Source organism: Bufo bufo, chromosome 2 (assembly GCF_905171765.1).
Source record: "Bufo bufo chromosome 2, aBufBuf1.1, whole genome shotgun sequence".
Lineage (NCBI taxonomy): Eukaryota > Metazoa > Chordata > Amphibia > Anura > Bufonidae > Bufo > Bufo bufo.
In genome coordinates this window covers 288,712,407-288,770,383 of record NC_053390.1, presented here as the reverse complement: position 1 = coordinate 288,770,383, position 57,977 = coordinate 288,712,407, and the positions used below count along the sequence as shown (strand labels likewise).

Below are 57,977 nucleotides of genomic sequence, written 5' to 3'. Positions count from 1 at the left end.
ATTTAACACAATAAAAGCATTTTAGAAACAAAAAAAATCATGTTTTAGTGTCTCCATAGTGTGGGAGCCATATTTTTTTTTATTTTTTAGGCGATTGTCTTAGGCCTTCTGCACAAGAACGTGTGCTGCCCATTGCCGTATTAATACACGGGCACCGTTCCGTGTGCATTCTGCATCACGTTGCGGACCCATTCACTTCAATGGGTCCGCAAATCCGGAGATGTGGAATGGTGCGGAACGGAAGCACGTACTGGAACACTACGGAGTGCTTCCGTGGGGTTTCGGCCCGTACTTCCGTTCCGCAAAAAGATAGAACATGTCCTATCTTTTTGCGGAACGGCCGAATCGCGGACCCATTCACGGTTGGTGTTCGCATTTTGCGGGCCGCACATATTCGTGTGCAGGAGGCCTTAGGTAGGGGCTAATTTTTTGCGGGATGAGCTGACTGTTAGATTGGTACTATTTTGGGGGGCATACGCCTTTTTGATCGCTTGGTGTTGCACTTCTAGTGATGTAAGATGACAAAAAAAAGTTTTTTTTGCATTTTTTTTTTAAAGTGTTCATCTGAGGGATTAAGTTATGTGATATTTTTATAGAACCGGTCGATACGGACACGGCGATACCTAATGTCTACTTTTCTTTCTTTTCCATATTTTGTACAATTTTTTTTAACTTTATTTAATGGACGCTTTTTTTTACTTGAAACTTTTAATTTATTTTTTTAATTTATTTTGTTAACTTTTTTTTTCACTTTATTTTTTGTCCCACACTGGGACTTTTGGGGGTCTGATCCCCTTTACAATGCATCAAGATACTTCTGTATTGTGATGCATTGGCTGTAAGTGTATTACCACTGTAATACGCTTACAGCCTGCTTGCATGTGAGATCCAGGGGGCTGGATCTCACAGGCTGTCACAAAAGGCAGCCATGATGCCTAAGGAAGGCATTGGGCTGCCTTCCCTGCCATCGGGTCCCCGTCACAGCAGCGCAGGACCCCACATGTGCAGCGGTCAGCGCTGACCACGGCAGTGCGAGGGTTAATGCACCTGCATCTGTGTTTTCACCGATGTCAGCGCATACAGCAGGGGTCCGGCTATCAGTGACTGCTGGACCCCTGCCGCTGATCGGGCGGGCGCAGCTCCTGCACCCGCCCGATCAGCCCGCCGTACATGTACGGCGCTGGTCCTTAAGGGGTTAATACAAGGCAATTACTAATGTATTGTGATTGTCCGTATTGCTTCCTTTGCTGGCTGGATTCATTTTTCTATCACATTATACACTGCTCATATGCATATAGGAAAAAACACTAGCCTATGTGAGCACAATCTCTGGTGGCCACATTCCCAGCCACCAGAGAGGCCAACGCCTTTTCCTACAGTGTGCAAGCACGACCACCACTGATGGACTGCATGGTGGTCTGTAACCATGGAAACGAGCAGTGTATAATGTGATAGAAAAATAAATCCAGCCAGCAAAGGAGGCAATATGGATAATAATATATTAGTAAGTGGCTTGTATTAACTTTCTCTACATGATAAATGCCACTTACTGAAGTGAGACAACCCCTTTAATTAAGAGAAAATAAAAAAAGGAAAAAAGGTCACACAATCATTAGCAACCCTACGAACACAGATCTACACCGAAATCTGGGGCAACTCCATTTCTATTCTGCAGAAAATATAGCTCCCCTCCAACACACAGCCCCATGTAAATGACATCTCTGCCCTTCAACATACAGCCCCATGTAAACAACATTGCTCCCCTCCAACACGCAGCCCAAGCAAATGACATCGGTCCCCCCCAACCTGCAGCCCCATGCAAACGACATCACTCCCCTCCGACACGCAGCCCCATGTAAATGAAATTACTCCCCTCCGACACGCAGCCCCATGTAAACGACATCGCTCCCTTCCAACGCGCAGCCTCATGTAAATGACATTGCTGCCCTCCAACAAACAGCCCCATGTAAATGACATTGTTCCCCTCCAACACACAGCCCCAAGTAAATGACATCCCTGCCCTCCAAAACACAGCCCCATGTAAATGACATCCCTGCCCTCCAAGAAACAGCCCTATGTAAATGACATCCCTCTCCTCCAGCACAGTCCCTTGTAAGGCACATCACTCCCATCCTCCCCTGGCCTGCACATGCACATGGCACACTGACATTTCCTCAGAGATCTGGGAAGCCCCGTCTATTAGACTGAGAGACTCCGCCTCTTCCTGTGACATCACACCTCCTAGGAGAAACTCCATTCTAGACAGCACCGTGCTATGAGGTTGTCGGCAAGTTTCAGGAAGCAGGTACCGGTTATCCCCCCTTGTAGGGCTAGTGATCCTGGCTGCCCGGGCGCCGCCATGTTGGCGCATAGCATAGCCTCCACATACATGACGGCTGCCAGCGGAGTGATCGCCATTCCACGTCCTGTTACCTTGTCACCTCTCGCTCCACAGTGACATCACCTACCTAGCACTTTAGAATTGATGCTTAGAAATGATTCTTTTAATTAAAGGGTGACTCGCCCCCCCCCCCCCCCCCAGCTTCCCATATCCTAGCTGCTGTGAAACTACAACTCCCAGCATGCAAACGTGTTCAGTTGTTCGTCTGACTCCCATAGAAGTGACAGGAGCACTCTGGGAGTTGTAGTTTCAGAACAGCTGGCGTGCCGGAGGTTGCCGATCCCTGTTCTAACATTTCTGAAGACCCTTCAGTTGAGATCCGTAGGGTCCCCATGCACAGAGGCCGCCTGAGTGATGTGACATCTATGAGGCAGTTAGGTGGACTCCCAGCAAAGAACCATAAGGGGAGAGGAGGAGTAGTAGTATCTCCCCTTTTTATTATCTACGACTGATTTTGGCTCCAAAACCTGCATAAAAAAGTGTATCGGTCCCCTGGCACTATCCTCAGGATAGTTCATCAATATGAGATCGGCGGGGGTCCAACTCCCGGCATCCCCTCTCATCCGCTGCAGCCTCTTCCAAGGCCATGTGATGTCGCGTCCATTGGTCACATGGCCCAGGCGCAGTTCAATCCCCTTCAAGTGAATGGGGTTGAGCTGTGAAACCAAGCACAGCTGCCATCAAATGGATGGTGCTGCGCCTGGTATGCAGCGAGGAGGGCACAACATGCTCACCGGAACGCCACAGTCTCCTCAAACAGCTGATCACCCATTTCATATTCATAAACTAACCTGAGGATAGTCACCCGTATGATAATTCTGCTTCAAAATGTACGTGCGCGGCATCTCCCTTGTTGGCGAGTTTTATAGTTTCCTATTGGCCAACATGTAACATCTGGCCACAGCTTTATTTGTTTAAAAAAATAAAATAATGGTTTTGTAAATGTATAAAAAGAATCAAAATTACCCTCTTTCCCCATATTAGAAATAATAATAGAAAAAAATGTATGATAATAGGCAGCGCTACGTCCCAAAATGCTGGAGGTATTAAAATATAAACGTATTTTGTGAGAGCGCCGTAATAGAAAACTAAAAAAAATTGGCTATTCACTTTTTTTTTTTTTGCTACACCTACAAAAATAAATAAAAAGTATCAAAAAGTTATAAACACCCCAAAAGGGTCTCGATAAAAACTATAGATCGCCCAGCAGAAAAAGGGGCCCCCACACAGCTCCATAGATGTACCGTAAGTATAAAAAAAAGTTATGGGAGTCAGAATGCTATTTCATTTTTCCCCAAAAATATATATAAATGTGGTATCTTTGTAAATCGTACTGACCCAGAGAATGAAGAGAACGGGTCAGTTTTACTACCGCATAGGGAACGCCCTCCAAAAACAAAACCAGAACAGAAAAATCATAAAAAGGTATGGCTCCAGGAAGGCAGGGAGTAAATAATGAAAATGCAAAACCAAACCCCTCTTGTCAGGAAGGGGTTAAAAAAAAAAAGAAGAGAGATCCACCGTAAGAGTGGGCACTGAAGCTTGTTGTGCTTCTGGGCAGTTACCAGTGTTCTTTCTCTCCAGCATGCCAAGCCTACCGCTAGATGAGCGACAAGTGACCCAGAGAGATCCGGCGACTGGAAAGTTGCGCACACTGCCTGCTCTGGTAAGATCTCTGCACCTTGTACGTTTTCTCTGTAGGACCTTAGAGATGCAGATTTATACCCTAATGAAACATATATTTGGTATTCTTGTATTACTGTATATGAGGACCCCCTCTTTTTGAATTAAAGCAGGCATGGTGACAAGCTGATCAACCAGGGTCCAGCTCCCTGACTGTCATTGCCACACATACATATTCCATGCAAATGGATGGCCAACCATGTCATACATGGACATCTGGGAACGCGAGGGCGAGCAGAGCTCTACCCTGTCCATTAGAGAGGGGGTCTCCATCTCATCTATATTTCCATTTGGCCTTGTACGGCCACAATATAAAAGGATTTTAATATTGATGGGTTATCCTCAGGATAGGCCACCAATATCTGATCGGCGGAGGTCCGATTCCTGACACCCCCAGCAATTATGAGTAGCTCTGTCAGGGTGGGTTCACATCACGTTTTATGCCTCCGTTTGACATATACGTTACAAAACCAAAAAAGGACACAAAAATGCAGCACATCACGTTCTTGTATCCTGTAGAGTTGATTAAATAAAAATGGTAATTTTTTTTACAATGGAACACTTTGGTGAATGGATGCCACTGTATGGCATCAGTCTGAGGCATCCGTTTATTGTATACAAAAAAATGTGATATGAACCCAGCCTAAATTGTGCAGTGGCTGGAGCTTGTAACTGCAATGCTGCGTCCATTCACTTTTCCTATATGAGAGATCCAGCCAGGGTTATAACATTGTAAGCAACTCCCATTCAAATCATTGCCCCTTTGCCAGAAATTTCTGTAGCGTATTTCCGACGCCAAGGCCAAAGCAATGTACCTGGTCTCATATTGGTATATTTGCACACAGGTACCCTCTATACCTGCATAGGTAATGTAACAATCAGAAAATAATGTTTCTGTGCAGATCTTAAAGGCTATGTACACCTTCGGAGGCAATTTGTTTTATGATTGCATTTGGCTAAAAAACTTTTTTTTTTAAATTGGTCTTTATTAAAAAATATTGAGCCGTTCTGTCACAAAGGGTTAACTGTTTTTCCAACTGTGTGACTGGTACTTTCACTTTGCTCTTGTCATCTAATATCCCTTATCTCTAAACTACTAAGAGGTCATAAACACTTATTTAAGCCACAATCGTATCAGTAAGATGAGAAGCGAGCTATAATGAGTGTTTAGGAGGTCAGAGAGCAGAGATAAGGAGCCTGTCAGCTCCTGGTCTGATGGAAAATCCAGAGGATGCTACTAGAGCATCTCAGCTCTGTGCATAAAAAAAAAATACGCCATCTTTTCAATAAAGACCAATTAAAAAATATATTTTAAGCTCAAAATGAGTACAATGCAATAATACAAAATTGCCCCCTAGGTGTACATAGCCTTTAAAGGGATTCTGTCACCTTGTTTTAGCCTATAGAGCTGCAGACATGCACGGCTAGATCGCCGCTAGCATGTCCGCAATATACCTGTCCTATAGGGCTGTGTGCTTTTAGTCTGTTTAAAAAATGATTTTATAGATATGTAAATGAGCCTTGTAAGGGGCCCAAGGGGCTGTACTAACCTTCTTGGTGCCCAGCCACGCCCCCCTGTGAAGGAGCCCAGCACCGCCTGCGTCCTTCGAATCTCCTCCTTGCTCACAATTAGATCGCCGTAATCTCGCAATGCGCAGTTCCTTCCCTGAAGCTGATGCCAGCACAGAGAAAGGAACACTATGCCGGCACTGCGCATGCGCGAGCTCGCGTGCATGTCCGCAGCTCTATAGGCTAAAACAAGGTGACAGAATCCCTTTAAAAGGCCCAGTTATCAGAAATGATACATAAGAACACTTGATGCCAATAATTGGCCTGTGTAAGTGCCACTGATCACCCAAAACGCTCCTTGAATAGGTGATTAGTGGTTTATGTGGTATTTCTTAAGCCAGTATCAGACCCTGGCCGATCAGATAGGTCATCAGTTCAAAAATCCAGGAAAAACCCTTTCAAGGGAACCTGTCATGATCTTGGAGTATAATCTGCAGTATTACATGAGTAGTACTGCAGATAAGGTGTTAAGACTGACATTTTTATTTTTCTACTGTCCCCTGTTCACCCGCTGTCAGTACCGAAAGCTGAGTTGAAATACACAATCCGGACTGCTGTACCAAAATAATGGAGAGGACTGCTGTGCCAGGGCACGGGAGTCCTGACTGTATTTCAGTGCAGCTTTAAAGGGTAACTCATGTTTTCATTAAAAAAAAACTATTTTAGCATATGTTACTGCTGCAGCAGCATTATGCATAAATCAATCTTCACTTACCACTGTTTTCCTTGAGTTTTCCCTTAGTTACGGCTGTTTAAACATTTACAATATGAGGACCTTCTCAAGATGGCTCCTCTGCCAGTTCTGTGAGGCCAAAACTGCTTTCCCTCACTTCCCATACACACTTGCTGTAGCCAGAAGCTCCCTGCGAGCCAATCAGATTGGATTACGGATAGACACGCCTCCTCACTCTGAAGCCTAATGCAGGCATGCAGTGTGAAGGACCGCCCCTCCGTCTTCTGTTCACATTAAGTTGGGAGACAGATGAGCCATAGCAATGGTCTTTTAAAGAGCACCTTTCACCTGGATATCCTTAATCCAATTATTATCCTACCTTCTGGTGCGGCCCCCAGTGATGTCTTGGCACTTATTTTTTTTTTTTTTTCTAAAGAATCCCCCGTTCGTCCGCTGTGGTCCCAGTTTCTTTTGGCGCCTCGCGGGAGAAGGAGCTGCGATTCTCGCGATAACTTGAGCTCCTTCTCCCTTGCTAAGAGCGGGGCCCTCTGATTGGATGCGCTCGCAGCCAGGGAGAAGATAACCGCGCCCAGGAGAAATACAAGTCCAAGCCTAGTATAACCGAGTCCCCTCATTAGCATATGAGGCGCCAAAAGATACGGGGACCACAGCGGACGAACAGGGGGTTCTTTAGGAAAAAAAAAGTGCCAAGACATCAGTGGGGGCCGCACTATAAGTTAGGATAATAATTAGATTAAGGATATCCAGGTGAAAGGTGCTCTTTAATGGGGTTGTCCAGGGTCAGAGCTGAACCTGGACATACCTCCATTTTCACCCAGGCAGCCCCCTGACATGAACATCGGAGCAGTTCATGCTCCGATGCTCTCCTTTGCCCTGCACTAAATCGCACAGGGCAAAGGCATTTTTAGGAGTTCCGGTGACGTACCGGGGCTCTCCATGGGGCTGCCAGGAAGCCTGGTGACGTCACCGGCACTGATGGGCGGGCTTTAGTGTTGCCCTAGCCAGCAAAACGGCTAGGGCAGCGCTAAAGCCCGCCCATCAGAGCCGGTGACGTCACCGAACACACTGCCGGGCGTAAGCTTCCGCCCGGCAGTGTGTTATGATAAACAAAAGAGCCCGTGCCCTGCGCGATCTAGCTCAGGGCAAAGGAGCGCATTAGAGCATGAGATGCTCCGATGCTAGTCTCAGGGGGGCTGCCTGGGTGAAAATAAGGGTATGTCCGGGTTCAGCTCTGAACCCGGACAACCCCTTTAAGGGAGCAGTGGAAAGGGACAGGAGACATTAAAGGGGTTGGCCACTTTCTGGTTATTGTTGCCCAAAGTGTATATAAGATGAATATATGGCACTTACTAATATAGCCTTTGTTGAAATTCTGCTCCATTTTCTATATTTCTTAAGGTACACAAAGTATTTTGTCCTTTCCACACAGAGGTCTTGTCCATAAAATGGCTGCTGATGGAGGGTCATGTGCCCAGGCACATCACCTCCATGTGGGGTCTCCTCCATTCAGATACACTGCCCCACCATCTGCACTTGTTCTGTTTGGAGTTCAGTGCAGGTGCAGTATGTTTGGAAGGAGGATACATCGCATGGAGGTGATTTGCCTGGTCACATGACCCTCCATCAGCAGCCATTTTATGGACAAGACCTCTGTGTGGACAGAACAAAAGACTTTGTGTACCTTATGAAATATAGAAAATGGTGCAGAATTTCAACAAAGGCCATGTTAGTAAGTGTCATATATTCATCTTTTCTCGCCCATTTTCCTTGGGGGACACAGGAGACCTTGGTATAGCTCAGCTCCCTAGGAGGCGTGACACGAAGTGAAAACTGTTAAGCCCCTCCTCCAGCAGCTATACCCTCAGCCTGGAGAGAGAGACTGCCAGTTTTTGCTTAGTGTCCAAGGAGGCAAGACACTCCCTGCTTCGCAGGGCTGTTTTCTCCTTGTTGTTTAAATTTAGATTTTTACTTTTTTCTTTTTCTTCCAGACCATCAAGGACTTCAGACACGCAATAGACCTCTGTTTCTCCCGGGGTTGAGCTGCGCCGGTGCCGGTCACCCGCACTGCTGCCTCCCCCACAGAAGGCAAGGTGGACCAAGGCAGCCTAGCTCCCCTGCATCCCGCCAGCGCAAGGGTCACCCGCACGCCAAGTCCCTCTTCCAGCGTCCTGCCACTACGGTGCCAGTAGCTGAAGGGGCGACCCTGCTGGAACGGACCGAGGGTGAAGACGGCTGATGGTGACAGTGGCTTCTCCAGCCCTACGTCCCCGTCCCCCCCTTCCCGATCTCCTGCGTGCCTGACCCCCATACTGGTGCCTCTGGACCCTTCTGTCCCTGCTGGACCTAGGCTGGCCCCTGGGGCGGCAATCTGCTCCCTCTCCTCCCCTCCTGGCCTCCATAGGACATTGCAGCTGGCTGTCTCCCCACTGCTAGCTGCAGAATGCTGCAACGTAGGTTCCGCCGCATTGCCGCCCTTCTCCTGCCGGCGTTCCTCCTCTATCCTCACGGGCACCCAGTCTCAGGGTCCCCCCATCCCCTTACCGGTGTGCTGCTCAGGGCCAGGGGCCCGCTCCTGACGGCCGAGGCGTAAGGCCTCGCCTCCGGCCCGCGGGGTGGGCACCCATGGCCCCGGCTTGAGTGCGATGCTCCAACAGGCCCCGGCTGACCGTCGGTGCATTCCGGTCGGCCGCCGCAAATTTTGGCCCAGGCTTCGCGGCCTGCTGGGCCGCAATTCCGGCGCTCCTTCCCGGGCCCCTGACTCTTCCGGCCCGCGGGGTGGGCACCCGCGGCCGGTATGTACATGCGCCCCTCTGGCTCCCTCCAGGTTCCGGACGGTACCTCCCCGGTTGGCCGGGCAGCGCAAAAATTTAGGCCCCGGCTTCGCGGCCTACTAGGCTGCAAAATTCCGGCCTTGGTTGGAGGGGGCGGGAACTTCTGCAGGCGCGAATTCTTCCCCCCTGGAGGTTTCCCCGCCCCCAGGGGATCGCAGCGCTGCCCCCCAGGCCGGATCCCTGTTAACCTTTTGGGTACCGGCCGGCTCCCATCTAGAGGAGACCCTCTAAGATCTGGGCTTCCTCATGGGTCTGTATGGCTGGCCCCTTTCCTGCCTCAGAGGGGCTGTGTTTAAAAAAAAAATACCGGAATTCTTGTTGGCTGCGCAGGACGCTGCAGCCTGATCTCAGTAGTGCTGGCCGTATGCATGCCCCCCTTCCATAGGCGGCATGTCGCGCTCCCCGGCTGCGGCGCTGACCAGGTGCATGTTCCCCTTCTAGGTGGATTCTTGCCCTCTCCCGGGATACGGCGCTGGCCAAGTGCATGCCGCCCTTTCTATAGGCAGAATTCGTCACCCTCTCCAGATACGGTGCTGGCCATGTGCATGACCCCCCCTTTCTAGGCGGAATACTGCACTCTCCCTGGTTGCGGGCTGGCCTTGTGCATGACCCCCTTCTATAGGCGGAATACTGCACTCTCACCGGATACGGTGCTGGCCATGTGCACGACCCCCTTCCATAGGCGGAACGCTGCACTCTCACTGGATTCGCTGCCGGCCATATGCATGACCTCCTTCCATAGGCGGAATGCTGCACTCTCACTGGATTCGCTGCCGGCCATGTGCACGACCCCCTTCCATAGGCGGTATGCTGCACTCTCACTGGATTCGCTGCCGGCCTTGGGCATGCCTCCTTTCCTCAGGCGGCATACATACACTCTTACTGACTGTGGTTGTTCTCTCGCCAGTACGTTGCTGTACATGTGCATGACCCCCATCCATGGCTGGGTGCTTGCACTCTCACCGGATACATTGCTGGCCATGAGCATGGCCCTCTTCCATGGGTGGAATGCTTGCACTCCCATTGGATACGGTGCTGGCCTTGTGCATGACCACCCCTCATTCCATGGGCTGAATTTTGCACGCTCACGAGACTCACGGCTGTCCTTGTATATGCTGTGCTGGACTCGTACATGTCCCCCTTCATTGGCGGAGTAGTTGCACTCTCACGGAATTCGGTGTTGGGTGGATCATTGCACAATCACTTAATGCTAGGATAACCCTGTGCATGTCCCCCTTTCACTAGGTGGACCTCCTGCGTTCCTGCTGGATACAGTGCAGCCATGTGCATGGCCCCCTTCTGGGCGGAATATGGTATGTCCTACTTCTCTGAAGTTGGTACTGGCCTTAAGCATCACCCCCTTTTGGGGCGGGCCTTTGCACTCTTGCCGACTGCAGTGTTTGCCAGGTACATTTCCCCCCTTTCTGGGCGGACTGCCTGCCTTCCATCGCATGCCATACTAGTCTTGTGCAGAACTCCCTTTCAGGCTGCACTTCGCACTTCCGTAGATACTGTGGGACTCTGTGGCTGGCCCCCTTCGCTGAGTGACTATTTTGCAGTGAGCTGACGTTCTTGTGCGCTCTGTGCGTTGTTTGGGCCGTGTATGCCTTCTCCTACCGTAGGTGGGTTGGCTTTCTCACTGCTTACCGGGCTGCTCGTACGTATGCCTCCCTTCTTCCTGCGACATACTTGTTTCTCTTGGGATACGATGCTTGCCGCAAGTCTTGCACTCTTCTCTGAAGAGATCATTCTGCTTCCACCTGACTCGGACGGGCTCTACTTGCTCTCTACTGCACCGAGCTAGGCGGTACTAATTCTCGGGTTTGGATTGTATATTGCGGTTCCGTTGTGACGGTATCCACCATGTTCGTTGGCCCTTCCACCTGGGGAGTGTTCGTGGTTCCTAGATGCGTACCCATTCGTCCTCCCGCGGCATTGCTTCCCTGCGCAAGCGGTCACATGGACGAGAGTGCTGTCTGCAGCGCCCCTCGAATTCTATGTTGGCTCTGGCGGGACTACGGTTCCCTCGCCTACTACCATTTCCTCCTCTTCGGTTGCAGTGTGGTATGAGTCTTTCCTATTGGCGCCCCCTGCGCTTCAGTTCTGCTCTGCTCCCAGGTTCGGGCCGCTCTTCTTGGGAAGGTCACCCATCTTCTCTTGGGTGCTCGATTATCCAGGTCCGGGGGACCTCCACTTTGGGTTCTTCAGGGTATTCGCCTTCTGCGAGGCAGTGAGCCGGGCGTCTCGCAGAGTAGCGGGTGTTCTGCTTTTGAGCTGTCCTACTATGACTTCCCTGTTGCCCACTCCTCCTTTCTTTTGGAGGATGTTATGCCGGCCTCTGTCTCGACTGCTTTTTCTCGCCGACTCTGTTTTGGCTCCCGCTCGGGGCATATCACTCCGATGTGGCTTCTGCCCCGGCCAGGCTTCAGAGGCTGTTCCTTCACTGCCCTCCCCTCTGGGGAGAGCATGGTTGTTCACTTGGATGGTTCCGGTGTTCCTTGTGGCCTCGTACCGTCTCCCTCGTTCACATTGGCTGTACTAGCTGTGTGCATATTTACCGGGTCTACCGCGTTCTGTCCTCCCGCTGGGTGCAGATTGCGTTTTCCATTCTAGGCGATGGTCCTGCTGTGGACTTACCTTCTCGATAACTTGGGAGGACTACCCTTTGGTCAAGATTGTCCTTAGATCTCCCACACTTGGACTGTAGAACCCCTTCCTCTGGTGGCAACATCGACATGGACTTTAGCCTGTCTTGTCCTGGCATCTGTTGGATGCTGGGCGGACCCTTTCGGTTCCTTCCGTCTGTCCTTCTGCTCCCCACTCCGGGTGGATACGGGACGACGTTGCTCGGGGGCCTACGGGACCAGTTTTACCGGACTCTTCTGCCTGTGTTACTGGTCTGCGCCTGATCACATTGAGTTTTTTTGCCGCTTGCCCAGGCGATTCCAGCGGGCACGCTAGTGTTCGCTCCCGGCCATGCTTCGTCCAGGATCTATTGTCGGACTTAGAGTTCTTACCTGGGGTTCTGTGGGAAGCTGGGCATTCCCCCACTCCGCCTTTCTCTCCCCATGGTTCTGTCCTTCTCCAGTCCGGGCTGGGACTCTGTTCCTTGAAGTGTCAAGTGTCGGCGCTGTCCATCCTCTTCCAGCGTTCCCTGGCCCCTCTTGGGCCTGTCAAGACCTTCTTCCACGGAGTGGCTCTTTGGTTCCTCTGTACCGTCCCCTCGTACCGCCCTGGAAACTACATACTGAGCTCTCGGTGCTCTAAGCTTTCCCTTGGAGCCGTTACAGAAGTTCTCTGTACTCCTTCTGTTCTGTACGGTTGTGTTTCTGTAGCCATTGTGTCTCTCAGACGGGTGTCTGAATGGTGGCCCTTCTTATTCCGAGCCTTCTGTCCTTCCCCAGGACATGGCTGTTCTCCATCCCGTCCCTTCCTTCCTTCTTAAGGTGGTATCTGCCTTTCATCTCAACGAGGCTATCGTCCTCCCCTTCCCACCCCCGGGAACTGACACTTCACCGATTGGACGTTGTTTGGGCCTTGCAGTTTTACTTGGAGATCAAGGGCTCTTGTCGACGCTCGGACTCTTGTGGTCCCAGGAGGTCCGCGCAAAGGTTTGACGGCCTCCAGGGTGGCTTTCCTCCGCTTCATCAGAATGGCTATTGCTGAGGTTACCGCACCAAGGGCAGGGTTCCGCCTTTAGTGTCACCGTTCATTTCGCCAGAGCGGTCGGTGCCTCCTGGGCCGGAGGCATTGGGCTTCGGCCGTGCAATTGTGCAAGGCGGCCACCGGTCTTCCTTGCACGCCTTACCAAGTTCTACAGGGTGCATACTCGGGCTTCGGCGGATGCTGCCTTGGGCCGCCTGGGTTTTGTAGGCGGGGGTTCCTTGATGCCTACGGGTGCTTCGCCTTCGAGCTGTGGTCCCTCCCCTCTTGGACTGCTCTCGGACGTTCCAAGGTCTCCTGTGTCCCACAAGGAAAATGGGCGAGAAAACGAGATTTTTGTATAACTTACCAGTAAAATCTTTCTCGCTCTTCCTTGGGGGACACAGCACCCACCCATTCATTGTTTTTTTCTACACGGTTTCCGGACTTAGTTTACCCCGTTGGGTAGTTGGCTTGTTGGTTCCACTTGTTGGACATTGCCTTTTCTCACTACTTGGACACGCAACTGGCTGTCTCTCTCTCCAGGCTGAGGGTATAGCTTCTGGAGGAGGGGCTTAACAGTTTTCACTTAGTGTCACGCCTCCTAGGGAGCTGAGCTATACCCATGGTCTCCTGTGTCCCCCAAGGAAGAGCGAGAAAGAGATTTTACTGGTAAGTTATACAAAATCTCGTTTTATACACATTGGTCAACAATAACCAGAAAGTGACCAACCCCTTTAATGAAAGCTGTTGTTATAAGGTAATTACAGATCTTTTGGCAATCATTGACAGACTAACTCAGGTATACATGCCTAGCTGTAATAAACTAGCAAATAAAAAAAATATGACAGTTACCCTTTAAACCTTGGTAGCGGAGGAGCGAAGAGCAGCAGGGAAATAGCTTCTCATCTGCAGGACTACTCATTTATTACTACAGATAATAGTCCAAGAGCGTGGTGACGGATTCCCTGTAAAGTGGCCCTGTCAGCTCTGCTGTTAGATATGTTTTAGAAAATTCTGGTATTTACCTTAAATTCTGAAGCCTCTTTTCTTAGAATTTTGCATGATACCATCCTTCTGTTATACCTTTTGGAAATGTATGCCTAAATGGACAAATGGGCGTTATCATTCCTTTTGTCAGTGGGGTTGTGTTCATTCTTGGGCAAACACTGTCCAGTTAGTGCTGGCACCGTCAGACCGTGTAGGGCAGCACCCTATTGGTAAGAATGCACATTTGTCAGTTCATGTATTTCGAGGAGGAATAATAGATGAAAAATGGCACAACGAGTTCGAAGAAAAGGTGCTTCAGCATTATTTTAGTAATCACTAAAACAGACTTGTTAGGAGACCCTTGAGGTCTTCTGTGAGGCTCCTTTCACAGTAGGTTTGCAGTGTCTGTACGCTTTATGTCCAGCGTTGGATCAAATCTATCCATAGGCCCCATTCACCTGATGGAAACCGAGAGGGCATTCTTTTGGCTTCCGCCAGGGCAATATATGGTGGTATGCTTTTTTTATGTTGGTCTGTTCCTTACAGTCATGGGGTATCCATCGGAGGTATATGCAATGTATACCCCTCTGACAGACATGGCAAAAAGTGTGAAATCAGCCTAAATAGCATCACTCTTCATAAAGTGACTGTTTTAATTTTGTCAGCCTAATAAATCATTTTATTAAACCCTTTAGCATCCGAGCCGTGTTGCAGCCAGACACTTTATCGTCTATACTCCTCCACCAGAGTCCTGTTCTCCTGCTTCCCTAGAGGAGTTTTTGGAAAGGGTAGACTTCATTCTGAAGGACCTAAAGTGGCTGTTAGCGCTGCCTCATGATCTTTTCTGGTGCCAGGTGAGGAGATATTCTGTACTTTTGACTTCATTGCCATGAATATGTTTATTGTACATCAGTTCTCTGACTTGTCTCTCCAGGCAATATATGACGAGTCACTACAGAAATGTTTGGATTCCTTCCTGAGCTGTGCCCCCCGTAGATATGACCGCCACATCCCTTTCCCACCTGCTGTGCAGCGTGTACATGAGGAACTCTATCGCCATGTTTTTCTCACATTCCTGAGGATGGCTACACACAAAGAGTCCAAGGTACCAGTCTTGCAGACTGTGCAGGTGTGAGATTCACAGGACCCAGTGAGCTGTATGGCAAGGGGGAGCCGCTTGAGCAGCGGGGTAGGCCCTCATTGCTCAAGAAGTCTGTTTGATGAACTAATCAATTTTGCTCATCTCTGGTTGAGACCTTTCCTGGGGTACACACTAAACATAAGCAACAAACGTGATGTGAACAGAGCCTGAATTATCTTTCGGTAAGGGCCAGTTCACACAATTTTTTTTGGCGCTGATTTTGGAGCGTTTCCGCCTCATAATCAACTCCAAAAACACTTCAACACAGTCTTCCACTCATTTCAGTGGTATGCTGAAAATGCAGCTTTGTATTGAAGTGAACACCCATTGGTTAAAAAAAACGGTGTCAAAAACTGCATTAAAAAACATGCTTTTTTGAGCTGAAAAAAGACGTGTATTCTGCGTTGATTTATTAAGCGTGTATTTCAAATATATGTCATGGGAACTGGCTCCAGGTCGACATGCACATGAATGTTAAAAATGGCCATTTAAGTAACGAACAACCACCACACAGCCATTTTTAGCATTAATTAAAGGGGTATTCCCATCACATACAATGGGGGCATATTGCTAGGAAATGCCCCCATTGTCTGATAGGTGCGGGTCTCACAACGAGAACGGAGCGGCCCCTGCTCCCATTCATTTCTATGGGGCAGACGGAAATAGCCGAGCCAGCGCTCTATTTTCGGTGGACCCACAGAAATGAATAGAGGGTGGCCATGCATGCACAGTGCGCCCTCCGTTCATTTTCCTGCTCCGTTCTTATTGTAGGTGTGGGTCCTAGAGGTGGGACCCGCACCTATACGACAATGGGGGCATATACTAGCGATATGCCCCCATTGTCTGAGATTGCGAAACCCCTTTAACGTCTATGGGGTTGATGTTTTTTTTAACAGGCCAGTGAATAGCGGCTGTCAAAAAATAATACATGTCCTATTTTCGTTTTCACAGCCAGATGGGGCCGTTTTTTAATGGCTTCTTAGACAGGAGTGCACCCATCTAACGACAGTTAAAAATGTCCAATATTCAATATAGCCTTTTAGGGGTTAAAAAAAATAAATAATCACTCACCACATCCACTTGCACACGCAGAGGCAGTTTCTCCTCTCTAGATTGTGAAGGAACTGCCGAAGGACATGCACTCAGAGTGATTATGTCATCACGTGATCCTGCTGGGAGTGCACGGTGACATCATCATGCTTAGCATAGTTCTTTCTTCAGGTCCTTCACAATCAATAGATGAGCGATCTTTAAAAAAAAATAACAAATTATTACAGCTGAGGACCATCATGGGGACATTAGAGGCCACTGTGGGGAACCTCTGGGCCACTATGGGGAATATTATTAGTGCTGCAGGCCACTATGAGGGAAATCATTACTGCTGGGGGCCACTAAGGGAGACATTATTACTGCTGGGGCCACTATGGAGGACAGTATGTATACTGTAGGGGTTGGAATTTTATTGAAAAAACAACAATGAAATTCTACCATTTTTAATATCCAGAAAATGAATGCACAAATGGTTGAAAAATGGCCGTGCATAACTGACAGTGTGTCCGTGTTTTTTTGAGCCTTAGGCCTCATGCACACGACTGTATTTTTGATGCACATCCAATCTGCATTTTTTGTGGCTCAGATGCGGGCCCATTCAGTTCAATAGGGCCACAAAAAATGCAGACAGCACACCATGTGCTGTCCACATCTTTATGTCCGCTCTGCTCTCCTGCTTAAATATAGAACATGTCCTATTCGTGTCTGTTTTGCGGACAAGAAAATAAATTTTTAACGCAGGGAGGAACGAAAAAAAGCAGGATGCACACGGCCGGGATCCGTGTTTTGTGGATCTGCGGTTTGTGGACCGCAGAACGCATATGGTTGTGTGTGCATGAGGCCTTACAGTCATTACATTTTGACTGCAGAAATACTTACTGCTCTCTCTGCAACTGCTGCACCCTCTGCACTTTGATTGACTTTAGGAGTAGTCAGAGCAAGGCGTGATCACGTTTTCACTGCCTGTCCCTGTCAATCAGTGCAGATGGCGCGGCAGTTGCAGAGAGAGTCGAGCCTCTAGGTGTAATGACAACGCCCCCGTTGCTCCCAGAGTCTAATTTGCATATATTAAAATGCGGACACATAAGGACATGGGACCAACACAGATGCCTTCAGCTGCCAAGTGCACATATAACAGGTCAGCCAGTGTCATAGATGCAAATCTGCTGACAGATGCCCTTTAAATGAACACTAAACCATTATAGACCATAAACACAGTAAAACCTCAGTGATATCCACATTCATTTTTTTTCTCTTCAGGATCATCATATCACACCATCGCTGTTTGGGGAAATTTTGTACAACAATTTCCTTTTCGACATTCCAAAACTCCTGGATATGTGTGTCCTGTTTGGGAAAGGAAACTCTGCTATCTTGCAGAAGATGATTGGTGAGCAGAAATGTCTTCTCTTCTGATCAATGCTGGGTTTGCAAGACAAAAAAAAAAAAGCGATATACATGAGTATCACACCACAACCGCATTGTGGGAACATGGCCGTTCAGTAAATAGTTTGCCATTCTGACTTCATTTTCATGTAGTTATATTTTACCCTTCTATATGAATTCTCAGTTTTCTTTCTCTTTCTTTGTGATTTATGTAACTACAAAAAATTTTCTGTATTGACAGGTAATATTTTCCAACAACAGCCCAGCTATTACCAGGATCTGGATGACAGTGTGCCTACATTGCTGCAAGTAATAAGCACCAACCTATTTCTCCTTTGCATTAGTGTTTCAATGTTGGCTCGACACACGTCGTAGAGTTGAGCAAACCAACACCTATGCCACAAGATTAGCCGCATATAGACACAAATGACCGGTTTGTCAACTACATTCCTTAGCGGTTGTCCAGGATTATTTTTTTTTTTATTAGCACCCCCACCTGACCCACTTGGGGACATATCACTGCTGAGGCCATTTATTGGCTGCAGCAGTGAATGTGTTTCTGTCCATGCAGGGAAACGGAATCCGATGACGATAGTCTGCGATCCACAGTGTCTGAACAGAGTGGCGAGGAGCTGGTAAGTATAGCTATGTTCACAGGTCCTGCTGGGGGTGTTTTAAAAAAAAAAAAAAAAACCTGGATATCCCCTTTAAAGGGTTTGTTCCACAAACAAGTGAATGTCAGTTACACAAAACCTAACACATCTGCAATTTGATCCAGTAGAAAAATTCTTTTTTCTATGTATTGCTGTTTAGACTTGTTTTGGCACCCCCTGGTGGTGTTTTAATATCATCAGAACATCCACCTGATGTGTCCATTGCTGGTGAAAATACATGCCTGGTACCTCGGTCCCTCTGCCCTGAATCTTCTTGTGCATGGACAGTGGAGCTATTCTTGCCATAGTACAGGCCATTCTGCACACTAGAAGCAGCTTCCTCTCATCAGCACTGGAGTGCCTTCAGAAGTTTGTAACAGCAATATCTAGATGCAAGAGGGTCCTTTTTTCCCAATAATTTAATTTGCAATATTGTTATGTTTTGTGTGATCTGATGTAATATTTTATTGTGGGCCACACTGTTAAGGAATGCAGTTGACAAATTGGTCATTTGGTTATACTTGGATATACTGGCATGCTTGCTAGCAGAGACAGAGCTTGAAGATCCTTCTACCATGTGCCATTTATAGTCCTGGTGTTATCTTCTGTGACATAGGGACCTTCGTTATCAGGGTTCAGGTGCTGTCGCTTCAATCTCTATAGCTATACCCCTTTTTTTTGTCAGTCTTGGTGTTTTCAATAAAACTCGACAAGAGGCTGACTGTTTTTTGGCCTCCATCTATCACAGTGTTTATTTTTGGTCTAACCATGCATTTTGAACCAAAGCTTAATATGTGCTTTCATCCTAAGGTTTTCAGCTCAGTTATGCAGGTTTGTGGGCTTCAGCAGAAGGATTGTAAAGAACCACTGAAACTGGAAGAACAGAGGCTGACAACACCCTTGGATATGCCAGAGCAGGTAAAGGGGAAAATAATTATATATATATATATATATATATATATATATATATATATATATATATATTACACACACAGTGCATTTGGAAAGTCTTCAGATGCTTTCACATTTGCAGCCTTGTGATAAAAATCTAAAAACCCCATAATGAGAAAGTGGAAGCAGAATTTTAGAAATTTTCCCTTGATCATCTTTGAGATGTTTCTACACCTTTAATTAAAGTCCACCTGTGGTAAATTCAGTTGATTGGACAAGATTTGGAAAGACACAGCCCTGTGTATATAAGGTCCCACTGCTACACAATGCATATCAGAGCAAAAACCAAGCCATGAGGAGGAAAGAACTGACTGTAGGGCTCAGAGACAGGATTGCCTGGAGGCACAAATCTGGAGAAGGGTACAGAAACATTTCTGCTGCACCGAAAGTTCCCAAGAGCACAGTGACCTCCATAATTCTTAAATAGAAGAAGTTTGGAACCAGGACTCTTCCAGCCCACCAAACTAAGTAATCGGGTGATAAGGGCCTTGGTAAGAGAAGCGATCAAGAGCCCAATGGTCACTCTGGCTACGTTCCAAAGATCCAGTTTGAAGATGGTAGAAACTTTCAGAAGCTTAACCATCACTGCAGCACTCCACCAATCTGGGCTTTATGTCAGAGTGGCCAGAAAAGAAGCCTCTCTCTTTAGTAAAAGACACATGAAAGCCCACCCGGCGTTTGCAAAAAGTACCCAAAGGATTCTTAGACTGTGTAACAAGATTCTCAGATGAAACCAAGATTTATCTTTTTGGCCTTAATTCTAAGTGTCATGTCTGGGGGGAACAGGCGCTGCTCATCACATGCCCAATACCATCCCTACAGTGAAGTATAGTGGTGGCAGCATAAGGCTCCGTTCACGCGTCCGTAACGTGTTTTGCGGATCCGCAAAACACGGACAGCGGCAATGTGCGTTCCGCATTTTGCGGACCGCACATTGTCGGCACTAATAGAATATGCCTATTCTGGTCCGCAATTGCGGACAAGAATAGGACATGTTCTGTTTTTTCGGGAACGGAAATGCGGACCCGGAAGTGCAGGTCCGTTTTTCAGGAGCCGGGCCATGGGTCCGCAATTCCGTTGTCCGCAATTCCGTTCTGCAAAATGCTGAACGAAATTGCGGATGTGTGAATGGGGCCTTATGCTGTGGGGGTGTTTTTCAGTGACTGAGACAGGGAGATTGGTCAAGGTTGAGCGAAAGCTGAATGGATTAAAGCAAACCTTTCACCTGGATTTCACTTAATAAACTATCAAAAGTACCTTATAGATCATCCTCATTGTGTTAGCACACGGTCTTGTCCCGCTTTTCTGTCATGTATATGCATGAAAAAATCGCTTTATAAAGTACTCTTCTCCAGCTCCACAAGTCACGTTAGAAGTCAAGGGGGTAGCCCTTCCCTCACTCCAGGCTGTAACTCCCCTGCCCTAACCCCGCCTCTATGCAGTCTAATTGACACCCGGCTCAGTCGCCGGGACCGCGCTTGTACAGGCGGCGCATGCGCCATCGGACTCAAGCGCGATCCTGTAACTGAATCGCGCGTGAGGAAGAGAAGACAGGCAGGCATCGGGGACGGCGCATGCGCGATTCAGTTAGGATGGATCCGTCCTGCTCCGCACCACATCGCGGACAGAAAAACGCTGCTTGCAGTGTTATTCTGTCTGTTATTCTGTCTGCGATGGGAGCGCAACCAAACAGATTGGAATGCATTTTGGTGCATTCCGTTTCGATCAGTTCAGTTTTGTCCCCATTGACAATGAATGGGGACAAAACTGAAGCGTTTTCTTCCGCTATTGAGATCCTAGGACAGATCTCAATAGCGGAATTGAAAACGCTAATGTGAAAGTAGCCTAGGGGACAACTCTGTAAATGTCCTTGAGTGGCCCAGCTAGACTTTAACTCAATCAAACATCTCTGGAGAGACCTGAAAATGGCTGTCCACCAGCAGTCCCCATAAAACCTGACATAGCTTGAGAGGATCTGCAGAAAATCCCCAAATCCAAGTGTACAACCCTTGTGGCATCATACCCAAGAAGACGAGGCTGTAATCACTGCCAAATGTGCTTCCACTAAGTACTGAGTAAGGGTCTGACTACTTATGTCAATGCAACATTTTAGTTTTTCCTTTTCAGTTACCTTTTCAATTTTGAACATTCCATTTTCACTTTCTCATTATGGGGTATTGAGTGCAAAATGATTGGGAAAACTTTTTTCTTTTTATTTAATTTTAACACAAGGCCACAGCATAGCAACATTTTTAAAAAGGTGAAAGGGTCTGCGGACTTTCTAAATCCACTGTATATTGGTCTCTGAGCACACACGTGACTACTATTACAGCTTCTATACCTTTCCTATTCACAGGATCTGCGGGATGCAGTAATCTATATTTGTGACACTTCTAGCACAATTTGGGCTTTTCTTGAGATATTTCCAATGGCTTCCAACACTCTCCAAAAACACAACTTTCTCAGCAGGTATTGGAGTATAGGAACTTACAGGGGAACTTACACTTCCTTTTTAAAGCCACCCTCAGGTTCCAAAATGAAAGCAAAATGCAAAGTTACAATATCTTGCACAGTTTCTCCGATTCACAGCCCCCTCCTCATTTCTGTAAAATGGCCACCAGCTTCTCAGACCAATGCACTTAAGCATTGTGAGATGCTCCTCCTGCCAATGGATGGATTAGCGGAGAACAGGGGAAGAGCGTCTCAGACAGCCCAAAGTGTTCCTGGAGTAGTCTGAGAAGCGGGTGGCCATTTTACAGAAATGTAAAGGGGACTGGGAATCGGAGGAATGATTAAAAAGGATGGCACGACAGGTGTTTTAAAGGGTTTCTGTCATCAGAATTTTCAGAATTCGCTATTCTTGTGATTATTTGCTATTCTTGTAATTATTCACTATTAAACTGGCTGACATTAGCGATGTGCTAATGTCAGCTGCACCTAACTATGCTATTCTTGTGATTATTCATGCCCCTGTTACTGCAGAATGCTTACTTTTATAATATGCAAATTAGCCTCTAGGAGCAGGGAAGGCGTTGCTCCTACACCTAGAGGCTCTGTTCTCCCACCTCATTACACGCCCTCCAAGTCTTGATTGACAGGGCCAGGCAGCTTTCGCATCCTTCTGCCGCCCCTGTGTGCTGGGGATATTGTGTAATGAGGTGGGAGAACAGAGCCTCTAGGTGTAGGAGCAACGCCTTCCCTGCTCCTAGAGGCTAATTTGCATGTTATAAAAGTAAGCATTCTGCAGTAACGGGGGCATGAATAATCACAAGAATAGCATAGTTAGGTGCAGCTGACATTAGCACATCGCTAATGTCAGCCAGTTTAATAGTGAAAATTCTAGTGACGGAAACCCTTTAAAGGGACTCTCAGCAGGTTGGACCATGCAGAGGTGCTGACAGCACTAGGGGCTGGGGAGAGCAGTACAAACATACCTTTTGTGGCAATTTTATTATCAGGAGTAGTGTGAATAGGAACTTTTATTCCTTCAGGCACTGCTCCTGCACATGCACTGTAGGCGGAGCTTCTGTCCTCTGCATTGAACTGCTGCAAAGCCCCTCTCTTATGCTCTGCGTGACAGCTGAAGCATCCAACCAGGAGAAACTACAGCTGTCACTGAGAGGAGGGGTGTGCAACAGCTCAGTGCAGAGAGCACTCCACAGTGACGCTCCACATCCAGGGCACTTGCAGGAATTTGCGTATATATATATATATATATATATATATATATATATATATATATATATATACAGTACAGACCAAAAGTTTGGACACACCTTCTCATTCAAAGAGTTTTCTTTATTTTCATGACTATGAAGGCATCAAAACTATGAATTAACACATGTGGAATTATATACATAACAAACAACTGTGAAACAACTGAAAATATGTCATATTCTAGGTTCTTCAAAGTAGCCACCTTTTACTTTGATTACTGCTTTGCACACTCTTGGCATTCTCTTGATGAGCTTCAAGAGGTAGTCCCCTGAAATGGTCTTCCAACAGTCTTGAAGGAGTTCCCAGAGATGCTTAGCACTTGTTGGCCCTTTTGCCTTCACTCTGCGGTCCAGCTCACCCCAAACCATCTCGATTGGGTTCAGGTCCGGTGACTGTGGAGGCCAGGTCATCTCCTTCATGGTCAAATGGCCCTTACTTGCAAAGTTTTCCCAATTTTTCGGCTGACTGACTGACCTTCATTTCTTAAAGTAATGATGGCCACTCGTTTTTCTTTACTTAGCTGCTTTTTTCTTGCCATAATACAAATTCTAACAGTCTATTCAGTAGGACTATCAGCTGTGTATCCACCTGACTTCTCCTCATTGCAACTGATGGTCCCAACCCCATTTATAAGGCAAGAAATCCCACTTATTAAACCTGACAGGGCACACCTGTGAAGTGAAAACCATTTCAGAGGACTACCTCTTGAAGCTCATCAAGAGAATGCCAAGAGTGTGCAAAGCAGTAATCAAAGCAAAAGGTGGCTACTTTGAAGAACCTAGAATATGACATATTTTCAGTTGTTTCACACTTGTTTGTTATGTATATAATTCCACATGTGTTAATTCATAGTTTTGATGCCTTCAGTGTGAATCTACAATTTTCATAGTCATGAAAATAAAGAAAACTCTTTGAATGAGAAGGTGTGTCCAAACTTTTGGTCTGTACTGTATATAATATATATATATGCAAATTCCTGCAAGTGCCCTGGATGTGGAGCATCACTGTGTATATAGATGGATATATATATTATATATATCAAATATATATTTCTCGCCCATATTCCTTGGGGGACACAGGAAACCATGGGTATAGCTCTGCTCCCTAGGAGGCGTGACACTAAGTGAAAGCTGTAAGCCCCTCCTCCATCAGCTATACCCTTCAGCCTGGAGAGAGAGACTGCCAGTTTTTTGCTTGGTGTCCAAGGAGGCAAGACACTCCCTGCTTAGGCAGGGTTGCTTTCCTATAATTTTTTATTTTTTGCGTTATTTGTTGTTTTTAATTCGGTTTTTTTCTACTTGCAGGGACAACAGAGGCGCACTAGACCCCTCTGTTTCTCCCGGGGTTGAGTTGCGCCAGTGACGGTAATGCCGCACTGCCGCCTCCCCCACAGAAGACAAGGTGGACCAGGGCAGCCTCGCTCCCCTGCGTCCCGCCAGCTCAAGGGTCGCCCGCACGCCAAGTCCCTCCCCCGGCTTCCTGCCACTGCGGTGCCAGTAGCTGAAGGGGCGACCCTGCTGGACGGATTGAGGGTGAAGACAGCGGATGGTGAGAGTGGCTGCCCAGCCCCCCCCCCCCTTTTCCTCTCCTTCCCACCGCTGCTACGTCTACGCTTGGAAGACTCAAGCGTTTTTTCCATACATCATCACCCCCCCATAGGCATAACTGGGCCGGCAACTTTTACCGGGCATCATTTGGGGGGGACTTCGGTCTTCTCCAGCGGCAGGGCATCAGGGGGACGGCTGTGGGCAGGAGGCCGTCTGCCACATCCAGGCGCGGCCGGGGCCGCTTACTTGGCGCGAACGGCGCCATTTTAGCTTGGCCGGCACTTCATCCTTCTCGGGGGTCAAATCATTTTGCCGCGCGCGAGCGGCTCTGCCTTCTCCTTCAGCGCGGCAGGGGGGGGGCGGAGCTTCCTACATGCGCTCCGCTGCTTCCTGTTTCGTCGGGCTCCACATCTCTAGTGCTGCGTGGAATCCTCTCTGCCGTCCGATCCTGAAGCTCTTCATCTCCGTGCCTGCTGCCACTCCTCCACAGCCTCCTTCAGTCTGCTGCCCTTACTGCTGCCGCTTGCGCTGTCCGCGGGTCTGGTAGGACTGTTAACTCCCTCCGTGCCACCAGTGCTGCTGCCTGGGTGTAATCACTGGGGCCTCCCCCTTTAAGTGCAACATTTTTTCCACCATGTCAGACCCTTCTGCAGCCGCCAAGCCTTGGTACCATGCCTGTACCGCTTGTAGGGAACCCTTTCCCCGGGGGCAGTCTGATCCGCACTGTCCTGCATGCCGGGCTCCACCGCAGCCTCAGTCGCCCGCTGTGTTGCTCCCTGCTTCCTCTGACCCGCCTGACTGGGCTAGATCCCTGTCCCAGGCCGTGGAAAGCCTCACCCATGTCGTGGGCCGCCTAATAGACAGGCCGCCTACCCCGCAGGATGCCACTCTTACTGTCGCACCCTCCGGGTCCACCGCTTCTGCCGCTGCGGCGGGTTCACCCTCTCTTAGTGACCCTTCCCGAGCTAGGCACTCTCAGAAGCGTTTTAGAGTAGAGCGAGCCTCCTCCTCGGATGCCTCTCTCTCTCCGCCACGCGTGCGCACTCAGACGGGCCTCTCCTCTCCAAAGGATTCGCCCTCTGAAGGTGAATTGGCGGCTTCGGATTTGGAAATGGACTCGGCCCTGCCGTTCAAGCTAGCCTCAGCGATGGGTCAGCTCATCTCTGATATTCGTGACACCTTTAAGGTGCAAGATGACCCCCCTAGCTCTGACGCAGCTAGCGTCTCCTTTATCAGACCCAAGCAGGCCTCCAAAGTCTTTCCAATCCACTCTGATTTCTCCTCCGTGGTGTCTAAGGCTTGGGCTCGCCCGGGCGCCCGTTTTGTCAATCCCAAGAAGCTGGATATTTGCTATCCTTTTCCAGCCGATGTTGTGGCCACCTGGTCGTCCCCACCCAAGGTGGACCCCCCTGTGGCCCGTCTGTCAAAGAACACGGCCATCCCTGTTCCCGACGGGTCCTCTCTTCAGTCAGCGGAGGACCGTCGCATGGAGACCCTTTCCAAGGGCATTTTTGCTGCCTCCGGTTCTGCCCTCAGACCGGTTTTTGCTTCTGCCTGGGCAGGTAAAGAAATCTCTGCTTGGGGTGTGCAGCTGGAGCAGGAGTTGGACTCGGACGTCCCCATCCAGGACCTACGTTCCTTGGCCCAGCTTATTGTTCGGGCTGGGAATTTTGTTTGCGAGGCCTCCCTTGATGCGGGAGCCCTTATAGCACGCTCCTCCGCCCTGGCCGTTTCCGTCAGGAGGGAACTCTGGCTGAAGGTTTGGAAAGCGGACGCTGCCTCCAAACGTTCCTTGGCGGGGCTACCTTTTGCGGGTTCCCGCCTTTTCGGGGTCTGCCTAGACGAGCTTATTTCGGAGGCCACGGGTGGTAAAAGCACCCATCTTCCTCAACCCCAAGCCAGGGGCGCCCCCCGCGGACGCCCTGGTGCGTCTCGTTTTCGGTCCTCCCGCAGGACCTCTGGGGCTCCCCCCGCAGCTGCCGCTTCGGCCCCTCCCCAGGATTAGCGTAGGAAGCCGTTTTTTCGGGCGCAGCCCTCCTGGCGCAGGCCGCAGGCTGCCCGCACACCCGCAGCAAAGCAGTCCTCTGCCTGAAGGTGCGCCCCCACCCACCCGGGTGGGGGGCCGGCTCCTCCTTTTCAGGGACGTCTGGATGGCTCACGTCTCCGACGCCTGGGCTCTCGAAATTGTGTCTTCTGGATACAAAATCGAATTCGCGTCCTTCCCTCCAGATCGGTTCTTTCGCTCCCGCCCGCCGCGGGACCCGAAAAGCGCGGCCGCGTTCTCCGCGGCTATTCAAGCCTTACTGGACAGGGGGGTGATTACCCCCGTTCCTCTAGAGGAAAGGTTCCAAGGGTTCTATTCGAACCTCTTTGTAGTTCCCAAGAAGGGAGGTTCGGTGCGGCCCATTTTGGACCTCAAAAGGCTCAACCGTTTTCTCCTCCTTCGACGGTTTCGGATGGAGTCCCTCCGTTCCGCGGTGGCTTCCCTGGAGCGGGGAGATTTCATGTCTTCCATCGATATACAGGATGCCTACCTCCATGTTCCGGTAGCCCGGTGTCACCATCGCTTCCTCCGATTCGCCGTGGGGGACCTTCACTTCCAATTTGTCGCCCTTCCCTTTGGGCTGGCAACAGCCCCCCGGTGTTCACCAAGGTCCTGGCCCCGGTTTTGGCCTTACTCCGCTCCAGGGGTGTTTTTCTGCTACCGTACTTGGATGATATCCTCATCAAGGCTCCGTCCCTTTCTCAAGCGGTTGCCAGCGTGGATCTCACTCTAGAGACCCTGGCGAGGTTCGGTTGGGTCATCAACTTCCCCAAGTCCTCCCTTCCCCCCTCCAGACAACTGGTCTTCCTGGGAATGCTTTTAGACACGGGAGCGGCGGAGGTACGTCTTCCCTCGGAAAAACGACTGACCCTCCGTCGGGCGATTCGATGTCTCCTTCTCCACCGTCGACCGTCCTTCCGCTTCTGCATGCGGGTCTTGGGGCAGATGGTTGCCTGCTTCGAGGCGATCCCATTTGCGCAGTTTCACTCCCGCCCTCTCCAACGGGCGATCCTCTCCTCCTGGGACAAATCGCCGGAGTCTCTGGACCATCCCTTCCGTCTATCGCCTCCGGTGCGGTCATCTCTCCGCTGGTGGTTACAGGCCCCTCTTCTGGGCAAGTCCTTTCTGCCGCTCAACTGGTTGGTGGTTACAACCGATGCCAGTCTCTTGGGCTGGGGAGGCGTGTTTCCTCCCCGATCCGTCCAGGGCATTTGGTCTCCATCGGAGTCCAAACTCTCGATCAATGTCCTGGAGCTGAGAGCGGCCCTTCTGTCTCTGCGACACTGGACTCATCTGCTGAGGGGTCATCCAGTTCGTGTGCAATCGGACAACGCCACGGCCGTGGCGTACATAAACCACCAGGGGGGCACTCGCAGCGATGCGGGAGGTCACCAGCATTCTCCGTTGGGCGGAAGCCCACGTCCCGGCTCTATCTGCAATTTTTATTCCAGGGGTGGACAATTGGGCGGCGGACTTCCTCAGTCGCACCACCGTCGACCCTGGCGAGTGGTCTCTTCACCCGGAGGTGTTCGAGGCCATTTGCCTTCGTTGGGGCATGCCGGACGTGGACCTCATGGCCTCCAAGTTCAATCACAAGGTCCCCGCCTATCTGTCCAGGGCCAGGGATCCGGGAGCTTGCGGAGCCGACGCCCTCGTTCTTCCTTGGCGAGGCTTCGCGCGTCCATACATATTCCCTCCCATCCCACTCCTGCCCAAGGTCCTTCGGAAGATCGCGGCGGAAGGCGTCTCGGTAATTCTGGTCGCTCCGGACTGGCCCCGCCGGTCTTGGTACGCCGACCTCATGCTGCTCCTGGCAGACGTGCCCTGGCCGCTGCCCGCCAGGGAAGATCTTCTCTCTCAGGGACCGATCTTCCACCCGCGTTTAAGGTCCCTACGTTTGACGGCGTAGTTGTTGAGACCACCGTCCTGACACGTAGGGGTTTTTCTGCGGACGTCGTCCGCACCATGATCCGCGCCCGTAAGCCGTCCTCTTCTAGGATCTATTATAGGACCTGGAGGACCTATTTGGGGTTCTGTGCCGATCTGGGGATTCCTCCGCTCCGCTTTTCTCTCCCCACCGTTTTGTCCTTCCTTCAGAGTGGCCTTGCCCAAGGTCTGGGTCTTAGTTCTTTGAAGGGTCAGGTGTCTGCGCTGTCCATTTTGTTTCAGCGCCCACTGGCCCCCCTTGGTCCTGTCAAGACTTTCCTTCAGGGCGTGGCTCACGCGGTTCCTCCGTACCGCCCTGGGACCTGAACCTGGTTCTCTCAGCGCTCCAGGCTTCTCCTTTCGAGCCTCTGCGGACTGTTTCCTTGCGGCTTCTGTCCTGCAAGGTTATTTTCCTTGTAGCCGTCACCTCTCTTCGGAGGGTGTCCGAATTGGCTGCACTCTCCTGTCTAGAACCTTTCCTAGTGTTCCACCAGGACAAGGTGGTTCTTCGTCCGGTCCCTTCCTTCCTTCCTAAGGTGGTCTCCGCCTTTCATCTGAACGAGGACATCGTTCTCCCCTCCTTGTGTCCTTCCCCTTCCCACCCCCGGGAGAGGAAGCTTCATCGCCTGGACGTTGTCAGGGCGCTCAAGGTTTACCTGGAGGTAACCAGCTCTTTCAGGCGTACTGACTCGCTCTTTGTGGTTCCGGAGGGGTCGCGCAGAGGGATGGCGGCGTCCAAAGTCGCTATCGCCCGTTTTGTCAAGATGGCTGTTACTGAGGCTTATCTCGCCGAGGGCAAGGTTCCGCCCCTTGGTGTTACCGCTCACTCCACTAGAGCGGTCGGGGCTTCCTGGGCTCAGAGGAATCGGGCTTCTACGGAGCAGATTTGCAAGGCAGCCACTTGGTCCTCCTTGCACACCTTCACCAAGTTCTACAGGGTGCATACTCATGCGTCGGCTGACGCTGCTTTAGGCCGTCTGGTGTTGCAGGCGGCAGTTGATTGATGCCTCTGGGTGTTGGTCTAGTTTGTTCTGGTCCCTCCCTTCTGGGACTGCTCTGGAACGTCCCATGGTTTCCTGTGTCCCCCAAGGAATATGGGTGAGAAAAGGAGACTTTTGTATAACTTACCAGTAAAGTCTCTTTCTCGCTCTTCCTTGGGGGACACAGCACCCGCCCTTCATTTGGGTTTACAGTTGTGGTTCCGGCTTGGTTGCCCCCGTTGGGGCTTGACAGTTCTTTTTTCCGGTTGGTGGTTATCTTTCACTACTTGGACACGCAACTGGCAGTCTCTCTCTCCAGGCTGAAGGGTATAGCTGATGGAGGAGGGGCTTACAGCTTTCACTTAGTGTCACGCCTCCTAGGGAGCAGAGCTATACCCATGGTTTCCTGTGTCCCCCAAGGAAGAGCGAGAAAGAGACTTTACTGGTAAGTTATACAAAAGTCTCCTTATTTATTATATAATATATTCATATTCACACTACAATTTAAAGTTTTGTATAGTGTATATCAACGACTAGTGTCCTAAGTACCAGATTTAAGTAAAGAAAAGTCACTGATTCTACCAAGAAAATGAACCAGTGTGATGTTGAGGTATAGTGCATGATTGGTATGTATGGAAACATGTTTCCTTGTAACATGAGCTGAAACTGTACTGGATTTTAATTATAATTTCTTGTTCTTTTCAGTTTGAGCTCTTTTTATGAACTGTGCTGCACAGAGCTTGAATCTGCAATAATAAAAAGAAAATTTCAAGATAAGAGGTGAGTATCATTTTCTGAAACAATTATACGTAAACAATTAGAACACAACACAATAGATAAATGATGTATATTCCAAGCTAGATAGCAAGCACATACAGAGCTTTTACTCACACATGTGGAATGGCGCTGGCTGGGGCGTTTATACTAGCGGTGTGGTACGTTTTTGGAAACTGCTTTATAACTGGAAGTTCTTTGGAAACAGACAGAGGAGAAAGTATTGGGATATGACCTGACGGGATAGCGGACCTGTGGTTGAGATGTAGCCATTATGCAGGCAAAAACTGCCTGGCTGTGCAGGCCACAGCTATTTGGTATGAAATTTTTAAAAATTGATTGAGAGTTGCTTGCTTACGGTTAATGGCCACACAGTTTTGCGGGAACTGCACAGCCAGTGACATTAAAGGGGTAGTCCCAACTGGGACATGGATGGCATATTATTAGCCTATGGCATCAATGTCAGATACGTGTGGGTACCACCTCGAGACTCGCTTCTGTCATGAGAATGGGGCCCCCGAAGTGAAGGGATAGCAGCCACCCTGCGCTGGCTCGGCTATTTCTAGCAGTCCCATAACAGTGAATGGAGAGATGTCCATGCTTGCATGGCTTGCTCTCCATTCAACACTATGGGACTTTCAAAATTAGCTGAGCAAATGCTGCTCGCCCATTTTCGGAAGTCGCACAGCAGTGAATGGAGAGCAAGCTGCGCATGCACAATGTGCTCTCCTTTACTTCTGGGGCCCCATTCTGGAGATAGGCACGGGTCCCCGAGGTGGGATCCACAGCTATCTAATATTGATGACATATCCTAATGATATGCCATCAATGTTCCAGTTGGGAATACCTCTTTAACCGCCTCCGGACCGCCTAACGCAGGATCGCGTTCCGGAGGCGGCAGCCCTGCGCAGAGTCACGCATATATGCGTCATCTCGCGAGACGCGAGATTTCCTGTGAACGCGCGCGCGTTCACAGGATCGGAAGGTAAGCGAGTGGATCTCCAGCCTGCCAGCGGCGATTGTTCGCTGGCAGGCTGGAGATGCGATTTTTTTTTTAACCCCTAACAGGTACATTAGACGCTGTTTTGATAACCGCGTCTAATATACCTGCTACCTGGTCCTCTGGTGGTCCCTTTTGTTTGGATCGACCACCAGAGGACACAGGCAGCTCTGTAAAGTTGCACCAATCACCACACTACACTACACCCCCCCCCTGTCACTTATTAACCCCTAATTAACCCCTGATCACCCCATATAGACTCCCTGATCACCCCCCTGTCATTGATCACCCCCTTGTAAGGCTCCATTCAGACGTCCGTATGATTTTTACGGATCCACTGATACATGGATCGGATCCGCAAAACACATACAGACGTCTGAATGGAGCCTTACAAGGGGGTGATCACCCCATATAGACTCCCTGATCACCCCCCTGTCATTGATCACCCCCCTGTAAGGCTCCATTCAGATGTCCGTATGTTTTTTACGGATCCACGGATACATGGATCGAATCCGCAAAACACATACGGACATCTGAATGGAGCCTTACAGGGGGGTGATCAATGACAGGGGGGTGATCACCCCATATAGACTCCCTGATCACCCCCCTGTCATTGATCACCCCCCTGTAAGGCTGCATTCAGATGTCCGTATGATTTTTACGGATACATGGATCGGATCCGCAAAACACATACGGACATCTGAATGGAACCTTATAGGGGGGTGATCAATGACAGGGGGGTGATCACCCCATATAGACTCCCTGATCACCCCCCTGTCATTGATCACCCCCCTGTCATTGATCACCCCCCTGCAAGGCTCCATTCAGACATTTTTTTGGCCCAAGTTAGCGGAAATTATTATTTTTTTTCTTACAAAGTCTCATATTCCACTAACTTGTGTCAAAAAATAAAATCTCACATGAACTCACCATACCCCTCACGGAATCCAAATGCGTAAAAATGTTTTGACATTTATATTCCAGACTTCTTCTCACGCTTTAGGGCCCCTAGAATGCCAGGGCAGTATAAATACCCCACATGTGACCCCATTTCGGAAAGAAGACACCCCAAGGTATTCCGTGGGGGGCATATTGAGTCCATGAAAGATTGAAATTTTTGTCCCAAGTTAGCGGAAAGGGAGACTTTGTGAGGAAAAAAAAATAAAAAAATCTATTTCCGCTAACTTGTGCCAAAAAAAAAAAAATTTCTATGAACTCGCCATGCCCCTCATTGAATACCTTGGGGTGTCTTCTTTCCAAAATGGGGTCACATGTGGGGTATTTATACTGCCCTGGCATTTTAGGGGCCCTAAAGCGTGAGAAGAAGTCTGGGATCCAAATGTCTAAAAATGCCCTCATAAAAGGAATGTGGGCCACTTTGCGCATCTAGGCTGCAAAAAAGTGTCACACATCTGGTATTGCCGTACTCAGGAGAAGTTGGGCAATGTGTTTTGGGGTGTCATTTTACATATACCCATGCTGGGTGAGATAAATATCTTGGTCAAATGCCAACTTTGTATAAAAAATGGGAAAAGTTGTCTTTTGCCGAGATATTTCTCTCACCCAGCATGAGTATATGTAAAAAGACACCCCAAAACACATTGCCCAACTTCTCCTGAATACGGCGATACCACATGTGTGACACTTTTTTGCAGCCTAGGTGGGCAAAGGGGCCCACATTCCAAAGAGCACCTTTAGGATTTCACAGGTCATTTACCTACTTACCACACATTAGGGCCCCTAGAATGCCAGGGCAGTATAACTACCCCACAAGTGACCCCATTTTGGAAAGAAGACACCCCAAGGTATTCCGTGAGGGGCATGGCGAGTTCCTAGAATTTTTTATTTTTTGTCACAAGATAGCGGAAAATGATGATTTTATTTTTATTTTTATTTTTTTCTTACAAAGTCTCATATTCCACTAACTTGTGACAAAAAATAAAAAATTCTAGGAACTCGCCATGCCCCTCACGGAATACCTTGGGGTGTCTTCTTTCCAAAATGGGCTCACTTGTGGGGTAGTTATACTGCCCTGGCATTCTAGGGGCCCTAATTTGTGGTAAGTAGTTTGAAATCAAAATGTGTAAAAAATGACCTGTGAAATCCTAAAGGTGCTCTTTGGAATGTGGGCCCCTTTGCCCACCTAGGCTGCAAAAAAGTGTCACACATGTGGTATTGCCGTATTCAGGAGAAGTTGGGCAATGTGTTTTGGGGTGTCATTTTACATATACCCATGCTGGGTGAGATAAATATCTTGGTCAAATGCCAACTTTGTATAAAAAAATTGGAAAAGTTGTCTTTTGCCAAGATATTTCTCTAACCCAGCATGGGTATATGTAAAATGACACCCCAAAAAACATTGCCCAACTTCTCCTGAGTACGGCAATACCACATGTATGACCCTTTTTTGCAGCCTAGGTGGGCAAAGGGGCCCACATTCCAAAGAGCACCTTTCGGATTTCACCGGCCATTTTTTACAGATTTTGATTTCAAACTACTTCGCACACATTTGGGTCCCTAAAATGCCAGGGCAGTATAACTACCCCACAAGTGACCCCATTTTGGAAAGAAGACACCCCAAGGTATTTCGTGATGGGCATAGTGAGTTCATGGAAGTTTTTATTTTTTGTCACAAGTTAGTGGAATATGAGACTTTGTAAGAAAAAAAAAAGAAAAAAAAAAATCATCATTTTCCGCTGACTTGTGACAAAAAATAAAAAGTTCTATGAACTCACTATGCCCATCAGCGAATACCTTAGGGTGTCTACTTTCCGAAATGGGGTCATTTGTGGGGTTTTTCTACTGTCTGGGCCTTGTAGAACCTCAGGAAACATGACAGGTGCTCAGAAAGTCAGAGCTGCTTCAAAAAGCGGAAATTCACATTTTTCTACCATAGTTTGTAAACGCTATAACTTTTACCCAAACTATTTTTTTTTTTTTTTTACCCAAACATTTTTTTTTTTATCAAAGACATGTAGAACAATAAATTTAGAGAAAAATTTATATATGGATGTCGTTTGTTTTGCAAAATTTTACAGCTGAAAGTGAAAAATTTCATTTTTTTGCAAAAAAAATCGTTAAATTTCAATTAATAACAAAAAAAGTAAAAATGTCAGCAGCAATGAAATACCAACAAATGAAAGCTCTATTAGTGAGAAGAAAAGGAGGTAAAATTCATTTGGGTGGTAAGTTGCATGACCGAGCAATAAACGGTGAAAGTAGTGTAGGTCAGAAGTGTAAAAAGTGGCCTGGTCTTTCAGGGTGTTTAAGGTAGGGGGGCTGAAGTGGTTAAGCAGATGACTGCCAATAAATTTTTTTATCGATCTAATACCAAATGGCTGTTGCTCACATTGCTGCAAAGTTTTTGCCCGACTGCGTCTGCTGTGGGCTAGCTGTCCCATCTGACCGTACCATTCTGGCTTGGAGACAATGGGGCACAGTCACAAAGGTCCCCTACCACCTCACACTATAAGATCCAGCTTTGTCATTGACCAGCAGCCTAAATCTATTTCAATGCTGCCAAGCAAGGAAAAAAAATAATAATTGTAGTTTCCCTTTTTTCATGAATAAGTATTTAATTGGTAACGGTTTATAATCTTTTACATTAAAGGGAACCTGTCACCGGGATTTTGTGTATAGAGCTGAGGACACGGGTTGCTAGATGGCCGCTAGCACATCCACAATACCCAGTCCCCATAGCTCTGTGTGCTTTTATTGTGTAAAACTACGATTTGATACATATGCAAATTAACCTGAGGTGAGTTCTGTCCCTGACTCATCTCATGTACAGGACTCATCTCAGGTTAATTTGCATATGTATCAAATCGTAGTTTTACACAATAAAAGCACATAGAGCTATGGGGGACTGGGTATTGCGGGTGCTAGCGGCCATCTAGCAACCCGTGTCCTCAGCTCTATACACAAAATCCAGGTGACAGGTTCCCTTTAACTGTCTAAATTAAAAAAAAAAAATAATGAAATTGCATGTTTCATAATTTATCACTGGCTTTATAAATGGTAGCGCAACGTTATGTCAGGTGTAATTAGAAAGGCATACCATGATCTAATAGTCAGGTGTAAGGCTTTATGCACACCCTTGACACTACTGTTGGAATGCAGGCTACGATTTGACCTCGGATACAAATGGACATGTTGTTCTGGCCTCCTCCACCTACATAATTATACACTGCATACACCAGCAATATGCCATCATTAAGGTGGTACAGTAAACTTGGGTCTAAATATATCTGCATATAAACGCATGTTGAGGATGCCTGTTTGGTAATGGAAATGGCAATTGTGGATTTTTTTTCATTTTCGCTAGCGTTCAGCTCGATCTGTGGAGGAGACTTTGTCACTCCCGGAAGAAGTTAATAGAAATCTCTCACATCCTCATCAGCAGCACATGTCTGCAGCCCATCCTTGAGCACAGGTAAATATGACGCTTTCCGTCTGCCTTTTTTCCTCTTCTATGGCACAAGATTAAGCCCGAGCCTCTGTTGTCTTTTTAGAACAGAAAATATTCAACCTTATGTGGAAGAATTCCTACAAATATTAACAAATCTGCTTCCCGAAAGAAGGTAAGGGTATTTCCAGTGTAAAAAATAAACGGATTCTGATGCCAATTTTCTAAAAACATGTTTCATATATGCGACAAGCATGCTCTGTGAACTTGGAATAAGCCATGCTAATTCATGATAAATAATTAAAGCAGAATTGTCAGCTTAGAGGGGTTGTTCACCCGATGAGACCTTTCCTGCAGCATGGCCGGACCCACAGTGCGAATCATACTTACATGATCCTGCCATTGTGTGCCGACTCTGCAGGTCCTGGGTCTTCCTGCGTTAACATCCGGTTTGGTGTGGGCCATGGGGCTGCTGCAGCCAGTGCCTGGCTGCAGTGGTAACATATCACCCATGCGTCATGTCACACATGGGTGACGTGTATATAAGGGCAGCTATTACAACAACAGGTCCTTAGTACTAGTGGCCAAATCGGTACACAACATTATTGTGCTGACTACCAGGAGTGCTAAAAGAATACAGTCGACTCATTGTTGTGTCCGGTGTATTCCTAAGGAGCGGGCTTGACCGGCACTCAGGGCATTGATGGTCAGGGCACTGTATATGCACATATACACAGCAGCCTGTCAGTCAACGTGTTAGGGGTGGGTGAGGTCTCTTTCATGAGTACACCGAACTCTAAACTATGGGGGTCATTTATGAAGCACATTACTCCTTCAGGTGTAAATAAAGTTGCAAACCCCCTTTTTTTTTTTTTTAATGCCTGTGCCACAATATTTTGTGGCACAGTCGTTTATGCGCCACGCCTGGGAGTGACGTGGTGTGGGTGGGACTTCGGCTCTGACAAATTTGCCATCTTTTATGCTTGAAAACGAGTAAAAGAGGCGTGAAGACTACTCCAGTCAGGGACTGCAGTAGATTTCACTGTAGGCGCACTGACTGCTGGAGGTGCCTAATCTATGACGAGGCGTGCGCAAAGGGGAAACAAAGATCAGTGTAAATGATCCCCTATGTGTCTGTTGTATTCCGTGAGCACTCCTAGTAGCCAAAAGACTCGGTATATATATATTTTTTGTGCCTTATTGGTTACCAGTAGTACGGACCTGTAACTCTAATATCTGCCCTTACACTTATGCACTGTAATCTAGCCATAACTTATCACTAGCTCCCTGCCTTGTTACTATAGGCTTACTATATAGAAACACCTATCATACCGTATTACCTCCTGACCCTATGCCCAGAAAAAGAATAGCGAGTAAGTGGGGGAGATTTATCAAAACTGTTGGTTTAGTTTCCCATAGCAACCAATCATGATTCTACCTTACATTTTTCAGAGCTCCTTTGGAAAATGAAAGAAGGAATCTGATTGGTTGCTATGGGCCAGTTTTGATAAATCTCCCCCCAGTGTGTCACTTGTCAGCGCTCCCTATGCCCAGGCTGACACATGACATTCTCCTTTGTATAACTTACATCAGTATTAGGCCTCATTCACACGGCCGTTGTTTGGGTAGGCATCCGAGCCGCCGTTTTGGCGGCTCGGATGCGGACCCATTCACTTCAATGGGGCCGCAAAAGATGCGGACAGCACTCCGTGTGCTGTCCGCATTCGTTGCTTCGTTCCGTGGCCCGTTTTGCGGACAAGAACAGGCATTTCTACAATGGGCCGCCCGTTCCGTTCCGCAAATTGCGGCAGGCACACGGGCGGCTTCCGTTTTTTGCGGACCGCAAAAAAACTGAACGGTCGTGTGCATGCGGCCTTAGAATGATGAGACCATGTCAAAATAATATTGAATGATGTATTTAATTACTCTGAACGTGTAATGTATGAATACTTCTGGTATGCAGGTTTTTGTGTGACTATGATGAGCTGTTTCCAGTAGCGGATGACATCCACTTGCTACAACAAGTCTCCCCTTCTCTGTATCCTTTATGCACTCTCACAGTAGTGGGAATTTGTTTGTCCTTTTGCTTTCTGAGTTGTCCTTAACCCTATGTCAGGGATGAAACTCGCAGCAGGTATTTGTTAAATGGCGTCCAGAGTGCATCGGCAGAAGCTCAGAGACCCAGGCCGCATTCTGTGCCACCATCTCAAACTCCTCCTGACAGAAGCATAGAAGGTGCACCTTCAGGCAGCGAACAAAGCTCTTGTTACCCAGAAGAACCCGCAGTGAGCATGCCGACTTCCAGACTACTTCTGTGACCTTTCGTTCTAGGTTCTCCACTTTCCTGAATTAACTAATCAAGTCTTTTGACTCAGTGTGCAGGTGCTACAGCTGCTCCATTTCCTAGCGGTGTTGAGCTGGACTCTCTAGTGTCGCAGGTGAAGGATTTGCTTCCTGATCTGGGTGAGGGCTTTATCTTAAGATGTCTTGAAGAATATGGACACAATGCCGAAGGCGTCATTAACCACCTGCTGGAGGAAAACTTGTCACCACATCTGCAGGAACTAGATCGTTCTATGCCCAGGTACTGTGGGATCGAACATGTCTTTTGCTTTATGCATCTACCCAAGTAATATTAAAGGGGTTGTGTCCCACCTGACAGATATCATTATAAGATCACTTTCCCTAAATACCACCATTTATCAGAACTGCCTCTCTGCAGAAAATCCGTTTTCCTATTCAGTTGCTGTAGGATACATCCTGCATTGGAGCCTTGTAATGTAGGACGTAGGAAGCGTCACTGGTAGGAACAAGGCCACGGTTAGTGTCCCATGATCTGCTGATGTCAAGACACATCTCACTGCCCTAAGACATGGCAGCAGTCACACGACAAACCAGGAAGCAGGATTCAAACATTGGGGATACGGGAAAACTGCACATGAGGTCAATTTGAAAAAACATACACTTTAGAGTGAATGGCTCAACTTCCTTAAAGGGATATAATCAAGTATCATTTTAATACCTCATTGGTCATTGTCGATTTGTCTACTTATATGGTATAAAAATTACAGTAATATGGTCCAAACTTTAGCATTTTTCTGTAAACCTGGCCCAATGCACAGTGTCGGATTGATTGTTGGGGCAAGTAGTTTAGTTTTGGGTGTTAAAATGGTTGTCCGGGATCAAACTTATTTATTTTTTTAAAAACAGCTTACTCACTGTTACTAGCTGAGTCTATGTTCCCCAGATGTTTTTAGGTAGCTTTTATACTGCAGCATGGCTCCTACAGTCCCCAACGGATTGTTTACCTATCTGTTTATCTGTGCGATAATATCCTGCCGCACTGCACTGTGGCTCCCAGCGCAGCGCGGCATCTCCCGGTTTCTACATTCTAACATTGCGTCCCTGCACCCGTCTCCCTCATACATATTCATGCCTCATGCACATTACACGGGAGGAGTTTTCTATGCTAACTAGCATAGCGATCTGCCTCCTTATAAAGCTCCATGCCCGGTGACGTCACTGGAGGGGCGGGGCTTAGCGCAATGTCGGCCGGCCTAGTTACTGCCCCTCCATCCACTCTGCATAATTACTTAGGCTGCCAGTGTCGTCACCGGGCTCCCTGAGCAGCGGAAGAGGCGGCTTTGCTCGCCTGCAAGGGACCCGGTACGTCACTGAGAACAAGAAAACAGTCACTTCCGGCCAAGAATTTACTGGAGGAAATCGGGGCTTGAGAAATATGTGCAAAAAGTAGTACATGCAGTAGTACATGCAAGACCAATGTCCCCAATCCCGGACAACCCCTGTAAATGATCTGTACGATTTGTTCAGTCATTTATATTACATTACAAGATCCAGATACAATACATTCTTTACTTTGCAGACAGGAACAGGTGAATCCCTGCCCTCTTGTCGCCTCTCGGTCAAATGTTTTTGCAGATGATGAATTTGATGTCTTCAGTCGAGATGTTGTGGACACTTCAAGAATCTGGAAAGGAAGAAGGTAGAGATTATTCATTATATTTATATAGATTCTTTTTAACAGCACATGCATTCTGCCAGAAAGAACACCTGTCAGCAAGATCAACCCTAATCTACCAAGCATACTGCCGGGTAGGGTTGATTCTGCTGATCACAATGATACTTGTGTTGTGAAAATTGGTTGCAGCACTTTTATTCCTTATGTAAATTAGGGCATACGTGCACCAAGGCCAGGGCCTAACACCTCTATGCACCTCAGCTTTAACCACATTCCTCTGTACACTGAAGCTCTCATTTTTTCCCAGGAATGCCACAACAAATTTTCACAAGACATATATCATTTTAATTATCAGGATCAACACTACCAGGCAGTTCCCTGGTTTAATAGGTTTAATCATTCTGAGAGGGGGCTTTAAGGGTATAGGTAATTGTTCTTAATACAGTTAAGGGTCCATTCAGACGTCTGTAGTGTTTTGCGGTTCCCATATTGCGGACCGCAAAACATTGATGCCACACATCGCCGGCACTAAATAGAGGATTCCTATTCTTGTCCGCAGCTGCGGGCAAGAATAGGACATGCTCTATTTTTTGGCAGAGCCGCGGACCGGAAATGCGGATGCGGACAGCACAATGTGTGCTGTCCGCATCTTTTCCTGCCCCATTGAAAATGAATGGGTCCACACCCATCAAGACCCATTCTACGGACGTCTGAATGGACCCTAAAGGGGTTGTCCCAAGATACAAATTTATCCCCCATTCCTTTGGTATCTGATTGGTCTGACCGCTGGGACTCCCACCAATCCTGAAAACGAGGGAACCCATATCTACATATGAATGGAGCAGCAGGTCACGTGTGCGTGCTGCTTCTCCATTTATTCTGTATGGGACTGTCAGAGGTAGTCAAGAACAGCCATCTGCAATCTCCCGCAGCCGCATAAAGAATGAATGGAGGATGGGTCCCCCATTCTTGGGATCCCAACTGATCAGTTAGTTATCTGTTATCCAGTGGATAAGGGATTACTTGTAGTAACTGGAATACTCTTTTAAGAGATATAGTTGAAATGTGATATATATATATGACGTTGGGTAGTGCTGACCTGTTTTTATATATTCATGGAAGTAGCTTCAAAGTTTAACCCATGACAGTGATGAGACGAGCACTAAGAATTCCATTACCCCTGTGCAGGAAACACGAATCCGCAGCACAGATACTGTCGGATAAGAGCTCAATACTTGCACAGAAAGAGCGCTATTCCAACTATAGCATGGTTTCTGAAGAACACACTGTGGATGGCGACTACGATGATGAGTATGATGATACATATGATGGGAACCAGGTTGGAGCAAATGATGCAGATTCTGATGATGAGCTCATTAGCCGCAGGTCAGTACTGTCACCAGTATATATGCACCTTGCCAAGCATGTTTATGATTGTGCTGTGCTACATACCTAACAGCGTATATGTTCTTACTTTTATCATTTTATATCTTAGGCCCTTTACTATTCCTCGAGTACTCAGGTCTAAAGAGCAAGAAGAGGAAGAAGAGATTGAAGAGGAAGAAACCCAAGAACAAACTGTTCGGGTATTACTAAGTGGATGGCATATTACCATATAGACCAGTCTTACCATATCTGCAATACATAGTAACAATGACAGCAGTGGATCTGGTAACCTTAGTGTAGGTCTCCCCTAAACTCACCTTTACCAGAATTGTGCTGATCTAACAACTGACATGTCCCTTCCTGTATAAAGATAAATCATATGAAGCACACTGATAAGGACCGTCTACATTGAATATTTATTAATAATATCATCACACATTTGTTTAACTCTTTACAGGAAGCCAGCACTGCATAGAAGCTTTTTTTTTTTTTTTTTAAATCATTTTTAAAAGCGCATGCATGAATGTTACAGATCATCTACATGGTTTGTGCCACTCCATCGCCATTACCCTAGAGCAGGGATAGCCAATCTGCGGCTCTCCAGCTGTTGTAAAACTACAATTCCCACCATGCCCTTCTGTAGGCTGATAGCTATAGGCTGTCTGGGCATGCTGGGAGTTGTAGTTTTGCAACAGCCGGAGAGCCACATGTTGGCCATCCCTGCCCTAGTGCTTCCCACTGTTCTTTGTGTACTTGGCTTCAGAGATAACATGTCTGTCTACCCACATGTCCACTGAAGCAATCACTTGCCTTACCAGGCCTGAGGCCAGTGATCAGCCGGTGATTGACTGTGGTGGTCCCGTGTGACAGGCATGTCATTGCTGCAGTCAAGGGAACGGCTGGGGATTTACCACGTAAGTAATGGGAAAGCGGTTTTATAATTGGAGGCTCGCTTTTATATATTGCTTCTTACCGTGTTTTCTTTTACCATATTCTGCACTTTCTGACTGTGTAACTGGCACTGTGTTTTCCAGCACCCTGATCACTTTGTGCAGGACCCCGCAGTACTGAGAGAACGTGCTGAGGCAAGAAGAGCAAGTTACTTTGCAAGGAGAGGGTAAGCTTTGAAGGTTGTGCTTTTGTCTGCTAGGCTATGTCATGATCATACAGCTGTGTACTAGTCAGTTATATTGCATCTAAATATTTAAAAGGAGTCTGTCACCAGCATTTCACCTTTTTAACCCTTCCCACAGCTCCCTAGCATGCTTACAGTTAATAAAAACGTTACCTCTGGCATCAATCCTGGACTTATAGAACCCTCAAAAACGATCTCTAAAAGATATGCAAATGAGGGCTCGCAAGTGCCCAGGGGCGGCGTTACTCTCTTAGGTGTCCTGCTTGCTCAGCCTTCTCATTGCGTCCCCCCGCCCCTTCCTACCCTCTGCACGCCCATCCTTTCCCTCTGACCGCCTTTGTACTAACTTGTTATTCTGCCGATATCCCGCGCCTGCGCACTCATTCCTTTGGCCGGTGGACTGCCTCCTTTGTTGTGGTTTCGCGTCGTTAGCCGGCGCATGCGCAATAGTTACTGTGATGCCGTACAAGGAATGGGCATCGCAGTGCACATGCGCCGGCCAAAGGAATGAGTGCGCAGGCGCGGGATATCGGCAGAATAACAAGTTAGTACAAAGGCGGTCAGAGGGAAAGGATGGGCGGGGGGACGCAATGAGAAGGCTGAGCAAGCAGGGCACCTAAGAGAGTAACGCCGCCCTGGGCACTTGCGAGCCCTCATTTGCATATCTTATAAAGATCGTTTTTGAGGGTTCTATAAGTCCAGGATTGATGCCAGAGGTAACGTTTTTATTAACTGTAAGCATGCTAGGGAGCTGTAAGAAGGGTTAAAAAAGTGAAATGCTGGTGACAGACTCCCTTTAAAGGGTTTGTCCCACAGGATAGATGATACATGTCTGACTGCTGGGCACCAGTATCTAGATCAGGGGCCTTCAGCTTCAAATTCATCCTCACTACACAATTTTGAACAGAGTTGTGGTGCATGTGCAATGCCAATCAGAATCTACGGGGTAATTGAGTACAGTGCTTGGCCGTCTCCATCTGCTCCATAGACGCCAAATAGGGGATTGGTGGGAGACCTAGAGATCAGACATCCGTACTGTGTATAGGTAATGAATCTCCTTTGTGAGATGACCCCTTTAGAGGGCGGTCCCATTAGGACAACTTCTGTCCGTATGTTGTAGAAGGGGGTTCTTTGCTTGGGATCAAACTCTATTAGACAAAGACAACAGCCACGTCATAAAGCTACACTTCCTGGTCTGGAGGACTCCTATAATTTGATGCCGTGTAATACTACATTTCACCTGCAGCAGCCTGAAGTGTGTGGCTGCCTGCACGTTTCCCTATATCAGCTGATCTCCAGGGTTATCAACAACCTGACTAAGACAATCACCTGATCGCTGGGACAGCTGCATTGTGAAAGGTGGTGGTTTTGTTCAGACAGCACCTTTAAACGGGTTTTCTGAGAGTAGAATATTGATGACCTAGCCTCAGAACCTGCACTGCAACTTGCGCTGTGGCCTCCTCGCAGCATAGAAAGCACAGCGCAGTTCACAGCTGCTGTGCTTGGTATTGCAGCCCATGCCCATTCACTTGAAAGGGTGCCTCTTCGAACATCTGATTGGCAAAGGTGCCGAGAGTCGGACCCCCACTGATTAGATGATGATCTATCCTGAGGATAGTTCATCACTATTTTACTCCCGTAAATCCCCTTTAAGAGGCCAGTACACATAATAGTAAATCTAAAGTCAGAACTTTTTTTGTTTTTCCAGCATCCGACATGATACCAGCACGACTGCTGCTGGAACAACCCGGGGTCAAGGACAGAGCCGAGAAACGGTACAAGAGCGGAGAAAGAAAGAATCCAACAAAGGAGCCCGAGCAAACCACAACCGCAGGGTCATGTCAGATCGGAAGAGGAATAAAGGGATGATACCATCTTAATATTGCATTCTTTATAAGGAACTGCTGCTTAGTGACTGTATACTATTGCTTTTCGAGCAATAAATTCTTAAAATTTTGCACACAGTAGCATTTGACAAAAGCTTTTTTCTTGCTCTTATAATTGGGGGACACAGAAGGCCATGGGTATAGCTGCTGCTGCCACTAGGAGGCGACACAAAGCAAAAAAAGTGTTAGCTCCTCCTCTCAGCTATACCCCTCCTGCATACACTGAGCTAATCAGTTTTAGCTTAGTGTCTGTAGGAGGGAGACCTCCATACTTTGCAAGACGTCTTCTTTTGTTTTGTTTTTTCCTTTTTTCCTCTTTAGGTATGGGAAACAGACGCCTGGCCTCTCTGTTTACCCGGGGAGGAAGGCCAGTGTCGGTTCCCCTCACCGCCTGACCTCCCGTCGGTCCTAGAATCCCACGGCCGTTCTTCTCTGCCTTCTGTTCTGGCCGGAAGTCATTCTGGTCAGCCCGCTCCTACGAGAGTCCCCGGCTTTGCGGCCTACTAGGCTGCAACTTCCATCCTGCAGTTTGGTGGGCGGGGACTGTCCCTCGGGTGCGAAATCTTTGCGCCCAGATGTCCCCCTTCTCCAGAAGCCTGCTGAGCTCTGCCCCCAGCCTCTCTGTCCGGGAATAAAAAAAAAAAAAAAAAATAATAATAAGTTACCCTGGCACTATCAAGTGCTGAGTGTGGTGTCTGTTGCAGAATATACCCCCTCTAAGGTGGTGCATGTGCGCTCCCCTCATGCAGTTACTGACGCACTTCCCTGCAACAAGTCCACTGGATGTTTTTCATGCAACCCCTCTTCCACGGACGCGCACTGGCGCTGTACACCCTGTCGCGTTCCCCCTTCCTTAAGTGGAGTAGTTGCACTACCACTGCATACTGTACAAGCTGTCGCATTACCCCCCCTCCATGGATACTGTACAGCCTGTCGCATTACCCCCCTCCATAGGCGGTGTAATTGCACGACCACTGGATACTGTACATCCTGTCGCATTGCCCCCTTCCATAGGCGGTGTAATTGCACGACCACTGGATACTGTACAGCCTGTCGCATCGCCCCCTTCCATAGGCGGTGTAATTGCACGACCACTGGATACTGTACATCCTGTCGCATTGCCCCCTTCCATAGGCGGTGTAATTGCACGACCACTGGATATTGTACATCCTGTCGCATTGCCCCCTTCCATAGGCAGTGTAATTGCACGACCACTGGATACTGTACATCCTGTCGCATTGCCCCCTTCCATAGGCGGTGTAATTGCACGACCACTGGATACTGTACATCCTGTCGCATTGCCCCCTTCCATAGGCTGTGTAATTGCACGACCACTGGATACTGTACATCCTGTCGCATTGCCCCCTTCCATAGGCGGTGTAATTGCACGACCACTGGATACTGTACAGCCTGTCGCATCGCCCCCTTCCATAGGCGGTGTAATTGCACGACCACTGGATACTGTACATCCTGTCGCATTGCCCCCTTCCATAGGCGGTGTAATTGCACGACCACTGGATATTGTACATCCTGTCGCATTGCCCCCTTCCATAGGCAGTGTAATTGCACGACCACTGGATACTGTACATCCTGTCGCATTGCCCCCTTCCATAGGCGGTGTAATTGCACGACCACTGGATACTGTACATCCTGTCGCATTGCCCCCTTCCATAGGTTGTGTAATTGCACGACCACTGGATACTGTACAGCCTGTCGCATTGCCCCCTTCCATAGGCGGTGTAATTGCACGACCACTGGATACTGTACAGCCTGTCGCATTGCCCCCTTCCATAGGCGGTGTAATTGCACGACCACTGGATACCGTACATCCTGTCGCATTGCCCCCTTCCATAGGCTGTGTAATTGCACGACCACTGGATACTGTACAGCCTGTCGCATTGCCCCCTTTCATAGGCGGTGTAATTGCACGACCACTGGATACTGTACATCCTGTTGCATTGCCCCCTTCCATAGGCAGTGTAATTGCACGACCACTGGATACTGTACAGCCTGTTGCATTGCCCCCTTCCATAGGCAGTGTAATTGCACGACCACTGGATACTGTACAGCCTGTTGCATTACCCCCCTCAGTAGGTGGTGTAATCGCACTACCACTTCATACTGTACAGCCGGTCGCTTTACCCCCCTCCATAGGCGGTGTAATTGCACGACCACTGAAAACGGCACAGCCGGTTGCAATACCCCCTTCCATAGGCGGAGTATTTGCTCTGTCACTGGATAGTATATCCTGCGTTACCTACTCCCACAAGTTCAGTATTTACATGAACGGGTACAGTAATTGCACCACCATTGGATACTATGTCTACTACGCTACAGCACCAGGTACTAGATTTCCTATCATATTCCTACTCTTCCACGGGAGGTGTATGCCAAGAGACGGTACCTACTTCTACCCGTTCCTCCCCCACAAGTGAAATACGGGCGCAACCACTGGATACTGCAGCTACTAGCGCATTATCACCTTCGTTTTTGGTTGTTGGTTTAGAGTGCTGACATGGCAGTCTCTGTCATCCCAGGGTGTCTCCCCACAACACCGCTTTAAGTCCCCGTGGGACGCCACACTACATGGGTGGTCATGATACTTGACACGTCCTTAGTTGGTGCATCTGCCCTAGAAGAGAATTCGGTGGTTACTACTAGGGATGAGTGAATCGACTTCTGACGAAACATCCGAAGTCAATTCGCATAAAAGTTCGTTCCAATACTGTACGGAGCAGGAACTCTGTACAGTATTAGAATATATAGTCTCCGATGAGCCGAAGTTATTGCTTTGCGAAGACTCGCGAGACTTCGGGTACTAACTTTAGAAATTCATTTGTACTGTAAAAAACCATTTCCCGAACTCGGGTTCGGTTCCAAGGTACCACTCGGCTCATCGAAGCCAATACATTCTAATACTGGATTAATATACTAATGGTCGGCTCACAAGAAGTCAAAATTGCGTATTTATTATTAACTCTAAAAGCGCACCTATGATAAAACAAACCATGTAAATGAGAAATACATTAAGAGTAGAATCATATAAACATATATAAATAACCATATAAAATAACAGTATAAAATATTGAAAATGGTCACGGTCCCTCCTATGTAGTGGGCTGCGGAGCTCTAGCTGCCCACAGTTTTATATTACAACTGTTCATAAATTTAATTGCAGTGTCCTGCGCTCTTATTCTGTAATCCAGACTGCAGATGGAGTAAAAGTAAAAATACACACCTTGAGTTAATGTCCAGTATGACTGCGCATACAAAAAAGGAGCTGAATAAGGTAAGATATGTATACACCTCCCCAGAAGATGAGTGCACTATATGGTTGATTATAGTAGATTGGTATACACACAATGATTATATGTACGTTCACTCACATACATGCCAGTTCGCCTGCCTTGTATATACTGTGGTATATTTGATTCCTTTTCTCTCACACAGCATTAAGCGCAGATACGCTTCTTACCAGTTGTCTGTGGCTCCGTCTGTGGAGTGGTACCTGCTGGAATCTGTGTTGTATACTGGTAACGGCACTCTGCGCCTGCGTGATGTAAATTTCCGGACGCTAGCGGCCCCATGAGTCGTCTCTCGCTGGTAACGGATGCGCTGTAAATTTCCAGATGCCAAGGTGTAACTTTTCATATACTTTTATAACAATCTGTGGTATAGCGATCTGTGGTGTAACAAGGTATCTTCAAAAGGATGCAGTTGTTGGTATCGCCAGACGCGTTTCAAAACCGCAAGGGTTTCTTCCTCAGTGGCAAAAAAAATGTTGAAAAAAGAGGAACACACCGCTCCTTATAAAGAGCCAATGATTGAATTAAAACCTGGACATTCTCATACTGTACAGAGTTCCTGCTCCGTACAGTATTGGAATGAACTTTTACGCGAATCGACTTCGGATGTTTCATCCGAAGTCGATTTGCTCATCCCTAGTTACTACCAAGCGAATTGAGTATTACACTGCCTCTGAATACTGTTTCCACTTCTAGTTCTCCTCCTTTTCAGGTGGAATATTTAGGCTAGCGCTCCATTCCATGGCTACTACTGTATGTCCTCTTCTGCAGGTGGAGTATTTACGCTAGCACTAGAGATGGTAGCTACTACTGTAGGGCCTCCTTCCCAGGTGGCTTGTCTACCCTGACTTTGGCTTTTGTGGCTACTATGGCATAGCCTCCTTCTCAGGCGGAGTATTTACGCTAGCGCTACATATCATGGCTACTATTGTATGGCCTTCATGTAGGTGACATACCTTTTCAAGGCACATACTGTGCATCAACTGCTTTTCCCCCCTCACCGGACGGGACTATGGTGCCGTCGCATGTTGTCAATGCTAATAGATGTTTCGTTGCTGGAACGCAACACCCTTTCAACGTTATGCCCCTCTGCAAGACGAGTAATTGCGCTCCCCCCAGATTATGTTTCTGTCTACATGGCCAATATCCATACTCCTGAGGTTGGATTGTTACTGTTTTGGAACGCCTGCACTATTTTTTCTTACATGTCCAGATTTTCTCTGGTGTTTTTGCGACGTCGGACATAGTCATCACATTCTCTCCTGGAGAAGTATTTCTCCTATCTCGGATCAATCTGTGCATTCCGCTGATGACCGCATTGTCGCCTTCAGGCACAGTCGCTACACGGTGGCAGTAGATGGTCTCTGACGAATCTACACACTTCCGATATTTTTGTTCTTCAGCCTATAGTTGGGTCTGCCTGGTCCAGGCAGTTTGTGGAGTATCAAGCAGCTTTTTTTGTTAGAAGTCTCACGACAAGCCTCTACGGCATCTGTCTTCCACAATACCTGCTTCTTAGGGGGCGTTTCCTTTTTAAGCAGAGATGTATGCTGCACTCTTCTGCTGCATGGCTGGGATGCTATTGATCCCCGGGGACACAGTCTTGTCCTCTCAGACAACTCCCCATTTGTCCATGGTTTTTTATTTTCTACCTCTGATTGGTTCCCGTTTTGGCTTTTTGTCCCCCTTTGCCATCCCCCATCTCTGTTTTATATTCCATACTTTTTAGTCTTTTCTCATGCTGGATTCTTTACAAGAGAGTGGCTACTCGCTATTTTCTTTTACAAATTGGCCCACAGGGGTCTCCTCACGTACCTGGGGGATCCCTACAGGACTAGTCCTCTGCCAGTTGCCCAGTAATTCCTTCCAGTTTTCCCAGTTTTTTTCCTGGGTTGAAGTATCCCATCCTGATACTTATACATTTTGTAAGGTTGTGTCTGGGTTATCCTGTTGCTCGTTCGCCAGGTCTCGTGCATACCCGAATTCTACAGGTTCATGTCTGTTGAGTAAACACCCCTCGGTTTTCCATGGGGCCTATTGCCATGCAAGACATCCTGGGTTTCCAGTCCAGGTCCCCACAGCAATTCTGTGGAATTACCTTTCACAAATCATCTTCAGTCGCCAGTCATGCTTATTCTTCTTATGTGCTGCTATCCACATCTTCTGAAGCCTCTAGAGCCCTTGGGTTCCGTTTAACTGGGTTTACCTCTTTTTCCATTACGCCCCATGACAGCACCTGTGAGAGATCCTCCTCCTTCCGGACAGAAAACAGGAACTTCCCAGATCTTTAAATTGGTCCCATGCCTTCCACCTTTAGTACTCATCCTTGGGTCAAAAGGTTCATTAGGGGGTCCTCTAGACTATGTCCTATAGTTAGATCTAAGTCAGCCCCCTGGGACCTTAACCTGGTTCTTTCTGCTCTTACCAAGGCTCCGTTTGAGCCTCTGGGGGACATCCCCTTAAAGATGTTGTCCTATAAGACCATATTTTTAGTGGCCATTACATCTGCCAGACGAGTAGGAGAGCTGTCCGCCTTGTCCTCTTCCCCACCATATACTCAGATTCTGGAGGATAGGATTGTCAGGACCCAAAGAATGAGGGAGAAAGATCCTTTCATACTTTAGACGTTAGAAGGTGTGTCTGTGAGTATTTAGAGTCTACAAAGGACTTTAGAAAGACCCCGCAACTCTTTGTTCAATTTCAGGGTCAGAACAGGGGCTCAAAGGTTACAAGCCGTACCTTAGCCAGATGGATCAAGAGAGCGATAGGTTTGGCATATTCACTATCAGAGTGTCAGGTCCCTTCAGATTTTTCAGCCCATTCTACCAGGGCAATAGCCTCTTCCTGGGCAGAAAAAGGGTGTGCTACTATAGATCAGATCTGTAGGGCTGCAACGTGGAGTTCTCCCTCTACGTTTTACAAGCACTACAGGTTGGACCTTTCATCTGTGCAGGATATGTCTTTTGGGAGAAAGGTGCTGCAGGCTGTAGTCCCTCCCTAATAGTTATCTAGTCTAGTCTCTCACAGGTGCTGTCATGGGGCGTAATGGAAATACTTTAATTACTCTTACCGGTAATATGTTTTCCATGAGCCCATGACAGCACCTACATAATTCCCTCCCTTATTTAAAAAAAAAAAAAATATATATATATATATATATATATATATATATATATATATATAATAATAAGACTTTTATTTATAAAGAATGATGATGAAAAAAAAAAAAAAAAAAAAAAAGAGAGAAAGAGAAATTTACTCTTTAGTATGGTGCCAAAGAAGAGATATGCCTGGCATATATTTGGTGCAGAGTTTTTTCTATTATGTTTTCTCGCCTATGTTGTTAGTTTTTACTATATATGTGTGTTGCTGGTCCCAGGAATCTTGTCAAATACTGAAGGTGGAAGGCATGGGACCAATTTAAAGATCTGGGAAGTTCCTGTTTCCTGTCCGGAAGGAGGAGGATCTCTCACAGGTGCTGTCATGGGCTCATGGAAAACATATTACCGGTAAGAGTAATTGAAGTATTTTTGCCCAGTCTAAGACGCCGTGCGTTCTGCGCTCTCTTCCTGTCCTATTCACGGTTCCTGTGCATCCTTTCCCCACATTTCTGTGCAGGACCGGCCGTAGATTTGTTCTAGTCTTTTATTCCCTCCCCATGGTACTGCTCTTTAACGTCTCATTGTCTCCTGTGTCCCCCAGTGATACAAGCAAGAAAATAGGATTTTTTGTGCTTACCTGTAAAATCCTTTTCTAGCTGAGTTCATTGGGGGACACAGCACCCACCCCGTAAGTACATTTCTGGTTCTTTTCGGTGGTGTTCTTGGTTCTGACCTATCTCCAGCTCTCTTTCATACAATTGGTTTCTGTTGGCTTCTCCTGGCTGCTCCTACTGCTTTTGTACTAACCGATTAGCTCAGTGTCTGCAGGAGGGATATAGCTGAGAGGAGGAGCTAGCACTTTTTTTTGCTTAGTGTCACCACCTAGTGGCATCAGCTATACCCATGGTCTTCTGTGTCCCCCAATGAACTCAGCGAGAAAAGGATTTTACAGGTAAGAACAAAAAATCCTATTATTTCTGGGTTGCAGTGCTCTTCTAATGTTAGTATTCATTTCAATGGAGTAGATTTATCAAAATTGGATTTTTATACTTACCGTAAAATCTGTTTCTCGTTCAATGCACTGGGGACACAGCACCATGGGTATATGCCCAGCTACCACTAGGAGGCACCAGACATCAAAAAGGTTGGCTCCGCCCAGGTGGGCTATACCCTCTCCACAGCACTAGGCTATTCAGTTTGTATCAATAGCAGTAGGAGAGAGAAACAAAAGTGAAGAACCAACATGTCCTGGACCGAGAAAGGAAAGGAGAACAGCAGCCCGGTGACAGGGAGAATAAGTAAAAACAGAGGGTGGGATCTGTGTCCCCCAATGCATTGAACAAGAAACAGATTTTACGGTAAGTACAAAAATCTAATTTTCTCGTTAATGGCATTGGGGGACACAGCACCATGGGACGTCCTAAAGCAGTCCTCGAGGGTGGGATTGAAATCTGATGCAAAAAGAAGGGTGCACAGGTGCAGAAGAACCATGTGACCCAACAGGACCAGGAGAGACCCTAGCATGAAATGGTTCCAAAGAAAAATATGGGAGACCATCAGGATCCCAAGGACAGGTGCCTGGGAAACAAGGCCTGCAAGAAGTAACAAAGGGAAACACCCAGCTCCACCAAAGGTGGGAAGCAATATACTGAAACTAACAAAGCAACTCTACTCCGCCCAGGAAGGGGGGAGACCTATGGATACCAGGTATGCCATGTATGCTAGAAGCAGAAAAGAGTGATGAATACAGCATCAGGAGATGGAAACATCACCACCACTGGGACCCGCATCTAAATCGAGAACGGAGCCCTGTAAGGGCACTGCGCAGCCGCCATTCATTAATTTTCTGTGGGGCTGGCGAAAATAGCTGAGCGCTGGCTCAGTGATTTCCGTTGGTCCAATTCACTTCTATGGGGAGCCGGCTTGGTGATGGCCGGACGGAGTCCTCCAGCCACCACCTTGCAGGGCTCCGTTCTCGATATAGGTAAGGGTCTCAGCAGTGGGACCCACACCTATAGGACAATGGGGGCATATCCTAGCGATATGCCCCCATTGTACATGATGAGACAACCCCTTTAAGCTTATATTACACGGGCAGATAATCTTTCAGATCATTGCTAACAAGCTTCACATATGAATGCTCGTTAGCGATGATCTGGCTGTGTAATACTGCCGCCAATTACCAGATGAACGGGCAAATGCTCATTAATCAGGTAACTGGAATCTTTCAACAGGTTTTCCGACGGCAGATCGTGCTGTCTAATCTGGTGCCGGCAAACAGTGATTCAGTAGGGGGGCGAGCGATGGCATTAGTGATCGCTCCTCCCCATACTGAGGAGGACATCACTGCATGTAATAGCAGCTATCTCCGCTAGCGAGCAGTCGATTGCCGTGGAGGAAAGCTTCCTTCCCAACAATCGCCTGCATGATCTGCTCGTGTAATATTAGTCTTAGGCCTCTTTCAGATGAGCATGACCTTACTTCTACAGAATTATACTGACAACGTCAGTATAATTTTGTAGATGCAGGTCATGCAGAGACACACAGCATTAAATATCATTATAATGTTGTGCTCTCCTGCGAAACGAGCCGTGTCCATAATAGGAAATCACGCTCACACATGGAGCATGATTTCCACACAGGAGACGCTTGTCTGAAAGAGGCCTTACCTGCAAAAACTTTGCAGACATTGTTATTTGAAAACTGCATGCCTTGAAGGTTTGTGGTAGTATTTTCTTGCTGGTTCAAATGTCATGTCTACGAATGCTTAACCACTTCACATCCGGGCCGATTTTGCTGAACTGGTTTTTAGATGCCATGTCCCCTTTGAAGCCCCCCTGATGCGCCCTTACAGTAGAAACTCCCAAAAAGTTACCCCATTTTGGAAACTAGGGGATAAGGTGCCAGATTTATTGGTACTATTTTGCGGTACATATAATTTTTAATTGCTCTATATTACGTTTTTTGTGAGGCAAGGTAACCAAAAAATGGCTGTTTTTATTTTTTACAACATTCATCTGACAGGGTAGATCATGTGCTATTTTTATAGAGCAGGTTGTTACGGACGCAATTATATCAAATATGTCTACTTTCTTTGTGTCAGTTTTACATAATGTTTTTTTCAAAAATGCTTTATTATGTTTTTGTGTCTCCATATTCTGAACGCCATATTTGTTTTATTTTTATGCCGATCGTCTTGTGCAGGGGCTTATTTTTTGCAGGAAGAGTTGCCGTTTTTATTGGTACCATTTTTGGGTACATAATTTTTTAATCATTCATTATAACACTTTATGGGGCAAGGTGACAAAAAAATTGTTTTTTTTAGCAGTTTTTATTTATTTTTGCAGCGTTCACCTGAGGGGTTAGGTCATGTGACATTTTTATAGAGCAGATCGTTACGGACGTGGCGATACCTAATATGTATACTTTTTCTTATTTATTTAAGCTTTACACAATAATAGCATTTTTTAAATTAAAAAATGATGTTTTAGTGTCTCCATAGTCTGAGGGCCATATTTATTAATTTTTTTTGACCGATTGTTTTAGTTAGAGTCTCGTTTTTTGCGGGATGAGGTGACAGTTTGATTGGTACTATTCTGGGGGGCATACGCCTTTTTGATCGCTTGGTGTTACACTTTGTGATGTTAGGTGACAAAAAATGGCTTTTTTGGCACAGTTTTTATTTTTTTTACGGTGTTCATCCAAGGGGTTAGGTCATGTGATATTTTTATATAGCTGGTTGTTACGGATGCGGCAATACCTAATATGTATACTTTTTAATTTTTTATTTACTTTAACACAATAGCATTTTGTTCTGAAAGCTATATTTTTTTTTTTGAGCGATTTTCTTATGTAGGGACTCCTTTTTTGCGGGATGAGGTGACTGTTATATTGGTACCATTTTTTGGGACATACGCCTTTTTGATCACTTGGTGTTGCACTTTTTGTGATGTAATGTGATATATTTATAGAGCTGACCGTCACGGCCGCGGCAATACCAATTATGTCTATTTTATTTTTTCAATTTTTTATATATTTTTTTAATTCCTTACTTGGGGAATTTTTTTTACATGTAATACCTTTTTTTATTTTACACTTTCTGTCCCCTATAAGGTCATACAAGACCTCTGGGGGACATATAACTTCACTCCCCCCCCCCCCCCCCCCCCCCCTATTGATTTCGCCTGTTACTGGGGCTGACATAGTAGTCCCAGGTACAGGGGAAATATACCCCCCAGAGAGGCTTTACAGCACTATACAGCCTCAGTGCAGGGCTGATCGAGGTCTGTAGAAGACCCGACAGCTTCTGCATTCTCCCGGACCGCCGGGACAGGAAGCGCATAGCGCTTCCTGATCTGTACACACAGCGCTCGTTGAGTGCGGTATATACAGCGATCTAGAAGGCAGGGACACCTGGGAACTGTCCCTGCCTTCTCTCTGGGTTGCCCTGCTGTCACTGACAACGGGCAACCCGCTCTGCAGATGCACAATTAGCGTGCAGCTGACAGGACGTTCAGAAACGTCCATTCAGAGATAGAGATCCACCTCCTGGATGTTTATACTCAACAGGCAGACGGGAGGTGGTTAACCACCTCAGCTCCCCTAGCTTAAACCCCCTTAATGACCAGACCACTTTTTACAATTCTGCACTACACTACTCACGGTTTATTGCTCGGTCATACAACTTACCACCCAAATGAATTTTACCTCCTTTTCTTCTCACAAATACAGCTTTCTTTTGGTGGTATTTGATTGCTGCTAAGATTTTTCGTTTTTCCGATATTAATCAAAATAGGCCACAATTGTTCAAATATAATTACATTTTTATACAAGTTTGTGTCAGAATTTATTGTGCTACATGTCTGATAAAAAAAAATCCAATAAGTTTATATTTATTAGTTTGCACAAAACTTATAGCATTTACAAACTATGGTACAAAAATGTGAATTTCCTCATTTTGAAGCAGCTCTGACTTTCTGAGCACCTGTCATGTTTCTTCAGGTGCTAGAATGCCAGGATAGTATAAATACCCCCCAAATGACCCCATTTTAGAAAGAAGACACCCCAAAGTATTCGCGGAGGGGCATGGTGAGTTCATGTATGATTTAATTTTTTTTCACAAGTTAGCGGAAAATGACACTTTGAGAAAAAAAAAATATAATAAAGTTTCCATTTCTGCTAACTTCTGGCAAAAAAATAAAAAATCTCCCACGGACTCACTATGCCCCTCAGTGAATACCTTGGGGTGTCTACTTTCCGAAATGGGGTCATTTGTGGGGTGTGTTTACTGTTCTGGCATTTTGGGTGGGGCTAAATTGTGAGCAACCCTGTAAAGCCTAAAGGTACTTGTTGGACTTTGGGCCCCTTTACGCACCTAGGCTGCAAAAAAGTGTCACACGTGGTATCGCCGTACTCAGGAGAAGTAGGGCAATGTGTTTTGGGGTGTATTTTTACATATACCCATGCTAGGTTATAGAAATATCTCTGTTAATGACAACTTTTCAATTTACAGAGATATTTCTCTCACCCAGCATGGGTATATGTAAAAAGACACCCCAAAACACATTGCCCTACTTCTCCTGAGTACGGCGATACCACATGTGTGACACTTTTTCGCAGCCAAGATGCACAAAGGGGCCGAAAGTCCAACGAGTACCTTTTAGGAGGGCATTTTTAGGCACTTGGATACCAGACTTCTTCTCACGCTTTAGGGCCCCTAAAATACCCCACATGTTGACCCCATTTTGGAAAGAAGACACCCCAAGGTATTCCATGAGGGGCATGACGAGTTCATAGAATATTTTTTTTTTTGGCACAAGTTAGTGGAAAATGATTATTATATATTTTTTTTTCTCTTACAAAGTCTCATATTCCACTAACTTGTGACAAAAAATAAAATTTTACATGAACTCGCCATACCCCTCACGAAATACCTTGGGGTGTCTTATTTCCAAAATTGGGTCACTTGTGAGGTATTTATACTGCCCTGGTATTTTAGGGGCCCTAAAGCGTGAGAAGTAGTTTGGAATCCAAATGCGTAAAAAATGCCCTGTGAAATCCTAAAAGTACTCATCGGAATTTGGGCCCCTTTGCGTACCTAGGCTGCAAAAAAGTGTCACATGTGGTATCGCCGTACTCAGGAGAAGTAGGGCAATGTGTTTTGGGGTGTATTTTTACATATACCCATGCTGGGTGAGAGAAATATCTCTGTAAATGACAACTTGAAAAGTTGTCATTAACAGAGATATTTCTATAACCCAGCATGGGTATATGTAAAAATACACCCCAAAACACATTGCCCTACTTCTCCTGAGTACTGCGATACCACGAGTGACACTTTTTTGCAGCCAAGATGCGCAAAGGGGCCAAAAGTCTAACGAGTACCTTTTTAGGAGTGCATTTTTAGGCATTTGGATTCCAGACTTCTTCTCACGCTTTAGGGCCCCTAAAATGCCAGGGCAGTATAAATACCCCACGTGACCCCATTTTGGAAAGAAGACACCCCAAGGTATTCCGTGAGGGGCATGGCGAGTTCATAGAAGATTTTTTTGTTTGGCACAAGTTAGCGGAAATTAGTTTTTTCTCACAAAGTCTCCCTTTCCGCTAACTTGTGACAAAAAGTTCAATCTTTCATGGACTCAATATGCCCCTCAGCGAATACCTTGGGGTGTCTTCTTTCCAAAATGGGGTCATTTGTGGGGTGTTTGTACTGCCCTGGCATTTGAGGGTCTCCGCAATCATTACATGTATGGCCAGCATTAGGAGTTTCTACTATTCTCCTTGGGCCTCATGGACTCGACCGTTGTTTGGGTCCGCATCCGAGTCGCATTCATTTCAATGGGGCCGCAAAAGATGCGGACAGCACTCAAGTGTGCTGTCCGCATCCGTGGCTTCGTTCCGTGGCCCCGCTAAAAAAAATATAACACGTCCTATTCTTGTCCGCGCTTTGTGGACAAGAATAGGCATTTATATTGCCGGCGCCTGTTCTGTTCCGCAAATTGCGGAAGTCAACACGGGTGCCTTCTGTTTTTTGCGCATCCGCGGTTTGCGGACCGCAAAAAACAGCACGGTCGTGTGCATGAGGCCTTATATTGAGCATACGGGTAATGAGATTTTTTTTTTTCGTTCAGCCTCTGGGCTGAAAGAAAAAAGGAACGGCACAGATTTCTTCATTCGCATCGATCAATGTGGATGAAAAAATCTCTGCCAAAAAATGTGCAAAAAAGCTGCGATCGCTAATAAAGATCCAAAAAGCTCAAAAGTGATCTTTATAGCGCCGCAGCAATTTTACGGTGTTTTTGCAGTGATCAGAAAAAAACATTTCTGTCACTGTGGTGGGGCGGACTGAACGCAAGTGTGCGCACAAGATCAGGCCTGATCGGGCAAACACTGCGTTTTTTGTAGAGCCTAAGGTGACCCTAATGTACTGATATAGATCTGATTGCGATCAGTCTTGATCACTTACAGATACTATATAGTACTAGTGCTGATTAGTGACAGCGATGACGCTAATCAGTGACTGCGGTGCGGTGGGCGCTAACTACCTAACAAGTGGCTAACTAACTGGCGGTGATAAGGGACCCTTAGGCCCCATTCACACGTCCGCAATTCTGTTCCGCATTTTGCGGAACGGAATTGCGGACGCATTCATTTCTATGGGGACAGACTTTGTCCCGCTCGGATCCGGAATTGCGGATCTGCACTTCCGTTCCGCAAAAATATAGAACATGTCCTATTCTTGTCCGCAATTGCGGACAAGAAAAGGCATTTCTATATAGTTCTGGCAATGTGCGGATCCGCA

General features: G+C 47.2%; 1 protein-coding gene across 1 annotated transcript; it reads left to right on the top strand.

The window, feature by feature from the left end:
- The first annotated feature begins 2,214 nt into the window (after positions 1-2,214).
- Positions 2,215-43,845, top strand: ASCC2 (activating signal cointegrator 1 complex subunit 2). Its single transcript, XM_040416685.1, has 19 exons — positions 2,215-2,305; positions 3,986-4,067; positions 14,506-14,664; positions 14,745-14,915; positions 17,262-17,391; positions 17,629-17,696; positions 18,851-18,958; positions 21,348-21,460; positions 29,911-29,985; positions 35,304-35,411; positions 35,491-35,559; positions 37,348-37,422; positions 37,501-37,669; positions 37,760-37,968; positions 39,268-39,387; positions 40,552-40,749; positions 40,859-40,949; positions 41,784-41,866; positions 43,593-43,845. Exons 2-19 carry the CDS (start codon positions 3,987-3,989, stop codon positions 43,762-43,764), a joined length of 2,199 nt encoding a protein of 732 aa, XP_040272619.1. The 5' UTR covers positions 2,215-2,305; position 3,986; the 3' UTR covers positions 43,765-43,845.
- Positions 43,846-57,977: the final 14,132 nt, after the last annotated feature.

Excerpts from the sequence above, each read along its gene's own strand:
- ASCC2 (XM_040416685.1), top strand. The coding sequence starts at position 3,987 with ATGCCAAGCCTACCGCTAGATGAGCGACAAGTGACCCAGAGAGATCCG. Across the intron at positions 35,560-37,347 it reads AATCTGCTTCCCGAAAGAAG|GTTTTTGTGTGACTATGATG; the intron begins GTAAGGGTATTT and ends TCTGGTATGCAG. Across the intron at positions 37,423-37,500 it reads CAACAAGTCTCCCCTTCTCT|GGATGAAACTCGCAGCAGGT; the intron begins GTATCCTTTATG and ends ACCCTATGTCAG.